The sequence below is a fragment of the Eubalaena glacialis genome, chromosome 2 (assembly GCF_028564815.1).
Source record: "Eubalaena glacialis isolate mEubGla1 chromosome 2, mEubGla1.1.hap2.+ XY, whole genome shotgun sequence".
NCBI lineage: Eukaryota > Metazoa > Chordata > Mammalia > Artiodactyla > Balaenidae > Eubalaena > Eubalaena glacialis.
The window spans coordinates 159942197-160014285 of record NC_083717.1 but is presented as its reverse complement, the minus strand read 5'-3'; the positions used below and the strand labels follow the sequence as shown (position 1 = coordinate 160014285).

Genomic DNA, 72089 nt, shown 5'->3' with positions numbered 1-72089 from the left:
CTCAGCCAGAAGGATGTTCTTGTTCATTAAATAAAAAAAAAGAAGTAGTCAAATAGAAGTTAGACCCTGCATCCTCTGCCCGAGTTTCAGGAGGAAATAACTCAGTTATTACTGAGTTATAACTCAGTGAGTTGTCTCCTGCATGCCTCCTTAGCTGGTGCTCCCTACTTCTGAAGTAACAGCTTTGGGGAAAAGGATCACTGAGAAGCTGGCTGTGCTCTAATGAACAGAAGTTTGGAAATTCGGCATAAACATCTGAGACCTGGGAACTAACTGGAAGTGCTGTGGTTGGTAGCAATGAAGGGATGTCTGAAGGCCCAACTCTGTTTCCCTGGATATCCCAGGATGAAAATCAAGGGGACTGCTAAGCTGAACCATGGTTTAGATGGTTTAAAATCATGGCACCACAAGCCAACACCATTCCAAGGAGAAAGACCTTGGATCATCTTCTACTCTTGGGCCAGGGGTGAAGGAATACGGGGTGGGTACATGCTCCTAATAAGTGGACTTCTTTTCTTTTGTAAAAGCCTAGAGCTAAAGAATGATTAGTTCAGTTGAATCATGCAAGGGGCTGTCTTCTGAGTCAGCAAGCACCCGTATCTAGAAATGTTGAAACAGAAACCCCCTGGCCCCTTGCTAGTGATGTTGTAGAGGGAGTTCCTCAGGAAGTTCCTCCTGTTGTAGAAGGCAGGAGTCAAGAAGGCTTTGGGAGGAGGGGCCTTTGAACATCCCTTTGAGTACCAAAAATATTCAGACTCCCCAGCTTGCCACTGTCTGGTTAAGAGCTTGGACTTAAGGATCAGAAAATCTGGGTTTCAGTTCCAGCCCTGCCACTGACTGTTGAAACACTGAACAAGTTAGTTCACCTTTCTGTGCCTCAGTTTCCTCATCTGTAAAATGGGGATATAATATTAGTATGTCCTCAATATCAGTGGTAATATTAGTAGTTGTCTTCAAAAGACAACTAAAAAAATCTGTTGCTCAAGCACAGCTGTTTATTAGACTTACTGCAGTTAAGGAAAGATCATCACTTGGCAAAGAATATAGTGTCTCAGAAGGGGGAAGTCAAGAGAGGGTTTTTATAGGGCTTTAGGTCCTGGGCTGCATGACTTTAAGGCAGGTCTTAAAAGGCAGGAGATGTTGGGATTGGGCAGTTTATAACAGTAGCTTTGGATTGCTGGGTGCCAGGAGGCAAGAGTCTTGACGTGAGCTATTTTATGTGCTTCACAGTCTTATCTTCCAGGAGTAAGTATTTCAGGAACAAATAGCTAAACTATTTTTGCCTGTTCCTAGTATTGTTTCCAGGGATGGGAAAGTGTGTTGGTTTCAGTTAATAGTTACTCCATAAGGTTGTTATGAAGATCAGATAAAATAATGGACGAAAGTGCATAAAGCACACGGCAGGCGTTCAGCAAATGTGAGTCAATGTTAACTATTGTCCATTCCTTTACATTTCCTATGTAACTTGTGGCCAAAAGAAATCCCACCTTTATATGTCAATATCTTTGTAAATATCATTGCCTCATCCTGCAGTTTCCTCTTTCAATTTATGCTGTTTTAGAGAAATACAAAACTTTAAAACTGCTCATTGTCCTGCCTTCCTAGACCTCTCCTAGTAGGGAGAGATTTTGTCTTCTGAACTGCATGTCTTAGTTTGGAGCGATCCTTTGTGATACTCATTACATTCTACTCTCTACCTGCGATAGTTACGTGCATCTAGATACTATTTCTCCTGTTAGACTCTAAGATTATGTTTTTCCCCAAACATAGCCCTCCTGAGTGCTCAGCCCAGAGCTTTGTCCATGAGTGGTTCTCCAAATGCTTGACAATTTAATAAACATAATTAATTATAGACCAAATGTAAAATTGAAGACCTTAGGCAAAAACTTCAGCTCAAGGCAAAGCCTGGATCTTTATGCATATTTTACTCACAGTAGGTGAATCCAAAGCGTTGCGGTATCTGTTAATGTGACTGGATGATGGCAGGCACTTATGTCCAGGTGATAATATGGAAGAGGCTGTGTGTGGAAATAGCAAATAAGCAGTGGAAAGTGGTGGTGAGAGACTCCAAAGTAGTTAAGGTCAGAGATATTGGCCAAAAAGACCATTTCAAACATGAATCATTGTCTCTAAGTCATGGCTAAAGATCTAACAGGAAAGACCAACTAGCAAATTCATAAAATGATACTGTTTTCCTTAGGTCATGGTCATTGCTTGTTAGGTTACCACATTTATCAACATTTCCCCTCCTGGGAGCCATCTGACAGGCCCCACATTATTTTTGAAGTTAACCTTGGAAGTAGAGACCTAATTTTTTAAGTTAGAGACTGATTATGTTAATTTAATATGTATTAAAGCTCCGTACGTAATTTATTTAACATTTTAATGAAAAGAGTAGCACATTGTTTTATAATAATAGCTACCATTTTATAAATGTGGTGCTTTATTATACATTAACTCATGTAATTCTCACATTGACCCTATGAGGTAAGTATTTTTTGCCCCCATTTTCCCTGCAGGGAAACTGAGGTTCAGAGGGGTTGAGTAACTTGCCCAACATCTCTTAGCTACCAAACGGTGGAGCCAAAATGCGAACTTAGGGCAGCTTCACTCTAAAGTCATTTTTTTAACCGTAAGAGTAATTAAATATACATATACATTAGATAAGTTTCTCATCTAAAAGCAAGAGTTTTTACTACATGAAACTGATTGTGAGGGATCAGGGGAGACATCATAGAAGAGTTAGCATATGAGTATTACATGTAAAGTTATATAAGTTTTTCTGAGAAATGTATATAGGTTTAATTATACATACATGTATGCATATAAATAAACTCAACTAATTATAAATATGAATAAAAATACATATTTCTATCAAGTTTGCTCAATTAGTCCTTAGCTATGTCAATTTTACATACTTTTACATACACATTCTTGTTATAAGAGATACATATTTATTAATAAATTAATATAAATATATATTAATAAATATAAGGGGAAAGACTGATGAACCAGCACTGCTGCTGCCACACAGGATGTGTTGCTCAGGGTTCTGTCCTGCTGTTGGGTCTTCAGTAGATCAACTGAATCAGAGCACATTCCTCTTGATAGCTCCCTGAGAGTTCAGGCAGCAAGCAGAGCTGCTCCTACTATTGCAGGTAAATCTTTTGCTACTGTTCTTGCTTTCCCAGGTTGTTCGTCTCATAGAATTTTAGGGCAGGAGGAGAGCTTAGAGGTCACCTGGTTTCCATTGTCATTTTATTGATATGGAAATCGATAGGCCTAGCGGATCCAAAGGTGTGGTCCTAGGACCAGAAGCATCAGCCTCCCCTGGGAACCTGTTAGAAATGCAAATTTGCGGGCTCCATACTATACCCAGGGAACCTGAAACTCTGGGCATGGGGCCCAGCAATCTGCATGTTAACTCTGGGGTGGGGCCCAGCATTTTAACCAGCTCTCCAGAGGATTCTGAATAATTATGCTATAGTTTAACAAACACTGGCTTGAGCCATTTGTCCAGAGTCATGCAGCTGCCAGCAGGACACAAACCCAGGTTTCCTGGCACCCAATTTAGAGTCCCTTCTGCTCCATTGTTTTGCCTCTGCCCCTTCCTGAGCTTACAGTCGCTGCATTTTTTTCTCATTGGCATTCTTCTGGAAGCTGGTATTTATTCATTTAGTTTTAATGAGGTCCAGTGTAGCTACCTTTTCCCTACTCTCAGTTTGATGAGAGATTTAAGTTCAGGAGCTATTACCTAATTATAATAAGTTCATGTCTAGGGACTTTAACAACAATTTCTTCAAAATGAAGTTTTAATTTGACCACGAATCCTTACCCTGCACAGAGGTACCGCTAGTTCTCCTGGTTCATAGATTTTTCTTTGCTCTTCAAGCAAAGTTCAGCAGCTGAGCAGATGCATTTTCTTTCACTCTTCTGAGTAGACAGGAAAGGCTCATGCCCTTTCATGAGCAATTTTCTTTTTCTAGTGACAGTTTTTATTCTGTTCTGACAAAATCACACTTCAGGATTATATCTCTTTCAATTTCACCCTCAAAGCATCAGCTTCAGTGTCGTGCATTGACTTTCCCACGTGGAAAGAATGAGGCTGTCTGAAGCTTCTGAGGCCCTCCTTTTGCCTCAGCGGATCCCAGGCAGGACAGACACCCTGTCTGACCCTCCTCGCTCTTCTTCAGGGGTATCCTCCATGTGGCTGGGCTTCCAAGGGGCGTCCACTTTGTTTAATCTCTATTCCCTCTGCCTGCATTTCCTCTGGGCTTCCATCCTCAGGCTAAAAGCCCTGGATGTTGTGGTCACAGGCCCTGGCTGGAAGCTGTGTGTGTTATGGCTTTTTCCTTCCCTGAAAGAAGTTTGCATGAAGGCTGAAAGGCACTTCTGAGCTTGACTAGCCTCCTTGGTGCAAGGCTTAACCTGGGGCCAGGAAACTCTGAGGGCCTTGGAATGATGCTTTGTTTCTTCTCTCCTTCCCAGCAGAGCTCTTTCAAATCTAGATCTTCTCAAGGTGGTTAACCCAGGCCACACCCAATCTGAAGAGCTCTTGGGAGGCTAGGGGAGGATTCCAGGCTGAACTCTGTGGTATGTGTGGAATGAGGTATACTCTGGGGAGACTTTGAACCAACACTCAAACCCATCTTGAATGGGCCCAGAGGGCCTGGACTTGACCTGGCTGCCCAAGGGCCCCCCCACCCACCCCGCCCGGGTGAGGCTGGCCCTGGGAACCGGCCAGAACCTGGTGAGCTACAGGACGAGAGAGGTGAAGATTTTAGGCAATTTCTCCTAGGTGTTTGGATCCATGACGTTTGTCTACTTGAGGTTAGGTTTTCAATGCTGAAGCTGTAAATATTAATATTTATTTGGTGCCTCTGGTCTTGGGTTTAAATGATTACATCTTGGTGATTCTGTTTACAGAAGTTGCTGTGGAGTCCCTCTTGATATATAAAGAATGACAAAGATTAATAACTACTATGGAGTCCATGCTGTGGGTTCCAGTAATAGGTACTTTATAGACTTTGCCACTAATTCTTCTATCCAACGTGCCAAGTGGATACTATTAGCCTCATCCAGGTGAGGAGACAGAGACTGAGCTTAACCAATTTGCTTAAAGTAAAACATTTACTAAGTAAGGAAATTTAGTGACAGTTGTCTTTTTTTCCTGTGAGAGTTTGGTGCAGTGGTTAAGTGAATTGACTCTGAAATCAAACTGCCAAGTTCAAATTCTAGCTCTGCCCCTTAACATTGTAAGACCCGACTATACTCAGTCTCCTAGTACCTCAGTTTTCCCATCTGTAAAATGGGCATAATAATGGCATCTACTTCATAAGGTTGATACAAAGATTTAAAGAATTAGTGTACATTAAGAACTTAACAAGTGCCTGGCATAAAATGCTCACCATATGTATGTTGGTTATTAAGAAAAGGCAAGCTTGAAAAAAAAGCACTGTTTCAAATTATTTGCCAGATGAACTATTTCTTTAAAGTATGTTTTCCACATGTCTAATACTCATTTTCTGGCTCTCTTCAGGACTTGGTAATAAAACAATTCAGTGCTTAGTGAGAAAGTCCAGGAGGGGATATGTAATTTTTACTTGGAACAAATAAACAATTTATCACTCCTCTCACCCCCCTCCTCCTCTCCCACCCCTTCCAGAGTGCTCTCTGGGCGCCCTGATCTTTCTAACTCCTGTGGCTGCAAATCACACAGCAGCCAGTGCTGAATCCCATTTGCAGTACAGAGACTGCCAGGAAGGAATGGGCTTAATTAGTAAGAGACGTTCAAGGTAAAGTCTTCACAAAAGAGCTAACTGTGCTGTGTTAAAGGGAAGAAATATGATGAAAGCCACTATTACAGGAGCTAGGATGATGTATATATTTTCTTAGCCTTTGCCTGCCAAGTCACATCTGCTTAGATGTTCCAGCTCCAATTTCAGGGGTAGTTCAAAGCTGAGGTTTCTGACTAGGAAACCACAGAACAGTGCAAAACCCTTCAGGCTTATGCCATCAGATTTGTAACAACTCTGGCCAATTAACATGCCTACTGGGGGTAAATGTAAGTGAAGAAAACAGGGACCCATCTCCCAGAGCTTAATATGAGAAACAGACGTGGAAGTAGCCAATCTCAAATACAATGAGAGATTTCTAAGCTTAAGCCTGAAGATAGAGCACTATGGGGGCATATTAATGAATCTGGATGCTGAGATAGCAACAGCTAAACAGAGGCAGTGACGGCTCAAGAGAGCTGGAACTTGACCAGGTTACCAGGTATAAGGGAAGGATATCACGAACAATGGAATCAGAAGTCTCAGTTCTGATGTTGGCATTATTTTGCCAGTTTCGTGACATTGGTGAGTCTCTACAGCTGTGGGCTGTAGGTTTTTAAGGTCTTATGTATTATTCTTAGTAACCTCCACATAAGCGTTAAGTTGCAACCAAGGATTTTAAGGAAGAGATAGAGAATCTTCTCTAACAAATTGTTAAAGACTCCAGAGAGACTGGTTGGAGATATTTATAGGACTTAAATGGAATCTTTGCTTCCTCTTAATTCACATATCTTACCCAGCAGTCGGTAGGCATCTTAGAATTTGTGGCTATTCCAGAAACAATTTTCAAACCATAATTAGGTGGTTATTAACTATTTCCTGGCTTTATTTATGGTCATTAGTATGGTTTACATCTTGTTTCTAGAACTGATTGTCTCTTTGGGAATTTAGGGAAACTTCTTTGACCAAACTAAATGTGTAGACTCTATTCTGAGCCTTCTAATGTTGTTAGGGTTCTTGAGGTTGCATGATACTTAAAATAATACGTAAACTGAGCAAACTTGCTCGTTCATTCATTCAGCAAATATTTAATGAGCCCTGACTATGTTCTAGGCATTACAGTAGATGCTAGGGAGACGGCAATGACTAAGGAAACCCTGCTATGACACAGTCAAAAATCTGCATGTGTGACAACTAGTTTCATAAGTATTTACAATAGAAAATTATAGATTTCAAGATACAGGAAATGTAGGAAGAATGGCAGAGGCTGTTAGACTCACTCATCTGTCTGCTTTTCTACATTTCTCAGCCCCTTGCATTTGGTAGGGTTGTGTGATTAATTTTGACCAAAGGCATGTGAGTGGAAGCAATGTGTCACCTTCATCTAGGACATACTTTCTCCATACTCACGCTTACCTAGACTTGATGACTTTGGAGACACATGCCAGCGAGCATAGTTACAAATGGAGGAGGGCAGCCCAGGCTGCTTCAGACTATGATGTGAATGAGAAAAAAACTTTTAATGTCGATGTCATAAAAGGCAAAGAAAGACAGTGACAATGTTCCAGATTAAAGAAGACAACTAAATGCTATATCTGCCCCTAGAATGGATTATGTACAGAAAGGGGAAAAGTGCTTCAAAGGACATAATTGGATCAGCTGACAAAATTGGAATGCGAATATTAGGTTAGATTTTTTAAAGTATTGTATTAGATTTTTTAAAGTATTGCATTGTCAACCTGTGAAGATGCCAGTTGTGCTATGGTTATGTAAGAGACCTCTCTATTCTTAAGAAATACACACTGAAGTATTCAGGGGCAAAGGGCCATAATCTATATAACTTACCCTCAAATACAAAAGCAAATGGGGGTAAAATATTAACAATAGGCAAATCTGGGTAAAGGGTGTATGGATGTTCCTTGTACTGTTTTTAGGTTTGCAACTTTTTGTAAGTTTGAAATTATTTCCAAATTAAATTTAAAAAATTTAAATGTTATTAAGTCACTAAGGCATTGGGGTTTATTGTTGCCACAGCACAGCCTGTATTTTCTTGACTAGTACAGATGCAATTGGGAATACATTACATGGCTACAAGCTAGTTCAGTGGATGAGGGAAGAGTTCTAGAGGAAGATGATCTGAAAAATAAGTAGGAATTAGCCAAGTGAAGAGGGAGGAGTATTCCAAGCAGAGGAACTATGTCTGTGAAAGCCCAGTAGTGAGAGTACAGTGCATTCATGGAGTAGAAAGAATTCAGCATGGCTAGGGCATAGAGTTTGAGGAGGGAAGAGGTGAGAGATGAATCTGGACATGTAGAGAGACCAGTTCCTAAAGGGCCATATGAGTGCTGTTAAGGCATTTGGAGTTGGTACTAAGGGCAATAGAAAACCTTGAAGGGTTTCAAGCAAGAGAACGCCATGATACAATTTACAGTTTAAAATGGATTGGAAAGGAAGAAGGCTATTTCAGCAAAGGCCAATGGGACAGTAGTAGTGGCCACAGGTATGGAGATGTGTGGGAGATTTGAGATTTGAGAGCTAGTTAGAAGAGGAAGTCCATTGTCCTGGGTGATTGATGGGTGAGAAATGGGAGGAGTGAATAATAACTCCTCAGTGCTGGCTGGGGGAATCTAGTAGATGGGGCTACCATTTCCCCAAGTAAGAAACCAGGAAGAGGGTCAGGTTTGTTGAGGGAAAATAATGATATCAGTTTGGATGTTTCAACTGGGACATCCATTAGAGCAGTGGTCAGAAGGCAGTTGGATAAAGGGGCAGGGAGATCATAAAAGAGGTCAAGGCTACAGGTAGAGATGTGGGAGCTCTCAGCACATTTATGGGAGTGGTGAGGGCACCAGGAAGAGGGTAGAGTAGAGAAGAGGGCCCAAGGCAGAAACCACAGAGACTGTAGTAGTATGGATGGTAGAGAACTTGACAATAAGCCTGGGCTCCAGCAGTGCCAGTGTAGATAGGCTATTGCTCCTCTTGTGACTCAGTTTTCCCCTTTGAAAATTAGTCCTATCTCATTGGAATCGTAAAGCTCTGTTAATTGATACTTAGACAAGGTCTTAGATTAGATTTAGAAGCTTCAAAATACATTTACAAGAGATTTCTGTTATGTTTAGTGATTAAAGTATTTTCTATGGTTAGTGATTTGTTGACATCTCATTTTATAGATGGGGTCATGGAGTTCAAGAGGTTTTAAATGCCTTTCCTGTTTCTCAGGGATTTGGCTAACAAGCTAGGAATGGTATGCCAAGATTTTGGCGTTTAGACTTAATATAATTCCAAATTAATTATTCAGAGGTCAAGACATGTTACATATGCCTTCTTATATTCTTTTCTGGGTTTTAATCCTCAATTTATTCTTTGATTCAATTAGCCGGCGCTCTCCTTTTCACTGTTGTGTTTTTTGGAAGGCTATATGGAAACACAACTTTTCAGTCAACCAGCAGATCACCATCCTTCAACTCCTGACTCCTACTCATGCTCCACCACCAGGTTCAGGTGTGCTCCTGGAAGCATTGCTCACTCTTTCTCCCCAGGCTGGGCTAGGTGCCCGTGGGCAAACTTCCAACATTCTGCTGACAAGGTCTGTTTCCTGTGGCTCTCTCCCACTAGCTTGTGAGCACCTTGAGGGCCGGGACTGAGTCTGATTTGTTCGTCTTTGACCCTTCGGCACTATTAGCGGGTCTCATAGAAGATGCTTATATTTAGGATTTGCTCAATTTAGCAGAACTGATTGAAAACAGACTTTCATTACTGAAGGGGCTGAAGGCTCAGATGGCTAGAATAACCATTTCCAAAGTGGAGTGCATACATCTCAGAAGTTGCACAAGATGATTCCATGGAGAAAAAAAGAAATATTAGAATTGCTATTTAAGGATATGACTGTTCTTTATCCCTTCACTTAAATTACTGTGTTTGAGTATGTTTTATAATAGATACAATTATTAGCACACTTACATGTATAAACATGTATTTACATGTGTGTGTGTAATTGTATTTGCATTTATATATGTTGAAGCATCATGCTCAAAATTTTTCTTTGGAATATAGATTTAGGTTGGGGGTGTGATTCCTTTGTGGGTCTGTCACTGGCTATTTCAAGGCTGCCGAATGATCTGGCAATCCCACTTCTGGGCATATATCCTAAGGAAATGAAATCGCTATCTTGAAGCGATACCTGCACCCCCATGTTGATTTCAGCATTATTTGCAATAGTCAAGACATGGAAACAACTTAAGTGTCCGTTGACTGAAGAATGAATAAAGAAAATGTGGCGTATATAATTTTTTCAATGAAATATTATTCAGCCATAAAAAAGAAGAAAATTCTGCCATTGTTAACAACATAGATGAAACTCAAGGGCATTAAGCAAAGTAAAATAAGTCAGACAAAGAAAGACAAATACTGTATGATCTCACTTATATATGGAATCTAAAAATATTTATAGGTTATAGGAGGGTCGGAGATGAGTGAAGATGGTTAAAACGTACAACCTTCCAGTTATAAAGTGAATATGTCCTAGGGATCTAAGGTGAAACATGGTGATAATGGTTAACAATACTATACTGCATACTTGAAAATTTTTAAGAGAGTAGATCTTAGTTCTCTCCACATCCAAAAAACAAAAAGTGGGGTGATGAGGTTGACTAACCTTACTGTGGTAATCATTTCACAGTATATACATGTATCAAATCATCATGTTGGACCCCTTAAATTTATACAATGTTATATGTCAATTATATTTCAATGAAGCTGGGGGAAAAAAATCTGTGGAGTTATCCCCTTATTACTGCTTAGCCTCCTTTCATGCAATTGTCAGCTTTCAGAGTTACTCACTGAGGCCAAACCCCTCTTCTCTGTTGGTTTCTTTTTTCTGCACCCTCACCACCCTGTACAGTATTTGGCTTTTGGCACAGAGTAATCTGGCCTTGCTAGGAATTTATTGGCCTTATCTTATAGGACATCTTTTATAAAACTAGCACACAGCAGACACCTAATTAATGATGATGATGATAATAATATATTGATGATTGAACTAGACACTTTCTGTTAGTATTGTATCCTGTAGGGGCTGCTGTCTTCCTTTGTTTGGATCAATGTCTTTGGATTAGTACTTGAAAGATGATTGTGGATGTCATGGAAACGAATATCCAGGTAAGCTAGCAGACCTGATGGGCTTGTATTGGATGGCTGGAAATTAATACTGCATGAGAAGGTAGGAGGGAGGGAAAGATAGAGAGAGGAAGCAAAGGAGGTAGAAATGAGAGATTTGAAGGAATGAGTCTCTTGGAATAATGGCTACTGTTTTTCATTTTATAGGTCATTTAATCCTCAAAATAACCCAAGTATTGCCTTTATTTTTACAGATGAGATAACTGGTGCCCAAAGAGGTTAAGTGACTTGCCCAAGATCACATGCTTAGCAAGTGATAGAGCTAGGATTCAAACCTAGGTTTGTGTGACTGAAAGCCCCCAGGACATAGCAATTGTAAGTAGCTGGCTTGAACACATAGCCAGGAAGCCCTGGAGAGATACCTGTAGGCCCTTCTGCCCACCTGAAATGAGAAAAACTAGAACATGGTGCCCCATGTGACCACCTTGTGACCACTGAAGAGTTAAAGGAAGAGTTGGACCTTAAGGATTTGCCTGGAGCAGGCAGAGTCTTCTGTAATCACTTCACAGCTGTTCATGGGGTAGCGGCAGCCTGGGCACCCCTCTTTTCTGTCTCCTTTCAGAATGTTCTTTCTTGCTTGGAAATATTTAGTGTGGCTCTATTTGAATTGTTGAAGTAACGGCATCTGGTATTTTGTGTGCATTTTCTCTGAAAGTTAAGAAAATTGTTGTTGTTCTCCCTGCAGCAAAATCTCTGTCTCTCTCCCTGCCCACCCTCCCCCCTTTTTAATTTTAAAGCATTTCTTTGGCATATTCTGCTCTCTTCAGACTGTGTCTGCCTTGATGAAATGCAGGCTTCGAGACTGTCTGCTCTGGTTCCAGTAGGATTTTGAGGACTTTTAAATTTGTGAGCCAGTCCCTTCAAGCAATGGGCTACCCTTTCAATAATTAAAGGAAAAACCCCAAAGCTACTAACAACCTGCCCTTCCTCTCCTTTTTTTCCATACTGGTTCCAGCATTTTTGCTTAATACTACTGCTGGATAAATTAGAAAACAAAATCTCTGTGGGTGACCAGGCAAAACTTATTAATCATATAACCCTAGCAGACGGCATAGCCCTAATACAAATATTTGTGCTTCTGTCCCTGGCACTCGTCTTGATCACTGCCAAATAGTGACAGATTTTAAAGACAATCACATTAAGTATTAATCAAGCTTGAAAGATGCAGCCACTCAGAGGCATACTAAACAAGTAGGCATTTCCTGCCTGCTTTCTGCACGAACAGCATCCTGTGCCAGTGTATTATTGAAAATGTCCTTTTCCTTCATAAGGCATTGCTTTCAGCATGCCTAAAAATCTACAATGGCCATTGGCTGGCTGGTGACCTAAAGCCAGTGACACAGCTCCTACTAGTACAAGCCTACTATAGCTCCTATTTAAGCCTGGGCTCCAGGCTTCCCTGACAAGCTCACCTTCCTTATTCTAGCTTCTCTCTTGCTGCTGGGGTGTGGGCAAGTGCTAGATGTTAGGTTCGGCAATTAGTGAGAACTCTTGGAGGTTAGAAAGGGAACCAGTTCAGGGAGAAGGCTGCCTGGAGTCAGGGGTGCTCAGGCTGGGCCTGGAAGGAAGGGAGACAATACTGCAGGGAAATGACTTGGGTAACGGTGGGAACATGGCATTGGCCATGTTTGCCTGACTTGGAGAATAGCAGGAAATAACATTTGCTAAGTCAGGTGGGGTTGGCAAAGACAAGAAATTAAGAAAGAAGTTCACACTGTTTCATTGAAAACTTCTATTTGCCTGAGGAGGCTCCTCAAAGTCAGAAAACATCAGGGAGGGCAAGAACTGCCAGTCTACACACTCTGGGAAGTTGGTCCCAGAGAGAAAGGAATTAGGTGGAGACTTAAGACTACTCAGGTGGGCACTCCAGAAAGATGGGTCCAGCGATGCTTGGGGGATGTAGAGAGGAGGAATCTGAGCTCCAGTCCTACCACAGATCCTCCTTGTGTTGCTCAGTCTTTACCCACAGCAAGGGGACCCCAGAGGCTCCAGAGCTGCTCAGAGTTCCTGGGTATTAATGCTGAAGAATGAATAGAAAGAGTTACCAAAAAGAGAAGTGGGCTGGCATCTCAGTCAGGGCCTCGTGGGACCGTGCCCAACTCGGGGTCAGCTTTTAAGCTTTGTGGTTTCAGAAATATGAGATTGTCTCTTCTGAGAAGGTTAGACTCAGGGAACTGACTCACATTCAGCAAACTCATGTGAACTTGATGTATAAGTGGAAAATCTCAGATATTTATAATGAGAACATAAAATTTTGGGGGTGAGTGTGTATTTGTGTGTGTATATGTGTGTAAATATTGAATTGGCTGGTTTGTGCCTTCTCTCTTTGTAGGCAAATCCATAAGTTATAACTTTAAAAGTTGTTTGTTAAGTACAAGGCCAAAAATAGGCCATATCATCCTCTAGGCAGTGCTGAAAATGTGACAGCAAATTCTTGTTGTTTGGCCTCTGTTTGTCTAGACTCTTTGAAAACCACTTCCTCTCATTCTATTTACACCCAACTTTCTGTACAATTAATTAGGTTCCAAGTTGTTTCTTGGAGATTAAAACTCCTCTAGTTAAGGTTCTCTTAGGGTGGAGGTGGGGAGTTAGGCCCTGCAGGTGGGATACTAGGTAGATAGAATCAGAAGATAATTATCTCTTTGTAACTCTTTGCCAAGCTACCAACCCATTTAAGCTCGCAACATTACTTTCTTCCCTTATTATTGGGAAAAACCATGGGAACATAGAGTTTGAGGAGCTGGAAGAGGCCTTAGAAATAACCTAACCCGGCTTTTTGGCTTGGTATAATAATCTACTCTTTTGGCCACTTGAATTGACTTCTCACTCATAAATCTTCATCTTTCCCTTATTCTTTCATCTGAGGAGTAGATGTTCTCCTACCAAGACTAGCTACTCTCCCTCCTATATGCTTGATCACATTTCCTTTATTATGACCATATAATTTATTATCCAAACTGGGACACTATTGTGAGTAAAAGGGGACATTATTAATAATGAAGCCAGGACAATAGGAAAAGTTGGACATATGGTCGTCACCATTTCTAGGCCTTCAGACCTTGATTCTTCAATAGCCCTTGTTGGTCTCTTTTTCAGTCTCTCCTTTTCATCTGTTTGGAAATAAAATCCCTCATCAGCATTCATTGTGAACCTTCTTTGTGATAACCTTTAGGAGCTTGGGTTGTGCTTTTGCCCCTTAGGAAGACTTACCTCCTGCCTTGGGAAAGAGGGAGTAAGGGCAGGGAATGAAGGGCAGGAGCTCGTTCCCCTGGTGCTCCCCCAAAGGCAGATATTTCTCTGGTAGGAATTCTGAGTAAGAGGGTCAAGGTAAGAATGCTGAGAGAGAAACCATTTTGCTATAAGCAATCTTTGCTGCTGCTTCTGCTGCTTCACCAGCCACCCACTCTTGCTTCTTGGCTTCTCCACCTGCTCAAGATCCCTCTGACTCTCTTCATCCCCCCTCTCCTCCTTCACTCGGGGACTTGCCCCTCACGGCCGCCCCTCCTTCTTGAAATGCTTGTCTTTGCCTCCAGTGTCAGTCTGCTGCCCCGAGGGGTACCTATGTGGTGCACCGCTCACCGTTCCCTCCGCACATAGCAGAGCCTAGCATACAGTAACGGCAAGATAAATACCTGTTAATTGGAATGAAAATGTGCAGCTGTAGTGGAGCTTCAGGGTTCTGTTTCTTCAGCTCTCTGTTTCTTCTTGATTCTTCTCCAGAAAGACTGAGTATTTTTGGCATCGTCACATCTCCACCCAGAAGAAGGAAAACTGATGTGCTTGGAGAGTCATTCATTCACACAGTAGGAGACAAATTTTCATTGACCCACTAAATCCTTCAACTTAGTGTCTCATGAGAGATAGAGGGCAAAGATCCTGGGGTATTGGGGCATCCTGATTTCAGATACTGATGAAATCAAAAGTTATGTCTAAGCTTCTCTCATTTTGCAGTCTTGGCTCCTCCTGTCCCTTAAAGGTTAAATGCCCCACACAAAGCTGCTGACAGTATAGTGAGATGTCCTCTGGGGGCTGCCTGATGACCCCTTTGTACGTGTTGGTTAAAGCTGGTTCAGCTTCAGAGGTGTGGTTAGAGACATCTTTACTGAGGATTTGTGAAATTTGTCCCAGGAGTCAACTCTGTGGATTTGTCTATTAACAAGGCTGGAACCATTTCCTGACCCCTTTTCATCTTCTTGCCAGAAATCTACAAATGTTCAAGAAGAATTGAGTTCATTTCCCTTGAATTGCTTCCTGTTCATTATTTTAACGCCAACCTCATCTTGATTTCTCACTCATAGTCTGACTAGCAATGAGGAAGAAAATATTGATCGTTTCCCAAGAAGCTGCTTTAAGAATCTCTCCAGGGCATTGAACATGCAGCTTTTGGGCAGGGTTAATAGTTCAGAAAATCCTTCAGGCTTCTAGATATTTAGTTGCATAGAATTTTCCATTTGTGACCTAAAATAGATGATTAACCTTTTGCCCACTGGCAGATTCAGGTCCAGCCCCTACTGTGTGCCAGGCTCTGTCTACTCTTGACACCTTTTTACCCTCTTGACACCTTTTTAACCTAACTCTTCACTTCTCTCCTGGGTTTGGTGCACTTTTGCTCCCATCAGCTTGCTCCTGCTTTCCAGACTGCTCCCAGCCACTAGAGTCCTCTGTCTCCACACAGAGTTGTCAGGGCCTGGAGTTCAGGTCCCTGCGGCAGCCCTTAGCCAATGATTGACAGGTGTGGAGTATGAAAGACCAGCTCCCTTGCTTGGGTTGAAACAAACTCAGGCATAATTTATGCTCCCAAGTTGCTCTGTGGGATCAGGCAGAAGTACCTCTCCATAAGGCTTTGCCTGAAATTGCACCCTGGCTTAGTTTCTTTCTCTTCCCGTCCTGCTTTCCCACTGCCTTACCTGCTTCTCCTGGGAGCATTTCATACTGAATCACTTGCCCACGAATCTTCATCTCAGGCTCTCCTTCTGGGAAATCTGATCTAGGACAATATAATCTCACTGAATTCTCACAGCCATTCTGTGAGAATTAAAGTTTTAAAAATTTACTTTCAATATTCTCATTTATAGATGAAGAAACTGAGACCCCTAGAATTTAAGTCCAGGACCATACAACTAATAAGTAAGGTGCAGAGTTGGGATTTAAATCCAGAGCTTCTGACTTCAAATCTTGGCTCTGCTTAATTTATTGAGAAGAATTTTGGTTTGAGGGAGGACAAGTTTACATGAAAAAACAAACTCTTTTCTGCCTAAAATTCAGTGGCATTCAGCTGAATGAAATTAAGTTTTAATTTTTTATTTTCTAGTCAGATAAGTTTAATTTTGCAAGCTTCATGTGACCAGGAGCTGTGTTTGTATAGCTTGCTCTCACTGGCTGTCAACAACATGCAAAAATTCTATCTGTACACAGCTTACTGCTCCTTCCACATGCCCCAAGACCTTGGCAAGTCTCCCTGGTGCCAGTCAGCAGCCCCTAGTAGTGTAAAAAGCAATGGCAGCTATTGCTTCCCATTGCAGAGTCCCTCATTAAAATCTGTGCTTGGCGGAGCAGCTGGTCCCAGATCACAGATTCCAGCTCGCGGTGGGGAGCATCTAGGATGGAGACAATGAAGGCACACAGCTTGTTAATGATGCTGTCAGAAGATGGGGTTCCTTTCCAGGTATTTCTAGAGAAATCTGGGCCATTTATTACACACACAGACATTTATTCACTCACACCTAAGCTCTCATATTCTTTCTCTGTGGGAGTGTTATTAATAAGCAAAACTTTTCAAAGTTTTTTCTACTTGGTCACTATAAAGAGAGAGGTGCTGGAGTCTGAGCTATCTTTGAATAAACCCAGTTTGGGTGATAGGAGTGATTCCAAGAAGTAAAGACCATCCCCTGTCCTTAAGAGAATCCTTGTGATTTAATTATCATCAGGGGGAATAATGGTGATGACGATGGAAATACTCATTCACAGACTGCTGTTTTATACTTGACGAAGTATTTTCACCTGTATTAACTCATTCGTCCCTTGGTCCTTTCCTTGGAGTGGAAACTCAGCAGTTTTGCTCCATATTGATTTATCATCAATAAACAGAGACGCTGGCTCTGCTACTACTGGTGCAATCAAAGGTTCCAGGGCTGTCACCTGTGAATGACCCAACCTCAGATTATATGGAAAAAAATCTATCAGTATCTGTATCTACCTTTAGACATGTGAGGTTGGAGTCAGTAAAGCCTCAAACAGCTTGTATAGCTATCAATTCTCTTAAGGTCTATTTGAATGAAGTTATAGGAGAATAATATTTTTAGCTTCAGAAATGTACACTCATACCCAGAACCTCAAAAATCAGGGATAAAAGATTTTTGCTTAATAGACACTTGATATTGTAAGATAATGATTTTTAAAAAAATTTGTTGTGGCCTAACTAAATTGTAATATAATAATGATAATGGTCAAGATTTATTGAGTTCCTACTATGTGCTGAGAAGTTTGCTAAGTACTGTGGAGTCCAAGAGGTGTAGGCCCTCAAGCAGTTTATACTCAGTTTGGGAAGACCCACTTAGGCTGAGTGGAAGATGCCTGGTATGGAGAAAAAGCTTAGTAACTGGTCTGGTACAGTCAGAGATGACTTAGAGAGGAGACAGGATGATTTAAAAACCTTAAGTTAAGGATAAAATGTAGATAAGTGGAGGGGCTTGGGAAGAGTGCTGCAGGCAGGGGTAGTAGAAGAAACTAGTCTTTAGACCTGGGGATGTATGAGTCATATTTAGAAGACAATGAACAGAAGAGTATGACTGGAGTGAAATGCTAATGTAAGAGAGGGCAGCAGAAGCATAAGCCTAGGAATCCAGGTAAAGCTTAGCTGCCAAACCAAGAAGTTAGATCACTGGTGACGGCCACCATATACTATATGATAACTAAATATGGTAAATACAATAGTAACGATGATTGGTGCCAATATTAAATGTCTAATATTTACCTGGTCCTGTAGTAGATACTTGATGTGATTTCTCATTTAATCACTCTTTAAATCGCGAAGTATTTATTGTCCACTATAATTCTTACAACTGTCCAGTAAGGTACTTGTTATTACTTCCATTTTAAAGATGAGAAAACTGAGGCCTAATAGGACAAAGGAACTTATGCAAAATCACACAGCTAATGAGTAGTGGAACAAAGATTTGGCCCCGGGTCTCCTGACAAAGCCCGTATTTTGTTGTATGAGGCTACAGTGCAGTTTTCTGAGTCTTTTTAGAGGGGGAACAATGGAAGTTGTTTGGGGAGGTGAGGATGTCAGAGCAGAAAGTGTCTGTAAGTATTATAATAGGTAACTATTATAATAGGCCAAACAGTGAAGTGGTGACTGCAGTGTGAGGAGAAAAATGAGAAAGGCGTTTGTTGTGAAAGTTGAGGTGAGTGGAAGGGAAAAGATGAATTCCAAAGACGCAGTGAAGGAATGAGAATGTTCGGGACTTTGTGTTTGAGGGAGGGCTCAGAGACACGTCCAGAGTTTCTAGCCTGGGATTGGAATGCGGGATAGAACGACAATAATCAAGACTCCATGACTTCTTAAATGTACTAGAATATGTGCATCTGAAAAATAGGGTCCTTTAAAGTACTTACCTTGGGAGACTTTGGTCTTGTTCTGCCAATGCTGTCATTGCTAAAAACTGTTGGGAACTCTTCCTTCAGGACCGCCTTCAGCCACAAGGGAAGGTCTCCTAACTTTAGCCAAGATGTTGTTTCTCTGCCTGACCACCCACCTGATTTTCCAAACTTGGTTCCAAATCACTTACTTGATTAAAAAAGTAACTGTAAGGGATTATATTAGTCAGGGCTCTCCAGAGAAACAGAACCAATGGAATACATATATTCTAGGAATATATCCCAGGAAAGCCAGTAGTGTAATTTAGCCTGAGTCTGAAGGCCTGTGAACCAGAGGAGATGATGGTGTAAATCCCAGTTCAAGGGCAGGAGATGATGGATGTCAGGCAGAAAGGGATGGGTTCTCCCTTCCTCTGCCTTTTGTTCTAGTTAGTCCCCAGGGTGGATTGGGTGATGTCCATCCACACTGGGGAGGGCAAGCTGCTTTACAGAGTCCACCAATTCAAATGCTGGTCTCATCTGGAAACATCTTCATAAACACACCACGAAATTTATACAAATATCTGGCACTCCATGACCCAGTCAAGTTGACACATAAAATCAGTCATCACAGGAATGAAGTTCTGCCACTTTTTAGGGTATTCTCAGACTCTTCTTACTCCTCGGGAGACAGTTTGCACAACCCAGACACCAGGCAATCCTGGGTCTGAACCGGGTCTCAGCCAGTTCCCCAGCCAAGTAATTTAACTCCACTGCATTTCTGGTCCTTCAGCTAGAAATAGGATATTACAGTTCCTTCCCCAGAGTGCTGTAGTTTTAATTAGGATGCTTTCAGCAGCAAATAACAGAAAGGTCAACCCAAATGGACTTAAACAATGTGGAAATGTATTTGCTCACATAGGGAGAAGTCCAGAGGTAAAGAGGGCTCCCGGCAGAATGCAACTGGGGCCCAAGTAATGTTTCCTCCAGTTCTGTTGTCTGTGTCCTCTTCTGATTTTCAGCTTTGTAGTCAGGCTGGCTCTCTGCATTTGCAAGAGGGTCAGCAGCAGCAATTGGGGTAACATGCTTTCTCCCTCACGTCTAGTGAAGGAGAGAGCAAAACCTCTGACCCAAGAGTTGAATGCATGCACTTTCCCTCCGTCTATTTGGACCCTCTTAGAACACATGCCCACCCACGGACCAATAGCCAGCAGTGAAATGCCATGGATGGATTGGCTGAGCATGGGGTGAACTGGGTGTCAGGGAGGATTTAATTGTATAACCCCTGGGCATTTTCCAGCCCAAGCTAGCCCTCAGTAAAAGTTAGTTCTTTTTCCAAATAATGAAGAGAGTATTATTTGGGTCAATTATACATATACACCTGACTGTATATGGAATGTCCTCTCTTTAATGTTTATCTTCAGTCCTTCCTTTGGTCACAATCTTACTTCCCATCAGAATGGATGGCAAGGTAGTGTACAAGCTGGGATGGTAGCCCTTGTTTAGTGCATGAAAGGCAGCTCCACTGTTATGTACAAAGGCAGAAATTAGGACATTTGACCAGGAAAGGAATGCTGAGTGGGGGCTGGGAAAGAGGAGGAACTGGGAATCGGGAGCAGACACTTCAAAGTGCTATCGACTTTACTTTTGCTCTATTCTGTCCCTGGTGCTGTCTCTGCCTTCACAAGGACTCGTTGAGGCAAGAAATGCAGGGAGGGGCTGTTACAGCAATTAGAGGGACGTTTTAAACAGTTCATCCATCCAGGCATACTTAGAACCCCATTTCATCTTTATGTATTTCTCAACTAGCTGGGTAAGACCAGAACTGAGGCTTTCACACCTATTTAGCACCTGGTTAAGCATCACTTGGCACCTGCCAAATGGGTCTCTAGTATTTAGGGGGAATTTGCACTGATTACTGTACTAGTTAAGCAGAAGTCATTGCTACTCACAATCATTAGGCTAAATAGGCTTCTGGGGAAAAGTCTTGATAAGCAGCTGCCCAACTGAAATGGATTCGAAAGCTCCCCCTGCACACAAGTTTGTGCACTGACAGTTGCTCACATGTCATCAGCCAGTACGAGGTGGATTATTTTGAGCAGGTTCTTGATGATGACTGAACCCAGGGATAGTTGGTGGTCTCAAAGTTAGGTGACATAGGTTGTAGAGTCTTAAAAGGTGAGATGCTCATACTTAATTGAGGTAAATTATACGAAGTACCAAGCTTGAGGGGCAAGTCTTGCACTGAGTAGACATTTCACATGTGCTCTGGCCTGTAACGCTCTTTCCTTTTATTTCCTTGGCATAAATGCTTTTGGGGTAAGCAGTTCCCTGCCCCAGTGACTTCCTGTATTGTCCTGCAGGTCACTTAGAGCATTTTGTAGACTCATTTTGTGACTAGGATATAGTAAGTTGTCTGAATTATGATTCTTAGGATTTATGTGAACTTGGTGTTTGCTGGACAATTTTTTTTTTGAGAGGAGGGTGTGTGTGTGTGTGTGTGTTTGTGTTGGGAGGGCATATAGCAATGGCCTTGATATGCAACGCACTGGGAATGCTTGTGAGTGTCTGAGGACCTTTCCTGTGGGCAACAGATTCTCATAAGAGACCAAGAACTCCTCAGATAACATCAGACACTATGGCTGAAGACAAGCACTTTTGAATCAAGGCACAAACTGTGTCTGAAGACTTGTCATTCCTTTTTTTTTTTTTTTTTTTAATAACAAAGCTACTGCTTTTTATAGAATGTTGTTTTGAAAGTCAGGGAATATTGAACTGAGTGGGCATTGTGAAAAATATAATATGGAGAAGAACCTAACATATATATATTTGGGGACAAAATTTACTACTTTGAGATAGGCTTGGAGACATTGTATTGTCTACATCTGAGATGCTAATGTGCATATGAGGTCAGTGAATTTTCCTAATATTGTGTATGACTATTTGTCTTCATCAGATTTTCCTGGAACTCTAAGGGAAGTTGTTTCTTTGGGGGGGAGGAGTTAGATAGCTCCATATCGTTAAACATTGTAATGATGTTTTGGGGCAATTGCATCTCACTTTCTAGAAGGTCAGAGAAAGGAATTCAATTTGACGCCAGTGGAAAATTTCAAACATGGGTGGAATCTCATATAGCAAACACCACTGTAATGAAAGTCTCTACATCCCAGTGATTCCCAATGGCCTATTTATATCGGTAGTATTCAGTGAGGGGAGACTTTGTCCTAAGTAAAAATGTGGACAATCTTTTGGAGTTTGTTCTAATGGGAAACTATTGCCGAAAACCTTGAGGGAGTGGAGCAGTGAAGGAACACTAACTTAGAGAGGAGCTTCTGGAGGAAACTCTCAAAGATTATTTAAGACTTTGGTGGGGAGGGGAAACCAGGTGGAGAGATGACCATGAGGACATGAGTCCTTTCAAAAACACATAGAAATCTTGGAGCTTAATGGAATGAGGGAGTGATGCTCAATCCATTTTATTTTCAAATTGAAGAAAAGGGTGACCCAGGAAAGCTGGATAATTTGGAATACACAGGTAGCAGACATTTGCGTGACATTTAAATGATATTATGCTAGGATCTCCCATCCATTTAGTGCAGATCCCATCCATTTGGTACCTGCTAGGTGTGTATTAAATAACTGTTGTGCGTATAAAATGAGAATGGACACAAAGGTCCAGGGATGGGCCCCTTTGATGGGAACCTTGCCACAAAGCATGCAGACTGTCTACACTTGGCCTGAATTGTGGGATGGTGAGAGGCCCAGGGGTTACATGTGCTCAGCTGCTTTGCTATTTATGTTTTCCCCCTATAAATCCTATTTTATATCTGAACCACGTGATCCCTTTGCTCCATGGGAATTAGGGTCTTTTTCAAAATGAGGTTCAGGCTTTCCAGGCTCCTGGAATGGCAGAGGGACAATCTCCCTGCCATGAGGGATTAGCAAAAAAAGAAATCTTTTTCCTGGAGCAGATAGACCATGGCCTGTCAGCAGGAGAAAAGGAAAGAAACAAGAAAATCTTTCTTGATGCTGAAGAGAAGCCGATTTCCAGCCCTTTCCTTTGAAAGGGATGCTGTCGATTGATGCCTTTCTCCCCACTTCCAGAAGCTTCCTAAGGCTGCTGTGGTGTTTGGGACTGGCTGGGTTTCTGCTTGTTGTCAGGGAAAACAGAGATGGTGTTACCGAGGGAAGAAAGGTTCTTTCTGGCTCCCGAGTGAGGACAGAATGAGAGACACCCCTGATGGGGAAGCGTGAACCAGTGGAGTGGCTTACTGGTCAGTATGGGAAGACTTGCCCAAGCTGTGGGCATAGAGGCTGGAGTAGGCACAGCTCATTACTGGAGGTGTTGTCCATCCTTCAGCAGCCTCCAGGTTCACTATTTCTTCCAGAAAGTGCCCCAGAGAGCTGGCATGAGGCCCCTGGTCAGATGCCCTCGCTGTGCCCTGCTGGGTGAAGCACCCGAGTCTGGGCAGGGGACGCTGCCTTAGCTATTGTCCCTGAAGTCTGGCTAAAGTAACTACAGGAAGGATTGATTTCTTTTACTGCTGAAAGGCAGCCTTCCTGCAGATGGAAGGTGGCAGCTCTTGATCCAAGACATTGATTTGCTGCAGTCAGTCTGCTCAAGTTGTAGAAAAACTCTGCACCATTGGCTAGCTAAGGAAGCAGAGAGGAGGCTCAGCCAGGCAGACTCAAGTTGGGATGGGGTCAGATGTGGGTGGAGCTGCAGGTCTTCAGTAGCTCAAGTAAAGGGCTCTTTCTTCCCGGACCTTGTTCGAGTCCACATAGCTCTGGGGTTCCAGCCTCAGCATGGGAGTCAGACAGCCCTGGCTTCCAATTCCCCTTCCCTCAGGTACTAGCTGTGTGGACTTGGTTGGGTCCTTAACCTCGCCTCATTCATTTTTATATTCACAAAATTTTTTATTGAGCTCTTACTGCACGTGCCAGACACTGTGCTGGGCCCCAGGGGTGAGTGGTGAGCATGACAGTTCACCCCCAGCTATAAAATCCAGCCAACACTAGTACCACTGTCTGGGGTTGCTGCCCAGGGAATGTCAGGCTCAATTCCTGGGGAATCTTTGCATCTTCACACACCTGTGAGGCAGGTTTGGTTCCTGTTCTGGATATGTGAGAACAGCCAAAGGTGCAGATGGGAGGGAGGCGGCCTGGCTTTCCTCACTAGCAGTTTAATTGGGAAAGAAACTTGGACCCAAGGTGGCCCTTCATGTTCTGTGAAAAACGCTATTTTGTCTTTCCTCAAAAGGAGTCTGGAAGCAGCCAGAAACTCTGCTAGGAGAACAGAGGGGCAGCTGTCACCTGATTGAGGCCCTAGCATAAAGCACATGGATGCCAGGAAAGGAGGGCAGGTTTAACTAGAACATTAGGACACTCCTGGTTTTTAGCCATTGACAACCTGCCAGGGAACTGGGTTATGTTTCCTTTTCCTTTTCCTCCAAATCAGACACTTTCGAGCTGAAAACCCCAGGCCCTGATACTACCCTCTTCAAACAGAAATAAAGGACAACTATGAACCTCCGAAGGTGGTCTTTAAATCTGTCTGTACCTGCCTTTCCAGGGCAGCCGCTGGCTGAGCTTGTCAGCACTCCAGGCACATCCTCTCCTGGGCTGCCCAATGCCGTGACCGTTTGCTGCTAGCTGTTGGGCATATTCCCAAATCATAGTTCCTTCCAGTTAAACATGGCAGTTTAACCCACGCAATCAGCTCTTCTTCCTCCTGAAACCTCACGAAAGTGACTGCCAAAGGAAAAATAAAATGTGATGAAGCCACAGGATAGAGGAAATGAGGGAAACTAGGAAAGATGTCAACACATTCTCGGAGGATGGAAAGTAAATGAAAGAGTGGCAACTGATTTACCAGAGAGGGGGAAGCTACAGCCTCAGTGCCCATAGAGAAGGACACCGAGGAGAAGCAAGCTGATGGCCCCAGAGGTGCAGCAGGGGGCCTGGGACATGGGCTGAGCCAGGCCATGGGTTGAAAATCTCTCTGGGTTCAGTTAGAGCCCCAGGTCCCTCCCGACACCTGCAGAGAGGGGACAACCACACTTCTCCCCTCTAACACTCCCAACTTCTCTCTTTAGAAATTGAATCTGGAGAGGCTTGGGCTATGAGGACATCATGAACCACAGATGGTGGAGGTAACACACAGGTAAAATATGGGGATCAATTACATGTCTTCCCTCCAGCTACCCTGCCCTGCCGTGCCCTGCAGATGCTGGCAGCCAGGGCCTAAACCCCTGCAGGAGAGGTGGCTTCTTCTCTGGGGAAACGGAACAGGAAATGTTTAGAGATCCTGAGGTTTGAGGACCCCCCTTAAATCTTGCAAGTTGGTAAGCCTGTCCTAGGCATTCAGAATGTCTCATCACTTCTATTTTTATTTATTTTAAATTAATTATTTATTTAAAAAAAATTGCCAGGAAGTTAACTTGTCTGAACTTGAACTGCAAACTGCCCTGTGGTGGGCAGCAGCTGACATTTTTGTTCCAGACTTTAGCCTTAGCTGAGCTGCTTGAAGTCTGCTTGATACACTGTGGTTCAGGGGGCAACCAGAGATGGGGTGGGAGTTTCTACACAGAATTTGGGGTTTCCTTTTTCTGACTCTCTCCTTTTTGGATTACCCCTCACTTTGTTGCTGCCCAGGAGTTTGATTATTCAAGCCAGCAAGTCTGTGGGTTTCTCGTAGTATTTTGACCTTCATGTAGTACAGACTGGGACTTGTTCTCAGGCTAGAAGCTGTACAGAATGAGAAATGACCCAGTGCTTCCTAATGTCAACTCTTCTCCAGTATCTGGCTACTTTTGGTCACTCGGTAGTGCCTTCAGGTGATTGTTTGCTGTATTTTGTTCAGGGTTTACAGTGGTCTTCTGGAGGAGGGTTGGTCTGATAAGAGCTGATAGGAAGTACATTTTGGTAGTTATTACTATTTGGTAATTTTTATTCTGCCATCACTTTTCTCCACCTTACTTTTAAATATGAGTTAACAGCTAAGGATCAGCAGAAGTTTGAAGAAAGCATCCAGCATAAAAGATGGAGAAACAAAATGAAACCAAAAAAATAGAGGAAAGGTTGGGAAGGGGTTGCTCAGAGGAAACAGAGATACCACCCAGAGCAGAACAAAATGTAAAAATAAATCCTCCACAATAATATTCGTAGAAAGACAAAAATATTTCACCTGCAAAACAAAAGTGGGCTACTGTTTAAAAAAAATCCAAAAACAAGAAAGATGTAAGCAATTAAAAAATAGAATTACAAAAATATTCAATAGTGGGAAAAACCTCCCATAAAGTAAAACAAAAAGACAGACAATAAGAAAAGACAAGGATATTAGAGAATTAATCTAAGAAAGCCAACATCTGACTAATAGAAGATCTAGAAAGGGAGAAAAGAGAAGATGGAGGGAAGGATTTTATCAAAGAAATAACACAAGAAAATCTCCCTGAACTGAGGGTCATGAGTATCTAAAGTCCAGATCGGGGGCTGGCAAACAGCCCGTGGGTCAAATTCATGCTGTTACCTTTTTGTAAATAGAGTTTTACTGGAACACAGCCATGCTCATTTATTTACATATTTGTCCACAGCTGCTTTGCTACAATGATACAGTTGAGAAGTTGTGACAAAAACTGTATGGCTCACAAAGCCTAAAATATTTGCCATCTCATATTTTACAGAAAAAGTTCGCTGATTCCTGGTCTGGATGAAAAGATCCTTGCATTGGCCAACACAATGAATATAAAAAGACCTAGATCAAGGACATTACTGTGAATTTTCAGAACACCAGGGATAAAGAGAAAATCCTAAGAGACTCCAGAGAGAAAAGAAGGTCACATACAAAGGATCAGAAATCAGAATGGGATTGAATTTCTCAAAAGCAACAGTGAAGGTTACAAGAAGGTGGAGTGATGCCTTCAAGATACTGCAAGAGAAACAACTTTCAATCTGGAATTCAATCCAGTGTAAGGACAGGATAAGGTGTTTTCAGACAGCCATGACTCAAAAATTGTACTTTTTGTCTTCTGTGGAGCTTATGCTTCAGCACAGTAAGGGAGTAAACCAAGGAAGAGAAAGCTATGGAGGTCTCCCTTATGGGACATACTGGCATGACAGCTATATTCCAGCCCCCTGCTCCCCCCTCCACAGCAGCCAGCCTAGGCAGGAGCAGGGAGGCTGGGGGCTGGGGGAGCGGGGGTGGAGGGAGAGTCTCCAGGGAAAGTACAGGGAACCAATGGCTTATCTATGTAGGGGGAGATAACTTCCTTCTGCCCTCTAGGTTCTGTGGCTGGCCTAAGAATGAAACTGACATAAGACAGTTTAACAGGAGAAAAACATACAAATTTATTTAATATTTTTATGTGTACATGGTAGTCTTCAAAAGGAAAATGAAGACCCAAAGAAGCCAATAGGCCATAAAGCTTATATACTTTTTTATACAAAGAAGGATGAATTGTGGGGATGTGACAAGACAGAGGGGCTTGGGCTTGGGATGGTCAGTTGTGGGACAGTGACCGGGGTATATGGGTGAGGGGGAGGAACTAATGAAAGATAAGGATTATTTTACTAGTTTTGTTTGCATGGGTCCATTCTGGTGGTGAGATTGTTCTTTTCTTCCTGCTATAGGAAGGGCACCTTTCTCATGGGAACTTATACGACCTGCTTTTAGGTAGAAAGGGGGAGCTGAGAGAACCCTTTCCTGCCTCTGTTATTTCTCAAGTACCTTCAGCTCAAAATAATCACTATGCCAAAGCAGCAGATCCTGGGGTGGCATGTTCTGAGTCACTCCATCTGTGTGTTGGACCAAACGGAGGAGAGCATTGAGAGAGTTTTCACAGACTGTTTGGGAACACTTGGCAGTAGTTATTCAGTAAACTAAGCATATCACAAAAAAATGCAATTATTTCAGGAAAAACAAAAAAAAATTGTATGAGAAACAAAATGTAATTACAGTACTGACTCAGCAGTTAATAATATTAACATAATCTGCCAGGTGGCCCCAGTAGTTCCCCCTCCTGTCAAGCAGCCCGGAACACCTCCTTCTCCTGGTCCCTCCAGCCCTGGGGGAGGCAGGAGCTGGAGTTACTGATCTCTGTTTGCTCTTTCAGCAATTCTAACACTTTCTAACTAATATCCTATATTAAATTTCCCTCTATTAAATTATCTGGCGTAGGTTTATGGAGTCTGGTACAGAAGTCAATTAATAATGTCTAAAATTGATAAAGCAAGAAATAGCAGTGTAAGCATCATGTTAAAAGATATGGAAGTAAAAACCAGAAAAAAAAAAAGGAAGCAAAAGAGTTGAAGTGTTTACCAGTGAACGTGGGTGAGGGGGATGGGTAAGGGTAAGTGGGGTATATTAGGGGAGATGAAGAATTGGGGGTGATTATTTTTAGAAACAGGTTAATGACCTTTTTGGTTCTGAAAGACAAGATTTTGGTGTAGTTTGAAAGAGAGAGATTCTGACAAAAGGGGTTTACCTGCTATGCTGAAGCAGAATTATTGAGCCCCTCCATCCGCTCTGCCATCCTCAGTCTGTCAGGCGATAAAAACGGCAGTTTCTCCAAGGAGAGAGGAGATGGGGGAACCAGCCCCAAGCACCTGATAGTCCACCAGCATGTAACCGTAGAACCAGGTCAAACAGGCCCTATACTGTTTCTAACAAGACACTGAGTTGTTTTTTAGAGACAGAGCAGTCACGCAGGCGAAGCGTGCACAGAGGAGAAATTTTTGACCTCAAATAACAACCGGAACCAAAGTTTCCCACCCCGCCTGCCACACGGAACCAAAGGACCAGGACACGACCGGAACCTGAAAGCCAAACCCTTTCAGAAGCATAGGGGCCGACGTTCCGGAAGATCTTTTGCTGAAGACCCCTTTACCGTATCTTACCATAAATGGCCACGTTCCAAAGCCCTCCAGTGGAAATCTGCCCCACCAGTTCTTCTGCACACCAACCCTCCTCCTCTAAGTCATAAATGTTTGACGGAACCCCAGATCAGAGAGACAGATTTGAGTCCTGTCTCCTGTCTCCTTGCCAGTAGACCTGGAGATAAAGCTCCTTCTTTTCTCAAAAGCCGGTGCCATAGTATTGGCTTCTGTGCCCCTGGGGCAGTGAGCCCTTGTAAGGAGAGCGAGGGAGAGAGCTGGTTTAAAATGGGTCTCCTGTGGCAGAAACGGTCAGAGGCTCGAGGAACAGTAATGTTCATCCGACTTCCAAGGGGCATGTTTTTCTGAACTGTGCTGTGATCCTCACGTGCTGTTGAGAAAAGGTGAGCTTCGCACACCAGCCTTGTATTAGAGATGTTAGGGGGATGGAAAGAGAAAGCGGCCAGGGTTCATGCGTCCACACCTGGTGAACAAGACTCAAGAGAGAGGAGCGGATGTGCCTGGAGTGGAGCTCAGAGGGAGCTCACGACAACCACCTTGAAAACCGAAGCACCCACCTCCCCTTGAAGCTCAGAAGTACTGAGGAGGGAGCTGGACCTCCTGCTGGACTCAACAAGTATCTATTGATGCCTTCTATGTGCCAGGCCCTGTCTGGAGACACAGGGTAAGTAGGACAAAGTCCGTGCCCTCATTTTATTTCTCACAAACTGATTCCAGTGCCTTTGGTCTTACTATCCTCTCTTTAAAAGGTTGTCTTTCATCTAATTAACCTCACTGGCTAACTCCAGGTCACAAGCCCTCAAAGGTAAGGTCATATAAGCCAGATAGACTTCTATCAATAATGACCATTTACTGGTGCTATGTGCCAAGCATCCTGTCAGGCTCCCCATGTTATCTAAGTTAATGTAATAACCTGGGTCTATCTGACTCCACAGCCCTGTCCTGGACCATTTACCATCACTCTCAGATACTAGCATCTTTTTATTTTTCTTTAATTTAATTTTATTTATTTTTTTATACAGCAGGTTCTTATTAGTTATCCATTTAATACATATTAGTGATACTAGCATCTTAAAAGCGTAATTTACTTTCCAAAAAAAGTACTTCAGGTCCAGCCAGTAGAGGATTACTTCAGAATCCACATCTCTAAAGGAAGGACAGTTTTTAAGCATTCTTTCTCCCAGGGGAGTTTTTTGGTTATCCTTTAGATCAAGTATGGCTTAAATAGCATTACTGTTAAAATATTCTCTTTCAAATGTTAAGATATTCCCTTTCAAACTCTGGTCCCTTGTTTACCCAGGTCTCTAGAAAGTGCTTTTCGGGCTGGCATTAACCTTTAACATGTTAATACACAAGAGAGTACATCTTCAAACACAGACAATGGAATTCAATTCTTCACAGAGCCTCCTGGAGGTCAGATGAGGGTGGGGGTTAGGTTGAATATGACAAGGTCTAATAGTCTCATGCAAAATGTCCCCATGTTTATTAGGATAGAACTTAGCCCATCTCCTGGAACTGTTGCAGAGATATCCCTGGGAGAAAAAAAAATGCTAATATCTTATTCCAATTGCCAGTAGGTTCTTTAATTCAAATAAAATGCCCCCAGTGTGCTGGATGCTTTATGAGATCCATCACAGAGATTTGCTCCAGCCCTCAAGGGATTTCCATCAAGGAAAGATAAGACACATTCGGGGGCCATAGAGTGTCAGACAAATAATACAGAGGAGAAGGAGAAGGGCACTTGAACTTGTTTCCCTATGTCAGAGACCAAAGAGACTGAACCCTGATGAACGTCTCTTCTCTTTTACAGAGTCTCTTGCTGTGGGTAGAGAAAGAGAGTGGATGGAGCAGGAGTGATGCTTCCTTTCTCTTCGTGCACATGCTCATCTCAAACTCAAACCTTCAATTGTCAGCACTGACAAGGGAAGTAAAACCCACACAGGCTCTTCCAGACTTTCTTATAGCCAGTTTCCTCTTCTGCCAAAATATCTCAGGAATTTGTAAGCGAAGTCAGCTCTTTTTGAGACTGTCCCTGCTCATTCTCTGCTTTGGAGGATGTTGACTAGGAAGATGGCCATGTGTGGTAAGTCTGGATGACACTGGTTTGATCAGAGTCTGCTAGAATGAGTTGTTTTTCCTGCTTTGCTTTTCTGTATTGGAGGTGGTGGCTTCAGCTCTCATCTGGGTACCGGTTTACTTGGATATGTAGTCATGCTAGGTATATGTGTCAGTTAAGATTACTTTAGTAAGACTGCAAGTCATAGAGGACCCTTGTTAAAGAATATATCTTTTTTAAAAAGGTAAAGTTATGATATCCATACAAATATAGAATGAACACATGCCAGTGATTTTATTTAACTCATTAATTAAAGAGGGAACCAGTAAGATATTACAACCAATTCAAAGGGTAATCTAGAGAACAGAGACATATATAAGCAATCAGGAATACTAAACTGAATTGGCTTAGTAGAGCAAAACTGTGGGAGATCAGTTGCACCTCTGCCAGACAAAATTCATTTGCATGTTTATGGACAAGAATCATTTGCCTTGCTGTCAGTTCCATATAATTTACAGAGTTGTAAAATAGTTCAACAACATTGAAAATTGCAGAGACCCCATAGAATCAGACAACCTGGAAGAGTGCATTAGTCAATGCCTAACTTTCCTTTGAAGACAAGTGGTCCATTTTAAAGTCTTTCAGACTTTTTCCTTTACCCAACAGTGGCTTAAATCAGCAAGGCCTTTATTTTTCTCGTGTCCCAAGAAGCCTGGAGATAAGCAGCCCTAGGCTAGTGCAGTGTTTTTTAAGGGCAATACACCAGTCTCCTTCTATCTCCTGCTTTCCATTCTTAGTTTCATCCATGTGGTTTCAAGATGGATGCTATGCCTCCAGGCAGCTCTTTCTGAATTCCAGGCAGGAAGAAGGGGGAAGAGCCCTAATCCTTCTCCTTTTGAGACTTTCTCTTCATATTTGGAAAGGGAACACCTCCTCAGGGATCATATGGCTACCGCTAGCTGTAAGGGAGACTGGGGAGGTAAGTGCTCTGGCTTTTGCATTCTGTAGCTGAGGAAAACAAGGGAAAAGGGGTACCCAGTGGTTTGGGGGCAGCCAGTCTATATCTGCCGTACTATACCTAATCCTTTATCCATAGTTTCAAATGGTGATCCTAAAAAGAGTTTCTTCACTTAATACTATACATAAACTTTTACTTAAGACTTTAAAGACATTTAATTAGTTATATGCAGCTAATTACAAATGTAATGGTAAGACTACAAAACATTGAGCTTAAATATAAAAACTCAGCCTGCTACTGGGAGGATTATGAACCAAAGTTCCAAGTTCAAAAAATTCCTCAGGCATGCAGAGTTGTTCAGAAAGAAAGGCCCAAGAAGTTGAGCTGATACATGGAAGGAATTTTTTTCCTTCATTCTTATTTTCTTTAGGAGTGAACATTGAATTTGAAAATCTGTCAGAGGCTTTTGTGATATAGGTGGCATTCGTAGCAATGGAATATTTGAAGTGTTGTGTTTGATCCAGGAGGGTTATTCTTTTATGCTTTTTCTCTTAGATTTTCTTTTCTTTTCGAGAGGGAAACAGGCTCAGACGTGTGAGGCATGTAGGTAGTGCTCTGGAAGGCCTTACCTGTCATCTGAAGTACTTTGTCCTCCACTTTGGGAACATAAGAACTCAATCCCATTGACATGTGTCACTGCAACCTTCTACATCCAAATTTCTATTCTATAATCCTGCCTCTGCCAACTATGAGTGGGTCAGGGGTACAGAGAGTTAGATCCTCCTTGGGAACTGGTTTCAGTAGCATTAGCCTAATGTCCCCAGAATGTCCCAAATGACATTTGACATTTAGATGGGATTTTAACTATGATTTACTGAGTGTTATTATTTTGATACCTAGATATCTAACCCCACGTCTTGCAGCGTCCATTCCCACCTCACTTGGGGAAGTAGTAAGAATTGTCAAACCATGGAAGTCTAGATGTGCAGCTCCTTTCTGTCTTTAAGGCTGGACCACCATCCCTGGTTGGTGTGACCTATAGGAGAAGAAAAATTCTTTTTCTCTCTATCCATCTGTCTCAGTTCATTCAGGCTGCTGTAACAGAATACCATAGACTGGGTGGATTATAAACAACAGAAATTTATTTCTCACAGTTCTAGAAGCTGGGAAGTCCAAGACTGGGGCACCAGAAGATTCAGTGTCTGGTGATGGTCATCTTTTTGCTTTGTCCTCCCTTGGCAGAGGAGGTGGGGGAATCTTTCTAGGGTCTCTTTTATCAGGGCATTAATCCCATTCATGAGGGCTCTATTCTCATTTTCTAATCACCTCCCCAAGGCCCCACCTCCTAGTACCATCGCAATGGGGGCTAGATTTCAACATGTGAATTTTGTGGGGACACAAACATTGTCTATAGCACCATGTTAGGGTCATTGACTGGGGCCTTATAAATTAGACTGACAAAAGACTGATTAACAAGAGAAAACAAACAGTTGTTTCTAGCATCTGAATTGATTGAATACAAGTGAACACTTAGCAATGAGTAAACTCAAAGGGGTCGTTTGAACTTGGGCTTATATAGTATCTTAACAAAAGAACAGTAAATTTTTAGTAAAGTGACAAGGCAAAGGAAAAGGACTTTGAGTTTGTAGGGTGGCAAATTGTGGGAAGGCAAATATGTGGAGAAACTAACGGAAGATAAGGGCTAGTATTAGCATGGTTTGTGCGTAGATTCCTCTGGTGATTGTGTGTATATTGTCTCTGGTGATTAACTGTTGTCCCTCCTGGCTGGGACGGGGTGGGGGGGCACCTTTACAAATTCATGTCTTGCTTTTAGACAAATAGGGGGAGGACAGAGAGCTTTTCTTGGATCTGCTTCTTCTCAACGGCCTTCACTCAAGATGATCCTTATGCCGAAGTGGCATATTTAGGGGTGGCATGTTCTGCTATACTTCAGACCCATTGTGTTAGAGACCAATGGTCTCTTCTATGGAAGAGCCGTCATCTTTGTCCTTGATGCTCTTTCTGCTATGTGAGCCTCACCAGCTCCCACTTTTACTTTTCAGCTTTCTCATTTCTTCCTGTTTTTATATGGCTGTTTTCCTCGTCTCCTTTCTCCTGTGCCTTTTCTTGGCTTAGTATCAGTGTCTCAGTTTTGTTTTGTTTTTTAGCCCCTCTGCCTTTTCTGATCCTTCCCCTCGCTCTCAGTGAGAGAGCCCCTTCATTTCCTCACAGACTTCGATCAGGAGGGCAGTCTCCTCAGGAAGCAGACCCCCCCATTTCTGGGAATTCCAGCTTTTTAGCTGCAAAACCAGGGAGCTTTCTTCACTTCAAAACATCTATAGCCACAGCAGGTGGCAGAGGCCTGCAGGGGTCCAAACGCTGCAGTTCAAAGGCTGTCTGCTGATTAGCACCCTGAAGAGACCAGGGAAAATAAACCTCAGGGCTTTTAACCTTTCTTGTAGGAGTCAAAAATACAGATTTCCATTTCCATTTGGACAAATAATGTGGGGCTAGGGAACTGTGGCTCTCTGGAAAATGTCAGCACCAGTGTAGTGGTGGGAAAACGAGCTGCAGGAAGTCGCTGGGCAGCTCTCAGCGCCACAGAGCCGGGGCGGGCAGTGATGGCCAAGGGTTGCCTCCGAGGTGCCCAGGAGCAAACTGGGAGTAAACGCGTGTTTGGGGAAAATAGGAAATCCTGACCATTCTCTATCTGAATGGGGGTAATGGAAAGAGCCCTGAACCCAAACTAAGGAGATTTGGTTCTAGTCTTGGTTTTGCCTCTGATAAGACATATGATCTTATTTTCTATGATCTTTCTGGGCCTTACTTTTTAAAAACTATTAAATCTGCAGTCTCCCAGATCGTTTCCAGATCCCCAAACATGATTCTATAATATCCTAGGGGTTTCTGTTCTCAGGGAACTATAACAACAGAACCCCACTGAAGAGCAAGGATATGCTTTTTAAGACTGGCGCTCAAAATTTTTGTTTAACAGGACAGGCATTGAAAATGCAGTGCAAGCGTCACATTAAGGAGTAGCAGTGCTTGTAGCTGGCCTCAAAAAAGTTCTTTATTGTTAAGCCAGACTAGAATATCCCATGTTGTTTCTCATGTGTCCTTGGAGAGAGAGAGTCAAAGAGTTTAAATGACTTCAGAAAAGAAACTTCAAAAGACATAAGACAGTATAAGGGGCTTCATCTCATACCTTTTATTCCCCACCCCACCCCCAAATTTAAAAGCAGAAGCTCATCTCTCAGATAGCAAACTCGTGGCTGAAACAAAAATCATGAACCATCAAGAGTAGACACTTCCACATTGTCGGTCAGTTTAGGGAAAGGTCAGGGGACAAAAAGAGAGAGAGACCCTGACATTAGGACTGTGGATTGTTAAAGCAGAGAATAGATGAAAATATGGCTTTAAACCACAAGATAAGCAACAAGTTACTCTCTTTAATCCAAACATGCTACAGTTCCTGCTAACACTAGCAATAATAATTATAATTACTAGCCAAGATTTATTGAGAGCTGGTGGCCAGATAGAACATTTAAGCGCTTTCCTCATTTGACCTTCACAGTTGCCCTCTCAGGTAGGTAATATTATTATAAATGAGGAAACCAAGGCTCAGAGAAGTTATTTGCTCCATTGAGTAAGTCAAGGCATCTGTATTTGCATTCAGATCTGTAGGTGGCATTTGTAGCAATGGAATATTGGAAGCTGTGTCTGATCCAGCAGGGTTATTCTCCTCAACTGCTCTCAGCTGCTTTGCTCGGGTGTCTAATTCTTGTCAGATGCTTTGGCCTCACTCAGCACAACTACTGCCATTGCTGTTTTAACTGATAGTGCAGCATTTCACAAACGTTTCTTCTAGAACCCTGGGGTTCCACGGAAATGCACTGGGGTTCAGTGAGGGGGCACTTTGCCACTGGAGATAGCTTCTAGGTGCCTTTGTGAAGTCACTGGTTTCTCCCAACCCCCATTTTAAGTTTGTGAATAGTTTATTTTTTTCCCTTTGAGTTCAAATCTTTTTTTCTTTCCCTCTCCAAATTACATTCCCATCTTTCTAATGCAGTTAGTGTCTGTTCCAGAAAGCTAAATCTGGAAGTGTTTCTGGCTAAAGCAGAAAATTTATTATATTTGTTTAATTGTAACCCAGATAGAAGACAACATGAGGATGAGATTTTTGATACGATTCCCATCCAGCCTACATCTCTAATCCCATTGTCCTAGTTTTCTGCCTAACACTGTGTGGTTGTGCAGAGCTCCCTCAGGAGGGGCAGGGCAGGGTGGGACGAAGGTCTAGGATGATTGTCTGGGCAGGATGTGGGTATTCCTGGGTTGTTGTTTACGGCTCCATCAAGATATTCTCCCCAGTTCCTGGAAATTGAGGGTTTCAACAGCGTCTCTGTGGTTTTCTCCATTTTGAATGGAAATGTTTTTAGCAACAAAGGAGGAAGAAACATGCTCCTCTCACGTGTATTCCCTGAGTTACGTTTTGCATTTGAGTGTGCAAGTAGATGTGGTGTGTACTAGCCGGACTCTCAAGGGCAAACGTTTCAAACTCAAGTGTTCATAAGAAACAATTAGGGGACATAGCCAAACAGAAGTACCCTGGGTCAGGGAAGCTATAGGGATGGGTGAGAACTGTGGAGGGCACACGGCCCTTCTTAGGGGGCAGCCCCTACTCCGCCCCAGGTGATAATTGTCTCCTGAAATTACAGGTTCAACATAATCATATCCTTCAGTTTTTAAAGAGGAATCAAATACAGAAATATACATGAAACCTTTCATTTTTTTATGTTGGCAGTTAATTTTACAAATTAAAAAAACACTATGTAGAGGAAAATCACTACAAAGGATTAACAAAACACAGATTTGTCCCTGTAAGCTGCCATTTTGCAGTCTCTACTCTAGAATTTTATTGAGTGAAGGTAGAACCAGGATTTGGGTAAGGAGAAGAGAAAAGCATTAGACCTTTTAAAGCTTTAGCGGGCACTGGGCGACGTTCTGCAGCACCAGCCTTCTTCCAAGGTCAGAGCTACAATGGTGGATTGAATGTCCGTAGTTCTTGAGCAGAGGCTGGGGGGCCATGCCCTGGGATGTTGTAGATAGGCTTCCGCTTGAATGCGCTGACCTTTGGCTTTCTTTCAGCTTCAAAGGTCCATGATTTTATGTAACCAAGAATTAGGTGCTGTGAGAGTTAAATGGAGGGACAGGTGACTTCTGTTGTCGAAATCAAGGATCATCGTTGTTGGCGCAATTGCTCATTAAAATATCTTTAAAAAGAAGTTAAGGGAGGATTGCTGGAGACTCACCAGCCTGGAGCTCAGGTTTCTGAGAAGGAACTAATCAGAGCAAAAGAAACACAACCCAGTTGACCTAAAGATATGGCTTTTAAACTGGAACTTAAGGAATAGGAAGGATTTGGACAAAAAAAGCATGGATAGGAAAAACAGTAATCTTGGAGGAAGCAGCAGAGATGGAATATGAATACTAAGTCCAAGCAGCCTCCCGTAGTTAGATTTGATGACTTCTTTTCTTTTCTTTATATAACATACTAGTATAGCTTCTAAGGGCTTTATCAATAATAACCCCTTTAATTCTTGTGACATTGCTGTGAGGTAGTTACAACCAATAATAATAATTATACTCATTTTACAGATGAGGAAACGGAGTTTCTTATTTTAACATTTGTTAGGTTCAGATAATGGCAGGATACAAGACCGTGATCCGTGAATAGATAGAAGGCAGAACGTTTTATTACTCACAGCTCCCAAAGAGAAAAGGCTGCCACACAGAGCCACAAGAGCAACAAGGGGTTACTCGAGGGGAAAGAGTGACAGCTGGAACTGCAGGAGATGGCTAATGTGTATAACAAGCAGGTGGGGTTAGCTAGGTTTCCCAGGCTTCTTGTGGATTGGATATTTTTTCATGATTCTGCAAGTGCAAGGAAGAAGGGGCCGTCCTTTGAAGTTTGGTGTCAGGCCTCTGGCAGTTGGGGTATGTATGTTATAGCCCAGGAGTGTTAGAACCCCATAAGGGAAACAGTTGGAGTGTGGGTTTAGCAAAATGCTGCAAAAGGGGATTGAGAGCTTTTTTAGCCATGATCTCAAAACTGGGTCAAGACAGCACTTGTGAAATATTATATTATCCTGAGGCACAGAAACCCCACTAACTTCCCAAGGTCACCACTAGTAAGTAGCAGATGCAAGATTTAGCACCAGGCAGTGTGGTTCCAGAGTCCATGTGAGAAAAGGCTAGAAAAGTCAGTGCAGGATCTGCCCAAGGAGGCACTTGAAAACCAAACAAAGGTGCTTGGGCTTTCTTTGGTCAGATGACCACAACATCAGTGATAGAGGGACACAGTGAGAGGACAAGGACAAGCTTATAGAAGAATATACAGTGTGAGGAAGGGACCTTGGCTGTCATCCTTGCCAAACTGTTTGTCATCTTTTATCTCCAAACAAGTCTTTTTAACCTCTTTCTTTGGGTGGTCCCTTCTTCCACTAAGATGTGCGTGGTCTTTAGTGGTCCTTTGGGGAGAGGCTGTGGCAATGTGGATGCGATTTTTGTAGGCAAGGAGTAAAGGATCTTTACTAATTTGTCAGTATCCAATATTTAAAATTCCTGTTGAGAACATCTTGAGCATATATCTGGGCAAAGACCAATTATTGGAGGGTTGGACCTCTCCTTCTGTTTTCTTTCGTGGTCTTTCTCCCTCACTGTTTTTGAACTCAAATTGGATCCATCCACTGAAAGACTACAAATGCAAGCCTCTTTAATTCCCTCTGTCTATGCTAAACTCCCATATTCATGTTGAACAAATAAAGCATTGGGTGTTAAGGAATCATCTGTCTGTTTAGTCTTTATCTTTAAAAAACTAGCTAAGAGCTGTGAGGGAGTGAGCCGTGGAGCTGAGAGAATTCCCAGAGCAGCTCTGCTTAGGGAAGCAGTTTTATGCCTTCTGTCCTCATCACCCTGGTGTGCTGGTTAAGCATTGGAAAGCAGAGCACTCCTTGGGCCCTGAAGGACTGATTTCTGGCTCATTGCTCTTTCAGGTGTCTTTAAAAAGAAAGGGGAGGTGGGGGGTGGACTGCGGAAGATTCACCTGCTTAGCGCTCAGGTTTCTGAGGGGAAGCTCACCAGGGCTAAGGGAGCACAACCCAATTGACTCACGATCCCTGAGACCACTTGTGGCATTTGTTGTAATCGCTCTCCATGATGTGAATTATACATGAAATCTGTTTCTGTCAGGAGGGTGGCAGCTTAGATGAGCACAAAGTCTGAAGCCTCTCAAAGACAACCTGGGGTCCTTGCTTTCCCTCCAGCCATAGCTGATCGGGGCCAGCCCCACCTGAATCCTGGATGGGGTGACAATTTCTCCACAGGTTCACAAACATTTTCTTTCTACAATAATAATAACCCCCAAGATTTGCTTAAGGCTTTTTAATTCACCAAGCCTTTTGCATACTAAGTGTCATTGGAAGCTCTAACGACTTTCTAGGCAGACCCCACTCCCCACACTGAGGCTGCTCCCTCTTGCCTGTTATTCTACTTGGACCTGCCTCTAGACTTCAGCTGGCCTATTCCTCCATTCCCGGTGCCCAGCAAACACAATCTCAAGCATTTGTTTGGACTATTGTGAATTGAATCCAGCCTCATAATTCTCTCCCAGTTGTCTGCCTAGTTTAATTCATTAGAGGTAAGGCAGCCATGAGTGAAACCACGCTGATTTGTTGCTTCTGTCATGGCTACTGGCCTTCTTGCATTTTATTATTAATAAAGATCTCAAACAACAGGCCATTAAAAAACGCATGTTTCTGCGATGGTGGAGTTTGAGGATAGCTGCCCTGGGGAATTATTTGTATGTATGTTAAGGGGAAAACAATCTTCCAGCTGCCACTGAAGTTCATATAACCATGAGATTACCCTCTACCTTCCACCAGACACTTATTGAAGGCCTTCTGCAGTTTAGGAACTGTGTTAGACCCTGGGAATTTAAGATGAAGATAAGGATGCTCAGTGCCGAGTCTGGAGCAGGGTGGGCTAGGGGTGTCTAAGGAAGAGACCAAAAGGGAACCAGCCAATGGCAAGTGAGAGCAGGAGAACAAGTGAGGAGGGAGTCACAGAAAGAGGAATATAGATAGTAGTTAACTATATGTGAATCAGACCCTTCCAATGCCCAGAAATATATTACTATATGGTAGAATGGTTCAGGAAAAATAATAAAGCTACTGCCAGCCCTATATCAATATGGAATAACACAGAAAAATTTTCCCCAGTTTTATTGAGATATAAATGTCATATAACATTGTGTAAGTTTAAGGTGTACATGATGATAGGATATACATATATATTGCAAAATGATTACTACAATAAGGCTAGTTAACACATCCATCACCTTATATGGTTACTTTTTTGTGTGTGTGTGTATAAAGTAACTTTTTAAATTAACTCTCTTAGCAACTTTCAAGTATACAATACTGTATTGTTACCTATAGTTATCATGCTGTACATTAGATCCCCAAAACTTATTCCTCTTATAACTGGAAATTTGTACTCTTTGACCACCTTCACTCATCCCCCACCCTCATCCTATAAACACCAGTCTACTCTCTGTGTCTATGAGTTTTGCTTTTTTAGATTCCATATGTAAGTAAGATCATACAGTATTTGCCTTTCTCCATATGACTTATTTCATTTAGCATAGTGCATTCAGAGTTTATCCATGTTGCTGCAAATGGTGGAATTTCCTTAATTTTTATGGCTGAATAATAGTCCATTGTGTGTGTGTGTGTGTATTTATATCTCACAACTTCTTTATCCATTCACCTGTGACAAACGGTTAGGTTGTTTCCATGTCCTGACTATTGTAAATAATGCTGCAAAGAACATGGAAGTACAGCTATGTCTCTGTGAGATGATGATTTCATTTCCTTTGGATATATACCCAAAGGTGGGATTGCTGGATCATATGTAGTTCTATTTTTAATTTTTTGAGGAACCTCCTTACTATTTTCCATAGTGGCTGTACCAATTTACATTTCCACCAACAGTGCACAAGTGTTCCTTTTTCACCAGCACTTATCGCTTGTCTTTTTGATAATAGCCATTGTAACAGATGTGAGTTGATATCTCATTGTGGTTTTGATTTGCATTTCCCCAATGATTAGTAATGTTGAGCACCTTTTCATGTGCTTGCTGGCCATTTGTATATCTTCTTTGGAAATTGTCTATTTGGGTCCTTTGCCCATTTAGAATTGGGTTCTTTATATATATATATATATATATATATATTTTTTTTTTTTTTGCTTGAGTTGAATGAGTTCATTACATATTTTGGATATTAATCCCTTATCAGATATATGGTTTGCAGATATTTTCTCCCATTCTGTAGGTTGCCTTTTCATTTTGCTAATCATTTCATTTGCTGTGCAGAAGATTTTTAGTTTGATGTAGCCCTTTTGTTTATTTTTGCTTTTATTGCTTGTGCCTTTGGTGTTGTACCCAAAAATATCATTGCCAAGACCAGTGTCAAGGTCACCCCCTTGTTTTCTTCTAGGAGTTTTACAGTTTCAGGTCTTACATATTAGTCTTTAATCTATTTTAAGTTAATTTTTGTGAGTGATGTAAGACAGAGGTCTAGTTTCATTCTTTTGCATGTGGATATTAAGTTTTCTCAATACTACTTATTGAAGAGACTGTATTTTCCCCATTGAGTAGTCTTGGCTCCATTGTCAAATATTAGTCAAATGTATATGTGTGAGTTTATTTCAGGGCTCTTTTTTAAAATGCCATTTATACTATTTTGATTACTATAGCTTTGTAGTATAGTTTGAAATCAAGGAGTGTGATGCCTCCAGCTTTGTTCTTCTTTCTCAAGATTGCTTTGGTTATTTGCAGTCTTTTGTGGGTCCATAAAAATTTTATTACTGTTTTTTCTATTTATGTAAAAAATGCTATTGAAATTTTGGTGGGGATTGCATTGAATCTTTAGGTGGCTTTGGGTAGTACAGACATGCTAACAATATTAATTTTTCTGATCCATGATCATGGGATATGTTTTCATTCATTTATACTGTCTTCAATTTTTTTTTTTTTATCAGTGTCTTATAGTTTTTAATGGATAGCTCTTTCCCCTCGGTTAAATTTATTTCTAAGTATTTTATTGTTTTTGGTGCTATTGTGAATGGGATCATTTTCTTTATTTCTTTTTCAGATGGTTAATTTTTAGTATATGGAAGCACAACTGATTTTTGGATGTTGATTTTGTATCCTGAAACTTTACTGAATTTGTTTGTTAGTTTGAACAGTTTTTTGGTGGAGTCTTTAGGGTTTTCTATAGATAATATATCATCTGCAAACAGACAATTTGGATTTTTTTATTATTATTATTTTTTCTTGCCTGATTGCTCTGGCTAGGACTCTAGCCCTATGTTGAACAGGAATGGTGAGAGTCAGCACCTTTGTCTTATTCCCGATCCTAGAGGAAAAGCTTCCAACATTTCACCCTTGAATATGATGTTAGCTGTGGGCTTGTCATGTATGACTTTTATTATGTTGTGGTGTTGAGAGGTTTTTCCTTTTTTTATCATGAATAGTTGTTGATTTTTGTCAAATGCTTTTTCTGCATCTATTGAGATGATCATGTAATTTTTATTTTTCTTTCTATTAATGTGATATATTACATTTGTTGATTTGAATGTGTTGAATGATCCTTGTACTCCAGGGAAAACTTCCACTTGATGGTGCATGATCATTTTAGTGAACTGTTGAATTTGGTTTGCTAGTATTTTGTTGAGAATTTTTGCATCTATATTCACCAGAGATATTGGCCTGTAGTTTTCTTATAGTGTCATCTGGCTTTGGTAATGCTGGCTTCATAAAATGAGTTTGGGTGTACTCCCTTCTCTTTAATTTTTTGGAAGAGATTGAGAAGGATTGGCATTAATTTTTTTTTTCTTTTTTTTTTAGTGTTTGGTAGAATTCACCAGTGAAACCATCTGGTCCTGGGCTTTTCTTTGTTGGGAGATTTTAAATTATTGATTCAATCTCCTTACTTGTTATTATCTGTTCTTATTTTCTATTTCTTCAGAATTTAGTCTTGGTAGGTTGTATGTATTAGGAATTTATCCTTTTTTTTTCTAGGTTGTCCAATTTGTTGGCCTATGATTGTTCATAGTAGTCATTTGTGATTCTTTGTATTTCTGTCTTATCTGTTGTAATATCTCCTCTTTCATTTATAATTTTATTTACTGGAGTCCTCTCTCCTTTTCTTGGTTAGTCCAGCTAAAGGATTTTCAATTTTGTTTATCTTTTCAAATAACCAACTTTTAGTTTTGTTAATCTATTCTATTGTTTTCATATTCTCTATTTCATTTATTTCTGCTCTAATCTTTATTTTCTTCCTTCTGCTAATTTGGGCTTAGTTTGTTCTTCTTTTTCTAGTTCCTTGAGGCATAATTTGAGATATTTCTTTTTTTAATGTAGATATTTATCACTATAAACTTCCCTCTTAGAACTGCTTTTGCTGCTTCCCATTAAGTTTTGGTATGCTCTGTTTCCATTTTTCTGAAGATATATATTTTAAAAATTTCCCTTCTGATTTAATTGTTCAGGAGTGTGTTGTTTACTTTCCATATACTCTCCCTTTGTACAAATTGAAGGCTGAAACTTGCATTCCAGGAAAATACAAAAGACAGGGCTCAGTGTGATCGATGCCAGTTCAGAACCTTGCTAGTTTGACTATTAGGATTTCCCAGAGCTGTGGAATCAAAAGGAAAGCAGACTATGCTTATTCTATGATATAAGCATAGTATTTCTGTAGAGAATTAAAGTTTTGGGCTATTTATCTGCACTGACATCTTCCTCATGCAGTAGATGTTCCCTGGTTTCAGTGTGTGTCATTATAAATGTGTTAGGAAAGAACTGTTCTGATTTCAGGATGATCTGGACGTAGTGGGATGATATGCTGAGACCATAACCAAGGTCAAATTGAAGTAGCTTTTTGAGTTAATATTGTTAGAAATGGATTTTTCTAACTAAAATATAGCTTAATAATTTTCTAGAGGGGTACATGAATGGTTTCTTGATACGATACCATTTTCTGTCTCTTAATCTCATTCTTTCTCTTAAAAAATTTTTGTCTTTTTCCTGCTCTAATATAAATATTTGTTTTATATAAAAAATTTGGAAAATACAGAAAAATAGAAAGAAAAATTCTCCATAATTCTTATACCTAGAATATATCTTGACATATTTCATATTTCCTTTTTTTTTTTAATTACAAGATGCTCATTCCTTTTATTGTTTGTTTGTTTATTTATTTATTTATTTATTTTTGGCTGCATTGGGTCTTCGTTGCTGCGTGCAGGCTTTCTCTAGTTGTAGCGAGTGGGGGCTACTCTTCGTTGCAGTGCACAGGCTTCTTATTGTTGTGGCTTCTCTTGTTGCGGAGCACGGGCTCTAGGTGCGCAGGCTTCAGTATTTGTGGCACACGGGCTCAGTAGTTATGGCTCGTGGGCTCTAGAGTGCAGGCTCAGTAGTTGTGGTGCACAGGCTTAGTTGCTCCACAGCATGTGGGATCTACCTGGACAAGGGCTCGCACCCATGTCCCCTGCATTGGCAGGTGGATTCTTAACCACTGTGCCACGAGGGAAGTCCCTGGCATATTTCCTTTTAATCTTTTTTGGATGTATTTTCTTCAGTGTTGCTATGATCATACGTCATATCCAAAATGGTATATACCTCTTTGGGGAAAATATCTGATTTTAAAATCATAAAAGTAAAACATGTTCTTTGTAGAAAAATTGAAAATACAAAAAATTATAAAACGTTTCAGATTCTGGCAACATGGCAGAGTAGATGTTCAGAGAAACCCTTACCAGTGCAGAGATAAGAGAGGGGTTTGAACAGATGGAATGTCAAAGAACACTCCCTCTCAATAAAGCTGAGACTCCCTGGAAGGCAGTATACTTCGGGTAGAGGCAAAGCTAGGAAAAAACCTGCCCTGTTGGTGGGCCAGGTTGAAGGGCAAAGAAAAATCTCTCCCTATGAATTCCTAAGCCATAGCTTATACTTGAAAAGATTTTGGGCTGGAATTCATGCTATTGTTTGACCTACAAAACCCCAATTTGAAAATTTAACTTAAAGTGGTTCTGGATTAGTTGTGTCCTCACATACTTGGCAGGAGCAAATGTAAATTATCTTAGACAAGACTTGCTTTACACTCAGACCTCAATGAATTCCACAGATAAAGTTCCAAGGAATATGAGCTTACAGGTATAAATCACTGAACCCATGACAAAACAAGATGCGAAGGAGAGTCAGCAGAAACCAACAACCATCAAATTAGACCATCAAATGTTGCATATGTTAAAATTATCAGTGATAGAATATTTTTAAAAAGTATGTTCAATGTTTAAAGAAATTAAAGAGAGGTCACTGAAAGTATATGAAGGAGCAATATATTCTCAGATCTGTAAAAGAAACAAACAGAATTTCTAGAAATAAAAAATATAATGATGAAAATTAGAAAACTAATGGATTGATTAAATAGCAGATTTGATACAGTTGAGGAGAGATTTAGCAAGTTGGAAGATAGATTTAAATAAATTTCCTAGAATTTCTTGTAGGGAGACATGAAGATGTCAAATATAAAAATTAAGGGACATGGATAATAGAAAGAGAAGCTCCAATATATGTTTAATCAGAGCCCCAGAAGGAAGATAGGAATTTAGTTTGAAACCCCTCCATAGATAGATATGAAAGAATGATAGGAGGAGGGACAACATTAGAAAGTATATTAATACAATAAACTTCCATATATTGAACTCTTTATTCAAAAGACAAAGCTTGTCACACTGAATTAAAAAAAAAATCCACCCAACAACTGTTTACATGAAACACACCTAAAACATAAGAACACAGAATGGTTGATAGTAAAGGCATGAGAAAAAAATGTAGGCAGACAGATGGTCACCAAAAGAAAATTGGCATAGCTATGCATATTATTGTCAGATAAAATAAGCTTTAAGACAAAAGGGCTTTACTAGAGATGAAGAAGGGTCTAAGTATTAGTTAAAGTTTAAGAGGAAGATACAACAATTTTAATCTGGAATGCACCTAATTACAGATTGGTGATAAAACACCAAGGAGAAATAGACAGAGCTGTAATCAAAGTATGAGATTTTAATACACCTCTCAATATTTGATCAAGCAGATAAAAAAGGAAATCAGTATAAACACAGAGGATTTGAACAATACAAACAGCAAGCCTGTTCTAATGGGCACATAAAGCACTTCACCCATCAAACAGCAAATATATATTTGTATTAAATTCTCATGGAACATTTATAAAAATTGATTCTAGGTAGTTAAGCAAGCAAGTCTTTACAAATTTAATGATTGGGTATTATTCAGATCGTATTTAATGACTGCAATGCTAACAAGTTCGGAAATTAAACGCCAAAAAGATAACTTAAGAAAACTCACATTTGTATACTGTAACACTTATTTCTAAATAATCCAAATGTCAGAAATAATGGGTATTGAAAAATATGTGCTAAAGCAAAAAGCAGTAACTATATTGAGTGCTAGCCAAATTGTTATTAAAGACTTGCATACATGAACAGATGTACAGATGTATATGTACCTGAGATACAATCAGGAAAATGACTTCCCAAGGATATGTAGGAAAGACTTTTATTCATGATGGGAGAAAGTAATTAGGTTATTTACCAAATTAGTGGATTGGCAACTTCACAGGGTGTGTGGTCTTAGTCTGTTTGGCCAGTCTTTGTATTTAGATCTTAAAGACAGAGTTTATACTCAGATTAGTACTTATATATAATACTATTAGTGCTATTTAATACTGCATGGCTTCTTGTTTGGGAATTATTGGAAAATTTAGATCAGGAATAGACTGTGACAGATTGTGTTTGTTGTAAACTGCTAACAATATACAGATTGTAGGTATTGCTTACGGGACTGTTTTGCACTTAGAACCGAACAACAAAGAAATAAATACTACGTATTAAGACATGTGGTAGTTAGTGGTACTCAGAGGGAAATTTATAGTCTAGAATGTATGTGGTACTTAAAGGGAAATTTATAGCTTATTATGCTTGTATTAGAAAAGAGCACTGAAAATAAATAAGCTTAGCATCCAAATTATGAAGTTAAAAGGAATAGAATAAACTTCCAAAAACATAGAAGAAAGAAAATAAGCAACAAGAGACAAAAATTAATGACCTAGGGAAAAAAGTTACAGTAAAGGTATCAAAACTAAAAGGTTTTTTTTTTTTTTTTAAAGCATTAGGAAACCGACAAATCTCTGGCAGAATTACTTAAGGGAAAAAAAGGTAGAAGCCACAAAGAAATAACGTCAAGAATGAAGCAGAGGAGAAAACTACTGATGCAGGCAAATTTAAGAATCTTACAAAGGAATATTACAAATAGCTTAATGGCAGTGAACCCGAAAGTATGAGAAATGTTCAAATTCATAGAAATTGTAAATTATTATAAAGTATAAAATAGAGATAAAGCAGCCAAAATTCTACCACCCTTTCTTGCCTGTCTTACCCATTGCTCCATTCTTCTCATATAATAGTATTTGTTTAAATGAAAAATTAAATTCACATATAGTAATTGTCAACATTTTGGGGTATTTATATATATATATATATATATATATATAAAATATAATTCACTTGTATAGTGGTTTTAAGTGTCAATTACACAGATACCTTCATAGATACTAGATGATAAATGATAAAAGAAAAAGTGTAATGACAGACAGCATCTGGCTTGTTATTCTTTACCACTTAAAAAAGCTGTATGAGTTTTAAAGCAGCTAATATTATCTCAATTTCCTTGGTAATGAAATGAACAATATGTTCTTCCTATAGCTAAGCTTTTGTGGAGAAAAGAGAAAAGAGATTTTTCTAGCAGTTCTCCTGGGGCAGCATCCTATCCACATGGAGTTTGATCATTATTAGCAAGGACTGAAACAGCATTATTATTATTTTATGATGTTATTAGACAAAATTAGCAATCACTGGGGAGTAAGGAATATGGCTCATACCCAATTTCCTGAAACTAGAAGGTGTGGAAACAAAAAGGGAAAAATAATGAGAAACGTGGTAAAGAAAGCTGTCCTCTGACCATAGACCTCATCTGAAAGCATACAGTACAACTCTTTAGTCTAAACTGTGTGAAGATGAATCCTTTGTTATCACACTTTTTATCTTCCCTTGGATGAAATAATTTTTCAAAAGTTTTTTTTTAAAGGATACATGGGTGGTATATTTTTTTAGTGCTTGTGTATCTGGAAATGTCTTTTTGTTGTCTTCCCAAGTAAAAGACATCCTATCCAAGTTGAAAATTCTTGAGGACCTTACCCTCATTCTCATAAACTAGTATTAAGTATTTTTCTGGGTACATGTGTATATATGTAAAAGTATAGAGAAAATTCTGAAAGAGTGCATACCACATTTTCAACAGTAGTTATCGCTTAAGTAAGGAATAGGTATTTTGAGTGTGTGCGCATGCGTGTGTGTGCTTGTTCGAGTGTGTTTGTGTGTGTGTGTGTGTATGTGTGTGGTGTTGGGGGTGGGTAGTGGTCAAAGACTCTGTTAATGTCAACTGTAGGATTTTAATTTTTCTAAGCAAGGAGGGTGTGAAGCATTCCAAGTAAATTTAAAACTTAAAGCAATCTCTTGGATCATAACATTTTTCCTTCAAGATTCTGTAGACATTGTTTTATTGCTTCTAGCACTTAATTCAATAAATTTCTTCAACAATTTTTGAATGCCAACTATGCATCATTGTACAGGAGACACTTTAATGAGCAAAAATGGACTTCATGGAGCTTACAGCAAACTGGAAGAGAGAGACACTAATCAAATAATCATACAAACAAACAGAAACTAACTGTGGTAAGGACTCTGAAAGGGAGACACATGATCTTTATGAGAGCGTGTAACAGGGCAACTTACCTGGTCAGGAGGTCAGAGAGGAGCCCCTGAAGTGTGACTGTGAAGCAGAGAGAGAAGAGCACTTCAGGGAGAGGGAGCTGGGTATGTAAATTCCTGTGGTGGGAGCTAAGCACAGCGCCTGTGAGGAGCCTAGGAAAATTGATGTATCTGGAGAGAAGCAAGTGGACCTGGAGAGGTAGGTAGGAGCCAGTCCATGGACCGCCTTATAAACCAAGCCAAGGATTTGACTTTTGTCCTGAGAGCCATGGGAAGCAACTGAAGGGCATAAATATGGGAGTGATCTATCAGATCTGTACTACAGAGAGGTCACTCTGACTACTCTGTGGAGAATTGAATGCAGAGAAGCTAGGGTGAAAATAGGAAGACCAAAGAGGAGTCAGTGGCAGTAGCTTGGGATCCAGATAACGACTGCACGGACTAGAGAGAGTGTCTGTAGAGATGGCGAGGAGGGTATATTTGAAAGACATTTGGGAGATAATATCTACAGGATCCCATGATCAATTGGATATCAGGGGTGAGGGAGAGTAATATGTCAAAGACAACTCCTAGTTTCTGGCTAAAGTGACTGGCACATCCATGGAGATTTCATAGGAAGAGAACCAGGTTTGGAAAGAATATAAGTTTCATTTTTGATGGGTTGAATTCAATAATCATTTGAAATGTTTAAGTGGAGATGTTGAGTAGACAATGGTTCTGCAGATTCAAGACCAAGGAGAGGTCCAAACTGTAGATTTGATTCTGTGAGTCAGGCTACAGAATCCTGGGTTTAGTGGAAAGTGAGACCCCAGTACTTCCTAGAGCATAAGGCTCTGTACTTAGACTAGACTGGAGACAGATAGGACCCAGAAATCAGAAAAGCCTCCTACACGTAGTGTGTCTACCCTGCTGTTTCTACCAAGAATGTCCCCTTGTCTGCTTTTGATGTATCCTCAGCCAGAAAACCCGTCTTCATGTTCTGTTAGGGAAGCAACCCAGGCCCATCTAGAGAGAACCAATCCCTTGGGCCATTAACTAACTTCACTCTGTTCCTTTATCATCATCTCCACTGCTCACATCATTTTGGAAATGCTTCACTTTTGCTATAGATGGGGCTGACCAAGAGAATAGGGAGGACCACCTGAATTACTCAGTCTGGGAGCCCAGGGAAGGTGATTTGAGCAAGGCCTGTGATAGGGTGGCTGCATTACAAGACCAAGCTGACCAGACTTGCAGCTAAGTTGCTGACCCAGATCCTTTACTTCACTTGGGTGTGATAGCCTTGGATTCCTTAGGGAGGAAACCACATCTCTGGGAAGAGAGTAAAATATGAGTTCATGACTTATCATCTGGGTTGATGTCTCTCGTGACCAGGAGACAGCCAGTTTGTAGTGTGACATTGGGCAGTCCCCCTGTGTATTATGTGGGCCAGGACCAGCTCATTTGAGTGGCTGTAACACTGGATCTGTGGTTGGTGAAGGGGAAGCTGCCTGGAAGTGCCTATTACTGCCTCTGTCTCCAGTGCCATCTTGATTAGCACTAAGAGGTGCTCTCTTTTAGGGGGATTAGAGAATCCATACTGAATGAACTGTTAGAAACATAAGACGTTGGGTCTGGACATTAATAAATGCTGACATGAATGAACACTTATATTTCTTATCTCAGATCCTCACTCTTCTTTGCAATCCAGCTACCCCAGCTGCTGGCAGTGTTGTCATTAGCTGGAGGCTGACAGCACCCCTGGAACTGAGCTTATTAAGAATAAATGAACCCTAGGTTCAGACCCCTTAGGGGTTTGGCTTTCTGAAGCTAGGCACAAATAAAAACTCAGCTGCTTAGGCTTTGCATTATTACATTTTCTGGGTTATGTTGGTCTCTAGGGAATCTGCTTGATGCATTTCTAAGTTGTTTGTTTTGTTTTTAACAGAGAAGATCAGATTTTAAACAACCTTCAATTAACAACGATGCCCCCTTTAAAATAGGAGTTCTGGGAAGCAAGTTAACTATTTTAAAATGCCCCTTTCTCAGTCAAGGCTCTCCAAGCCTTGCCCTTCCTGGCTGCTGACTTAAGTGTGCAGCCACAACTTTTTGCTCTGGTTAGCATTTGTTGGGTCCAGCACCGCTATAGGCTAGGAAATGGTTTCTAATTTTCCTGCTGCCTCATCAGCAAAATTGACAGCTAAATTCCAATTGCTGAGGCTTTATTACTTTTGAAGATGTGAGAGGCAGAAAAGAGCACAGCTGGGTCCCCCATCCCAGGTGGAGCATTTAGGACTGGCAGATAGAGGCAGCTTTTGACTGTTAACTGAGGACAATTTAATCTGGAGGCAATTGCGGGGAGATGAAATTTGAAACCCCCTGATGTTGGTTTCTGTGAATAACTGCCCTTTCAGGAGTACACATCAGGGTTCAGCACTTCCTCAGTTAAGTGTGATCTAAAAGCCCCAGGGAAAAAGAGTTAAGAAGCTCAGCTGTTGAGGTGAGGCAGATGACTGGCTTGTTGAGGTTGGACAATTCATCCACCTGTGTATTTGCATATCTCCCACTTTCTTGGAAATGCCACATCCAAGAGGCATTAGAGCTCAGCCTGAGAAAAAGGTGGCTTAGGCACGGTGGAATGAATTGTGTGAGTTTTCGTTATGTGTAGCTGTGAGGGCAGAGTAGGCCAGCTAAAGGCTTTCTAGGCTGGGGTCTTTGTTGAATTCTTGGGTAATTATTTTGTGGCCACATGTTCACATGTTTCTATTTTCTAAAATAAATGTTTACTTCCAAAAAGATTCCTATTACAGTACAACAGCACTTTCCCAGGAAGCACTTGCCCAACAGTCCTTTCCTTTCCACATGGATCTTTGCTCAAGATGGTAATTTACCGAAAGAGTGTAATTATGCAATTGAAAAGTCTTTAAATGCAATTGTGAGGGAAATGCCATGGAGCGGTTCAAAATAGGCCAGGTGTGAGTGTAAGTTAATGAGACTGATGTTTACATTTCTATAAAGGTGTACAAAACAAAAGCAAGATTCTGAACTCTGACTTCCATCTTCCCCAGGTTAGTTTAGGGTAATTAAGGCAGAACCCTGGACACCTGTTGCTAGAGCATTGTTCTTTCTGTTCTGTGTTGCAGACTCTCATCAAGGGTCCCCATTGCTTCTTGTTTATTTGTTTATCATCTAAGGAGGAGAGATCTCTCCTCACCTGAGGCTTGTTGATGGAGAGGACAGTTTTCTTCTTGGATCCTCTCACTGAGCATGTGGTTGCTTTTAGAATCCTCTCAACTCCTGAACTGAAGGGTTAGTTGTGGTACAAAATTTCCCAACTAAATTTTGCAGTTTTTTGTTCTTGTATTTTCCTAAGTATTTCCCAAGAAAAGGGTAGATAAGGTTACCAACTTTCTGCTATTTTACCCAGAAACATTTCCTCCATTCTTCTAATAGCAATTCTTTCTCTCATTCTGTGGCTGCTTTGAAAAAGGAGCTAGTATGGGCCTAAAAATCATCTAAGTTTCTTACGAGAATCTTAGGCATTAGAAGTTGACATGGGCATTTGACAACACTGGCATTTCTGACATGTGGGTTAAACTAGAATGTATACATTTCAGATGACTGTTACTTATTTTTCTTCAAACCAGTAACTTTAGGACTCCACAAGCTTATTCCAGCTGTGATGCCATTGCTCAAAATGTCCACATATCCCCTTTTCTGGAATTGTCCCCCAAACAGGCTGGCAAATCATATAACACACAGTCTCACCTTTTTATAAAAAATCAAAACCAGTATTGCATAGCTAGGTCACCTCCACTAACCTTTATCTATCAAATTGGATTCCAAACAACTTCTGTTTCTCAAAATCAAATCCATAAAGGGGATGAATATTTATCAGCCACTATTAATGGAATTCTAAAGAAAATGCCATCGGCTATGAAAACAATTCCTAAAATGAAGCTCCGTGAATTTTTAAAATGGCAGTAGTATCTGACTAGTATAGAAACTCCAAGAAGACTTCTTTGGAACAAATAATTCTTGTTATGTGTGAGTTCTGATAAGTTGGTTAAAAGGAGAATCTCATTTGGTCTGGGAAGCGTGATGAGTTGGTTTAAAAAGATTGTCTCATTTGATTTGGAATATGAGATAAATGGGTCCCAGCCTTGCCAGTAAACATGGGCAAAGGGCTTAGCATCTCTAGATTTCTGATTCTTCACATTTAAAATGAAGGATTTAGATTAGAAAATCTCCAAGGACTCTTTTAGCTTCAATATTGTACAACCCATTCTTCAAACATTTATTGGGCAACTACTGTAAGTGTTAGATACTGTTCTAGAAAAAATGATACAAAATCCTTGTCCTAAAAGATGTCAAAATCTAGCTAAGAATATAGATGATATACAATTTTTATGTCATCAATATCATCATATGATATGCTCTGTTATATATTATATTTTACAACTTAATATGATATTTGTTGCTGGCTACTTGTTCAGCAAGTATTTTTACTTTGTTCCTGGCAACTCTTTTCTCAGACTCCCTTGTAATTAGATGTGGCCAAGTGACTGGAGTTTGACTAGTCAGATGTGAGCAGATGTGACATATGCCACTTCTAGGCCTGGTCGATGAAACCCTCCCATGTGTGAGCCTTCTCTCTCTTTCTGCATTTATCGTCTGAATAGAGAGAATGCCACAGAGCCAGAGGAGTATGGAGCCTCAAGATGGAAAGGGCCTGGATCCCTGAATGACTGTGTGAAACATAGGGCTCCCCCATACTTCCTGCCAACCTGCATTGGACTGTGACATGAGGGAGAAATAGCATTTATTGTGTTAATCCACTCTGATTTTGGGATACATGGTTACAATGGTTAGGTTACCATGCCCAATGTATTTACCATATGAAGGAAGAGGCCTCAAGTCCTTAGCTGATTGTGGTGAAGGCATATATATATATATGTGTGTGTTACCTATACCTTAGGGATATTTATCCTTAGGCCTTTACAAATAATAATTTATTTAGTTCTCTCATAATAACTTGAGGTTGTAGGTACTATCATCTCCCTTTTACAGGTGAGAAAACTGAAGTGATTTGCCTGAAGTTATTTGCCTAGGAGGCAGCAGAGTAGTATTCGAGGTCAGATCTGGCTACTCGAAAGTGAATGCTATTATCCACTATGATACAGGGAGTTCACCGACTTGAATTAAACCTTTAAAACTCTGATTTTTATAACTTATTTTCATCTTACATAAATATTTAATCAAAATTGCCTTCTTGTTGCTCTATGCTTAAGTGAATCTCCTAAATTAATTTTAAAAACTTAGATGATAATGTTCAACTTCCAGTGATGGCAAACTAGCTTGTGGCAGAGAAAACATGGATTAAAAACAAAACAAAACTTGGTTTCAGAAGCATTGGAGAGCTTCAAAGCAGCTAGGACAGGAGGGCCGCAATCCTGGAGAGAAGGGAAACTCTTTGAGGAAAGCCCGACAATCTGTGCTATTTTCCAAATGAGACATTTGCCAATTTATAAGTGGCCTGGGAAGAGGGGCAGAAAGTAAGAGAAAAGACACCTGCTAAGAAGGAAAGAAGCTGAGCAGAGTTTTCAGCAGTGCTATGGTGCTTAGGAGATGATAATTGGCCTTCAAGACTACCGAGTAAGCTTGGACTTGAAGGTGCTACTGCAAAGGGAAGTGCAGAGACATGAGCCTAACAGTCTGAGTTGCTTCTCTTTGATGTGTTTGCAAAGTAGTAAGTGGCACTGGCCCAGAAAGAAGCAAATCAGGAAACAGCAGCCGAGGGCAAGACTAAATGGGCTCCAACTGGACCTCACCATCCCACAGATAACAACAGCAATCTTTTAGGAGGGCAAGTCTGGAGGGGAGATAAAACCTGCAAGAAGGGACCAATAAGGGGGAGATCCCTATTCTTGTGACTTAGTCTGAGGGCAGGCCAAAGTTTGGTACTATCTGAGGTGACAAAAACTCTGGTGAAAGACCTTTAGGACCTGTCTTTCTGTCCTAAAGAATCAGAGGACAGATTACCACAGTGACTGGAAAGTGAAATTATAATCCTGGAAAGGAGAGAGTCAGAGCCCCAAGTTCTCTTTATAAACTCTGCCCAAGTTTCTGGCTGACCCCTGAACCATACATGCCTGGGACATACTCCAAGTACCTCGAGGAAGGCCAGAAGATCAGAAGTGAGATTTGAGCTGTTATGCAAGAGACAGAGTTTACAATTTGAGCAAGTCAAATTAACTGACCACTAAAAGAAAGCATCACCATTCTTTGGAGGGATGTAAATAAATCTTGTCTCTACAACATAGCATTGATAAGATCCACGATTCAATTCAACTTGACATATGAAAACCAAGAAAATGTGCCCCAGTCTTAAGAGAAAAGACAGTAAACTTAGACCAACACTGAGAAATTTAGGATCAACCCATGGAATTAGCTCACAAGATTTAAAGATAGACATTATGAGTATGCTCAGTGAAGGAAAATAAGCTTGTAATAAATGAAAAGAGAGAAATCTCAACAGAGAAATACTATAGAAAATAAACTACAAAATTCTAGAATTGAAAAGTACAGTATCTGAAGTTAAAAATTCACTGAATGGGCTTCACTGAAAACATGGAAATGAGAGAGAAAAGAGTCAGTGAATGTGAGGATATATCAATAGAAGTTATTCAATATGAAGAAGAGAGAGAAAAAAGTTTGAAAAATATAAACAGAATCACAGACAACTGAGGGACAATAACAAAAATGGTAACATCTAAATGAGTAGAATCCCAAAGAGAGAAGAGACTTAGGCATAATAAGTATTTAAAGATAGAATGGCTGAATATTTCCCAAATTTATTGAAAGACATAAATTGAGAGACTCAAGAATCTCAGTGAACACCACACAAAATAAATGCCAAAAAGCTTTGCCTATGTGCATCAAAGGCAAATCGCTGACACCAAAGCTAAAGAGAAAATATTGAAAGCAGCCAGAGAAAAATGACATATTACATGAGAAAAAAAATGATTTGAATTATCATTCACTTCTCATCAGAAATGTTAGAGGCCAAAAGATAGTGGAATAATATCTTTTTAAAAGCTTTTTATTTTAAAGTAACTTTAGAAAATACAGAGAAGTCACAAAAATAGTACAGAGAATTTCTGTCTACCTTTCACCCAGCTTCCCCTAATGTTATCAGTGTACATAAGCATTGATAATTACCAAAGACTAGAAATTAACATTGGTACAATTCTATTAACTAAATTACAGACCTTACTAAAATTTCACTAGTTTTTCTACTAATGTTCTTTTTTTTTCTGTTGCAGGATCCAACTGAGAATCCCACATTGTATTTATTTGTTATGTTTCCTCTCCAACATCTGTGACAATTCTTTGGTCTCTCCTTGTCTTTTATTACCTGCATACTTTTGAAGGTTATTTGTCAGATATTTTGTGGAATGTCTCTTAGTTTGGGGTTGTCTGAAGCTTTCTGGTGATTAGAATTAGTATTTTTGGTAAGAATATCACAGAAGTGATGTTGTATTCTTCTCAGTGCATCGTATCAGGGAGTTCATGACGGTAAATGTCTCATACCTGGTGATGTTAATTTTGATCAGTTGGGTAAGGTCACGTTTCTTCACTGGAAAGTTATTATTTTTCCCTTTGTAATTAAAAATGTCTTGTAGGAAGTGTTTTGAGACCATGCAGCTATCCTGTTTCACTTCAGTCTTTCACTAGTATCTGTCTATGGATCTTGTCTGTGAAAATTTTTACTGTGGTTTTTGCCTAATGGTGATTTCTGGAATAATATCTTTAAGTGCTTAAACAAACAAACAAAAGCAAACAAAAAAACCAACCTTTTGACCAGAATTTTATACCCAGTGAAAATATAAGAACAAAGGTATACAACCCAATAATAAAAAGACAACCCAATTAAAAATGGGCAAAGGATATTTCTTCAAAGAAGATATACAAATGAAAAGATGTTCAACATTATTAGCCATTAAGGATATTCAAATCAAAGCCACGATGAGATAACACTATATACCCACTAAGATAGCTATGATTAAAAAAAAGACAGCTAATAACAAATGTTGACAAGACTGTGGAGAATTTGGAAGCCTCATACATTGTTGGTGGGAATGTAAAATGATGCAAACAGATGCTTTGAAAAACAGTCTAGACGTTTTTCAAAAAGTTAAACATAGAATAACCATAAGGCCCAGAAATTCCTCTTCTAGGTATATACTCAAGAGAAATGAAAACATATGTCCACACAAAAACATGTACACAAATGTTTATAACAGCATTACTCATAATATCCAAAAGTGAAAACGGTTGAATATCCATCATCTGGTGAATGGATAAATAAGATATGGCACATTCATACAATGGAATATTATTTGGCCATAAAAAGAAATAAAATACTGCTGCATGCTACAACATGGATAAACTTTGAAAACATTGTGCTTGGTGAAAGAAGTCAGTCGCTAAAGACCATATATTACATATATTATGTAATTCCATTTTTACGAAATAGGCAAATACATAGAGAAAGAAAGTAGATTAGTGGTTTCCTAGGGCTGGAAGAAGATTGTGGAGGAGAAAGGAGGAGTGACTGCTCCTATGAGGTTTGTTGCAGGAGAGTGATGAAAATGTTCTAAAATTGATTGTGGCAATGGTTGTACAACTCTGTGAATATATTAAAAACCATTAAATTATACACTTTTAATGAATTGTGAATTGTGTAGTATATGAATTATATATCAAAAAAACATTTTTAGGGGACTTCCCTGGTGGCACAGTGGTTAAGAATCCGCCTGCCAATGCAGGGGACATGGGCTCGAGCCCTGGTCCAGGACCATCCCACATGCCATGGGGCAACCAAGCCCAAGCACCACAACTACAGAGCCTGCACTCTAGATCTCACGAGCCACAACTACTGAGCCCACGTGCCACAACTGAAGCCCACGTGCCTAGAGCCTGTGCTCCACAACAAGAGAAGCCACCACAATGAGAAGCCCACGTACCGCAACAAAGAGTAGCCCCCGCTCGCTGCAACTAGAGAAAGCCCGTGCACAGCAACAGAGACCCAACGCAGCCATAAATAAATAAATAAATAAATAAATATTAAAAAATTATTTAAAAAAACATTTTTATAAAGGAACAAAGGTGAAATAACATTTTCTGATAAAAGAAAACTAAGAGAATTTACTGTTAGAAAACTTGTACTACAAATGCTGTAGGAATTCCTTCAGATTGAAAGTAAATTATACCATGTGGAAACTTGGATCTTTAGAAAGAAACGAAGAACATTTGGAATAGTTAGTATTTAGGTAAATATAGAAGATGATTTTTATTTTAAAATACAAAGAACTATTTAAAGAAAAGTAATAACCTTGTCTTATGATATTTATAATATTCTATAATAGGTCTTAGTGCAACAAAGCAGGAGAAAAAAATTAAAGATATAAGAATTCTGTAGTTTTTACTAGAAAATGCAGAAGAATCATGATTAATAATGAATTTAGTAATGTTACTGATACAAAGTCACATGTAAAAATCAATTGTGTTTTCATGTACCAGCAACAAACAAGTAGAAATTGAAGTTTAATAAACAATACCCTTGGGACTTCCCTAGTGGTCCAGTGGGTAAGACTCTGCACTCCCAATACAAGGGGCCCAGGTTCGATCCCTGGTCAGGGAACTAGATCCGGCACGCATGCTGCAACTGAGTTTGCATGCTGCAACTAAGAGTCCGCATGCACAACTGAGAGTCTGCATGCCGCAACTAAGAAGCCTGCGTGCCACAACTAAGACACAGCGCAGCCAAAATAAATAAATAAATATTTAAAATAAAGAGTACCGCACATGGAACAATATACTATTTTTAAAAAACGCCCTTAATAATAGCATTATCAGTTGGATCCTCTGGGAAGTAGACAGTGAGACAGATTGAGGAGTGCAAGATGTTTGTTGTGGGGTCACATCCATGAAAGATAAAAGAAGGAGGAAGCACAATTGGGAAAGGATAGCCTCAGACCATGGTATTGATCTCACAAAGTCTTGACCAGCACAATGCGGAGCACTGAAGCAAAAATTGTCTGTTAAAGGGGTCCCATATTGGGCAGATATGGCCAGAGCCAAGTATCCTTACTGTATTCAGTCATTGTCTGGGGATTTCTCAGGAATAGCCTGTTCTTAACCTCTAAAGATGAAGCATATCCTAAAGGTACTAACAGCTGGAGACTGTCAGCTATCAGAACTTCTTGCAGCTCAATAGCAAGTTCTTTTTTAAAGGGAGACCCAAGCGGTATAGCTCAATGACTGCCACAGGCATTAAAACACATCATATAACTAGGAATAAATATAATGAAAGATGTGTAAGACCTGTACAAAGAAAACTATACAACAAAATTGAAAGAAATTAGAGAAGACTTAAATAAATGGAAGGACATACAATGTTCATAGTTTGGAAGGTTCAATATTGTAATGATATCAACTTGACATCACTGATCTATAGATTCGAGACGTCCCAGTGGGTACTATTTTTTGTGGAAGTTGACAAATTGCTTCTAGAATTCATATAAAAATTCAAAGACCCCAAAATTGTCAAGACATTCCTGAAAAAGAAGAACAAAGCCAGAGTTCTTATACTATCAGTAACTAAGATATATGGTGTTGGCAAAATCTTCTAAACAAGTGACCAATTGAACATAATAGTAAGTCTTAAAAAAACCCACACACACATAAATGTTCACCTAATTTGTAACAAATTGTTACTGAAAATAGTGGGGAAAGGATTGCTTTTCAATAAGTGATACTGGTCAAATTGGACATTTATGTGGAAACAAAATTTTTTTCCCCATATCAACACCATACAGATAAATTCCAGATGGATTGTAGTTTTCAATAGGTAAAGTAAAACAACAAGGCTTCTGGAAAATAATGGAGGATAATATCTTCATGACCTTGGAGTAGGCAAATATTTTTTAAGCAAAAGTATTAACCATGAAGAAAAAGATTGATAAATTGAACTACATAAAAATTAAGAACTTCTATTCATCACAAGACAGCACTAAGATAGTAAAAAGGAAATAGAATGGGAAAAGATATTTGTAATACACATAGCTGACCAAGTTCTCACATCCAGAATATAGGAAGAATTCCTGTAAGTCAATAAGAGAAAGACAACCAATACAGTATTGTAAATCAACTATGCTCCAATAAAAATTTAAAAATAAAATAAAAAGCAACAAAAGAGAAAGACAGACAATTCAATAGAAAAATGGGCAAAAGACTTGAATGGCTACAAAATAGTATCTCCAAATGCCCATTAATCATATGAAAAAGTACTTGCATTAACCATGTCTTTTTATTTTCTGTATTCTGGTGTTTTGACATCTTGGGGCCTTGCTGACTCTGGAGGATCTGCCCTTCTAAAGGTTAGCTAATTCCTAGAAATAGTAAACAAACCAACCAATCCAGAGTCCACACTCCCAGCCACCATTATCAGTGTCTCACATTCGAGGTCACCATACCTGTGCCCTAACCATCCCAGAGCCTGGGAACAACTGACAAAACCACCATAGAGGCTCTTGCTTATGTTCTCCCCAGTTCCCTCTGCCACCTGAGCAACCCTGGTGCCTCCCTGTGTGGCCTCCCTATGTGGCATGCCATGCCATGCCTGCTGTTTCTAGGGATCTGTGAGTATAGAAACTTCTTTTTTCATGACTCTCATTTCTTGTTTATGTATCTTACCTGATTAAACCAACTCGCAGTTACTTTTAAAACAATGCTAACCTCATTAGAATACAAATAAAAATCATAACAAGATTCTACAATGTCCAGAATGGCTAGAATAAAAATGATTGAAAATACGAAGTATTTATAAGAATATGGAACAATGAGAATGTTCATATCCTGCAGATACTGGTGGTGGGTGTACAAATTGGTATTAACTATTTTGGAAAATAACTTGGCACCATCCACTAAAATGGAAGCTGTACATACTCTGTGACCCACTGTTTGTGTTCTTAGATATATACTCAACAGAAATGCATAATATGGTTACCAAAATACATGTATGAGAATCATCACAACAACATTATTTGTAATAACCAAAAATTAGAAACAATTTCAATGTCTATCAAGAGTAGACTGGGTAAGTATCGATATATCATGGTATATTCATACAATGAAATGCCATGAGGCAGTGAAAATGAATGTACTACAACCATGCACAATGAATCTCACAAACAGTGTTGAGCAAAAGATGCTGGACACAAAAGAATGTCTAATGTATGACTCCATTTATATGAAGTTAAAAAACAAGCAAAACTATCTGTGGTGATAGAAGTTAGGAGAATAGTTTACCGTTTGATATATGGGGGGGGAAGGGGGGATATTTGTGTGTTAATAATATTCAGTTTCCTGATCAGTGATGGTTGTTAGATGTGTGTTTACTTTATGCAAATACAGAGTTGTACAGTTAGGTTTTGTTCACTTTCTGTGTGAATGTGCAGAAAAACGTTGAAAAAATTCAATGAGAATTCTTTTTTTTAAAAATTTATTTATTTATTTATTTATTTATTTATTTATTTATTTATTTTTGGCTGCATTGGGTCTTCGTTGCTGCGCGTGGGCTTTCTCTAGTTGCGGCAAGCAGGGGCTACTCTTCGTTGCCGTGCGTGGGCTTCTCATTGCAGTGGCTTCTCTTGTTGTGGAGCACGGGCTCTAGGCGCACGGGCTTCAGTAGTTGTGGCACATGGGCTCAGTAGTTGTGGTTCGCGGGCTCTAGAGTGCAGGCTCAGTAGTTGCAGCACACGGGCTTAGTTGCTCCGCGGCATGTGGATCTTCCCGGACCAGGGCTCGAACCCGTGTCCCCTGCATTGGCAGTCAGATTCTTAACCACTGTGCCACCAAGGAAGTCCTCAATGAGAATTCTTGCACAAAGAATGATTATTACAAGGATGTAAATTGTTTTGTTATAAATACTTACAATCATTTATGAAACAATGCTTGCTCTGGCATAGGATCACACTGCTGACACCCCTGTGAAGTGGGCTTACAAGCTAAATTTCATTTTATGAGACTGTGTCCAGTGTTTTCCTGGCTGATTGTTGGTCATGAAACTATTTTGAAACTGGATGAAATTATGTTTCGGGGGTTCCCATCTTGAGATTTAGTGGCTTACTTAGAGTTGTGTTTTACTCTGTCCCCTTGGCCAAGCACCACTGACTGCTGTTAGTCTTGCCAAGTCTTATTTCCTTATCAGCAAGATGGGGACAATAGAAATTGCCTTATAGAGTTGTTGGGAAGAACCAATAAAATAGTGTATGTGAAGGGCTCAGCATGGTGCCTGGCACTCAGTAAGTACTCAGTAAATATTAGCTATTATTATTTTCATTGTGCTTATGTTCTGACATGTTTTCAGATTATCATTTAGTTGTGTTTCTGTGACATGGACAGGAAATAGAGGACAGATGTCATAAAGAGGAGTTTGGGTACAACATAACCAGCCCCACTACCACTCCAGGTTAACCCACTGGACCTGAGAGATTTGATGAGGGTTCTGTCCTGGGTCAGACTAAGTTTAGTAATAGTGCTTGGGGGATGCTTCTTTGAGTAGAGGGGTCTTGGTGTTGCAATGAGAATAAGAGATGCTATTTCTGCTCGAGATTTTTGGTCTAAGCCTGCTCAAAAGATGGTCAGCACCGTAGCCAAAGGGCTCAAGACCACAGCTGAATGTTAACTCAAATTAACATAGTTTGGGCACAGGACTGGACGCTCCTGTATTTATTTGCTTGTCTGAAAAATACACTGCTTCTTCAAAAGATAACTGTGAGTTTAGGGAAGATACCCTAGAGCTGGGGTCAGAGCTACACTAGCATATGGATGTGGGGGTACTTGGTGTTGGCAAAGCACAGTAGGAGATCAAATAAATGTGTGAATGTTCTTACAAAGGTTAAAGACTGTCTAAGAAAACAGGTGGGCTTCTGAGTTATCCCAGAGCCTCCCATCTTTGAACCTCTCATTTTTAGCTCGTCACTCTAAGCACTTCTGTTAGCTGGGCTCTGTTGCTGGCCTCTCATATTCCACCATAGTGCCCTAGGGATTTGCCAGCAGCCAACCTCATAAGCCAGGAGTTATTACAAGCTTCTTTATGAGATGTGCAAAGGATAGCTGTGAGTTTGTTCCGCTTAACTCAGAAAAGGTTAATGGAATTACAGACATGAAATTTCTAGGTAACAGGTGAAATCTCTAAATAACACATGAAATTCTTCACTCCACATATACAGCCATAACCTGAGATGAGGAGGTAGAGGGAGAAGCAGTATTACTGCAGTTTTATGTTGGAGTCTCTGCTAAAGTGGCCACTGCAAGCTCCAATTCTCTCATTTCTTACATGTTAACAGGAGATGAATGTTAAAGTTCAGGGAAGAACCAACTCAGCAAAGCCTGACCATGGAAATTTATACCCAAAGCAGGGATAGATTTTTCTGACTCTCCACACCATTACCAAAGGATTTGTTTATATTAAAAAGAAAAGTGTCTTTCCAATATGCTTCTGGAGATAAACTGCAAGCAAATTTTAAAACCTATAAAAGAAAAGTGTGGCTTTTTGGTTTTCCTAAAAATCTTGTTAACTGGGCATCTAGAGAAAGGAAGACCTAAAAACCTCTTCTACCATGTTACTTCTTTCTTAATACATTTTGATTCCTTCAGGCTGATTTTGCATAAAATTGGAAAAGGACCAAAAGCATCTTGTACTTTTTTGAGAGCTTACTGGGAAAGGCAGAGATCTGAAGTCAGGAGGACCTCCATTTCAGTTTCTTCTCTGTCACTTATTGCCTTCTGTTTTCATCTATGAAATGAAGGTAAGAAAATAGATACACAGACAGACCAGAGGTCTTTGAGGCTCTCTGCTAGGCCCTGCTCTCTGGGCGAACTCAGCCACGTCCCCACCTTTCATTCCCACCACCGTTCAGATGCAGCTGCCTGCTTGACAGCTCTCCCTAGATGTCTCAAAGGGAACTTAAACACAACACATCCAAAATCAAACTCTTGATTCCCCCCAACTTGGTCTTCTTTCTGTCTTCCCTATCTGACAGAAGGTCCCCACTATCTACCCAGTTGTGCAAACCAGAAACCTGGGAGTCCAGTGTGATTCCTCCCATTCCCACTCGTCACCCTCCTCTCCCATTTCCACTCTATTCCAAGCACTGTAAATATTAACACCCGAGTGGCTCTTAAATCCATCCACTGCTATCCAGGCCCACTGCCACCACTCTGCTGCACTTTACATGACAGCTTCCTATCTAGTTATTCTGGATCCTCTACAGTCTCTCTTCTGTCCTGCAACCAGAGTGAGCTTTTCAAAAATGCTAATCTGGTTATGTCATTTCCTCTCCATGCCTTTCAGTGGCTTCCCATTGCTTTAGGATAAAGACCAACATCTCAACATGATTTTCAAGGACAGCATGGTTTGGCCTTTCTCTACGAGTTCAGCTTCATCCTGCCTCCCACTTTCCTTTGTTTATTGATTTCCACTCATAGGAGTCATCTTTCACGTATTTTTGTTTTAACCTTTTATCTTGAAATAATTTTAGACTTATACAAAGATTGCAAAAATACTACAAAGAATTCTTGTCTACACTTCACTCATATTCCTCAAATGTTAAATTTTACTGCATGTATCATTCACTATATTTTTCTGAATTTTTTGAGAGCATCAAAATAAATTAATATGAATGTAGTACTGTTTTTTAATTTATGAACCTTTCTCAAATTTCACTAATTATCCCATTAATGTCTTTTATAGCAAAAGAAAAAAAATGTTTTCTGCTTCAGGATCCAGGATCACACATTCCACTTAGTTTCCATGTCTCTTTCAACTCCCTAATCTGGAATAGTCCCTCAGTGTTTCTTTGTCTTTTATGACACTGACATTTTTGAAGAATCCTGCCAGTTATTTTGTGGAATGTCTCTCATTTTGGGTTGTCTGATGTTTTGTCATGATTAGATACAGGTTATACATTTTGGGCAGGAATATCACGGAAGCAATTTTGTGTTCTTCTTAGTGCATCATAGCAGGAGGAACATGATGTCAACTATCCCATTACTGTTGATATGATGTTCATTTTGATCACTTAGTTAAAGTGATGTCTGTCAGGTTTAGCCATTGTGATACTTCCCTTTATAATTAAAAAATATCTTGTGGGGAGATACTCTGAGACTATCTAGAGTCTTGTTCCTTATCAAACTTTCATCTTCAAATATTAGAATTCATTGATGATTCTTGCCTAAAATAATTATACTATGGTGGTTGCCAAATGGTGATTCTTTCACATATTTAAAACTGTAGTGCTGGGGCTTCCCTGGTGGCCCAGTGGTTAAGACTCTGCACTCCCAATGCAGGGGGCCTGGGTTCGATCCCTGGTCAGGGAACTAGATCCTGCATACCACAACTAAGAGCCCTCACACGGCAACGAAGATCCCGCGTGCCACAACTAAGACCTGGCGGAACCAAATAAATAAATAAATATTTTAAAACTGTAGTGCTTTCTCTACCCAGGGCCTTTGCACAGATATGTCTTTTACTTGGAATACTCCTCCCCTTCCTTTTCAGCTGGTTAACTCTCATTATTTCTTTAGATCTCAGATCAAATGTCATTTTCTTGCCTTTCCTCATCCTCCCCTTATACTAGCTCAGATTTCCTCATTTTTGCATTCTTATGGCATCATATAGCACTTTGTAGAACTTGTAATTTTAACTTTACACTCATTCATGTGATCATTTAATTGTCTGTTTTCCTACACTAGTTTGTAAACACAATGAGTGTTTGTTTTCATACACCATTGTTCTCCCCATGCCTAGCACAGTTCCAAGTATACATAGGCTATTCATTAAATTTAGTGGGTTGATGGAATTAATGAATAAATCTCATGGAGTTCTTGTGAGGATGAATCAAAATAAGATATCTCAAATTCCTAACATGTAGTAGAATCGTAGTAAGTATGGGTTTCCTCCACACCCTCCTTCCCTCACCTTGAGTTAGACATTACGTAACAGGCAAGATGTCTTGTACCAAACAAAAGTTCGTCCCTGGAGGTGGCCTTCTACGTTTTTTTTTTTTTTTTTTTTCTTTAATTTATTGATTGATTGATTGACTGATTGATTGCTATGTTGGGTCTTTGTTTCTGTGCTAGGGCTTTCTCTAGTTGCGGCAAGCGGGGGCCACTCTTCATCGCGGTGCGCGGACCTCTCACTATCGTGGCCTCTCTTGTTGCGGAGCACAGGCTCCAGACGCGCAGGCTCAGTAGTTGTGGCTCACGGGCCCAGTTGCTCCGCGGCATGTGGGATCCTCCCAGACCAGGGCTCGAACCCCTGTCCCCCGCATTAGCAGGCAGACTCCCAACGACTGCGCCACCAGGGAAGCCCGGCCTTCTACGTTTTAAAGGTTGATCTTCATTTGAACTGTACTAACACTTCTATGGAAGAAAATTTTTAAAGGACAAAAAGAATATAATATAAGATTACCCTTCTTTTCTTATCCCAGTGTATGTTGAAATGAGCTTTTGCTTGCCTACTTTTAGAAATTAACCCCCTCTTTTCTACCCTCTTTAAAGTGGCCCCCAGTTACTTATGAGAGCTCTGCAGACAAATGACTGACTCATACAATTGACTCACAATCGTTTCTCAAGGTCTCCTACTTGGGCTTCTTTGCTCTGCTGCCACACAGCCTTTGTGGCTCGTGACTCTTATGAGGCAGCCATCCTGCTGGGCACAACTGTCCTCCACAGGCCACCACCATTGATGTCCTCTCTCTGGCCCTGGGGGAGGAGAAACACTGCTCTCCTCTTGTCTAAACACCCCAAAACATGTGTTGGGGGGCTGCTAATTCAAGATTCAAAACCTGTTCACTCATCAACTCCCTTTACCCCCTGAAACCCAGTTGAAATTTCAGGACTTAGAGAAACACAAAATGGAATAAGCATATAATGGCAAAAAGTTTGGAAAGAGAGATCATTGGTGAGTAAGTGATTTCAGGAAATTTTCAGAAGAGGGAAAATGAAAATGTGTTGATTCGTGAGCAAAGCAGAGGAAGCCACAGGGCAAGTGGGGCTTGCAGGAGAGGTGGAAGCTGATCTTACCTGTGAAACCGTTAAGAGGTTTTGGACTCTGAGTCAATAGGTGTAGAGAGTAGTAGTGAGAGGCAACTGAAAAGAAAAGGATTGATTGAAGATAAGAGCTACAAAAGTCAGCCCCATACTCCCCTTCTCCTTGGCCTCCCTTTGTAAAACAATTAGTAGCTTGAATTTACTCCAAGACTAAAAAATAAGTAAAAGCCAAAACCAAAAAGCAAAACAAACCCAAACTGAAAAATGTTCTCTAGAAAGAGAACAAGCAATCTGTAGAGAGCTAAGACTCTTAGTGAGTATTGCTGTCCCAGAATAAAGCATTTTTTTCTTCTGAAATTTGAACAGTTTGTTTCTCACTGATCACCCTAAAACAAAGCCTGCCATTAAATATATCCCATCCAGATATGCAAAAGTTACAATCAGTCTTACAATTTAGGGCAGAAGTCTGTTAGGGAAATAATCATACAATCCTATAAAGTAGCAGAAGGGAATCTTCTAGGTAAAGTATCTACCTGGAATAATCAGCCTTGTCTATTTCTCTTGAATATGAATGAACAATATATGAAGAAGAAGAGCAGTATGTAAAAGAAGGAGCAAAACAAATATAACTGATCCTGGAGAAGCTATTTCAGGAAACAAAAGATAACTTTAAAAAGCTGAATATGTCCTCACAGAAAATTGAGAAGACATTATATTCAAGACAAGAACAGAATGATATAATAAACAAATAGTCAAAGAATTAACTTTTGTAAAAAATAAAATGGTTAAAAAATTTTAAGTCAATAGCAAATTTTGATAGTAAAGTCAAAGCCATCTTCCTAGCTATAATGCAAAAAGATAGATGGAAAACATGAGAAAAAAAAGAACATGAAAGAGTGATCAATCCAGGTTCAACATATGACTAATGGTAGTTCCAGAATTTAGACTATATAATATAGGGTTGATTTTTTAAATTGTGAGTAAATTTACAAGAGTTGATGAAAGGTACAAGTCTTCAATTTGACACAGCTATTCAAGTGTGGAGCAGTATGAAAAAATAAAAAGATCCACACATAAGAGTCATCTCATCATACTTAGAAAGATCAGAATAAAGAGAAGACCCTAAAAGCTTTCAGAGTAAAACAAACTGACAAATCAAGTAGCCTGCATTGTAACAAAAATCAGCTGGCATCAGCAACACTGGATGATAGAAGTCATGGAGCAGCGCCACAAAGTTCTTAGGGAAAATTATTTTGAACTAGATTTAGTTTGATCTAGAATTCTGTATCCTGCCAAACTGCCAATCAAGTGGGAGGGTAAAATACATTTTTAGACATTACAGGAATTCAGAATATTTACTTGGCAAAATAAGAGAGTTATTCTAGCAAAAACAGGGGGAAAGAAAGCCATGATTAAGGAAAGAGTGGTTCTAACCCAATAGTGTGGTGAAGGAAAGTCCCAGCATAGCAAGTGGTGCAGCAGACCTGGAGAATGATTGGTCCACCAGGAGGGAAGGTCCTTGAAGGTGGTCCCTGGGTAAAATGGGGATTCCATGCCCTCCTACAACTGAGTGGAAGAAACCCAATTAGAAATCTTGGGAAAAACCAAATCATTTTATAACAAAGTCATGGGTCACATAGAAAGTTTAATATATTGTGAGATGATTGGAGCATTGGTTGAGTGTCAGGACAGATAATCTATTTGACCTTGACACTAATGACGTTCTTCTCCAGATGTCCCAGGGGTTATGATATTTTACCTGTAGAGAAGGAAAAGTAATTATATGATACCATTTGCCTCTGTGGTGAATAATATTTGCATAGTAATTATAACAAAAAAGGTATTTATTGGCTTGTTAGTTTTTAGACTCAACCTATAAACAAAGGGTGGAAGACATAATTAAGGTTATGGAATAGTATTTAAATGTTATTGTCATTAATTATGTAAAAGAAAATATACAACAGAAATATGGATAAGACTAGAAGAGAGATAGGGACAGTGAGTTAGGAGTAGTCCTTACTATTCCTCACCTTATAGTGATAGGTGGTGGTCAAGAAATACTACCAAAAATTGATGGAACAAAAAAAATAGATGTTTATGTCTATAATTTAAAATCACACCAGCTACAATAGATATTGTGAATAGTTGAGTGCTATTATTTATTCCTGATAGAAAACAGAAGGTGGTAGAAGAAAGATTGTTGTTATAGCTTCAGCTTATCACTAAGCAGTAAATAATCAAGTTAATTGCTAAGAATATTGACTGGGGAATATTTTAAAATTAATGAGTACAGAAATACAGTGCCTTTTAATTACTAAACATTTTCTCTAAAGGGGAGGGACCCTCTAGAGCACTGACTTAATGTTTTTGGTGCTTGAGGCCCAAACAGAGGAAAGGGTACAAATATTCCAGGTTTCCAACTGCCCTGATTGTCTTTGGTAATCATAAAACTGCTGGAGAAATGTCCTGTTAAAAGCCAAAGAAGGCCAATTTCCAGATGCACCACTGAGCACAAGTGCACTCATTCTGCCAGCCGTTTGATTGCAGCAACCTCTCCATGCTCAACTCAAGTGGCACTTGGTGGGGACAGAGGGTTAGAGGCATCAGCTCCCATCCCTAGACCCCAGGAGGCCACAGAGGCACCGTGTAGGCCTCTGGTGACCAAACTGACTTTCTCTGCTAGGCCATCACCTTAGATTCCGATGCCAGAGGATGTTTGCTTGGGGCACGGGTCTTGTACACGGCACGTGACACGCGACAGCTTCAGACCCAGGTCAGTGCTCTGTTTGCTGACTGAGGAGACAGTGGAACTAAAAGAGTGGCAAGGATGGTCCTTCCTAGGCAGGTTTTCTTCTGAACTGTCCTAGAAACACGAGCCTTTGGTTATGGAGAAAAAGGTATTTCCCCACTCAGGAGGATTGCTGTGCCCTCCTGCTGACATTGAGAAACTCGCTGTAGGAGGCTCCTTAAACTGGGACTCTTGTCAAACATCTAAGGCCACTTTTCTGCTCAGTGATATCTTCCACTTTAAAGTGGAAATTGGATCTAATATCTATGGTTATCTTCTTTCTTAAAATGGAGAGGATGAGCTCCTGTAAAATAGGGGTTTAAAAATTATTTATTAAACACAATGCAAGAGATATGCAAAAGTATGCTCAGCTAATTGACAAATGATCTCTCACTTCCTGATTGTTCCAAATAGGCTAAAAGTCTGCTATGACCACAGCCTCATGCGAAGGGATTCCCATGCACTGCTTTCTAATTATGGAAGTAGTGGCTAAGTTCTCTATATAGGGGAACCTCACTGCCACAGCTTGAACCGATTAGACTGGTAGCAAGTATCTGATGTATAGACTAGGAAATCCGTAGGCTGGCAAATGGCAGCCTATGATGTCACAGGGCATGAAAGCTCTTCTAAGCAAGGACATCATGAGTCTTCCTTAGAAATTTGAACTAGAATTAGAGAGGGTTGATTAGTTTGTAGGAGGAACAGAAATGGGACAACACACTAAGAGAAGGTAGGATACAGATATCATGCTATAGAAGAGTCCGGGATAATAACCGTGTAATAACCATGAGCATGCAAGTTAGGAGGTAGCTAAGAGTCACTAGAGTAGAGGCTGACTTGGTTCATGGAGACGCAGAAACAGAGATGGAGAGGACCTGCATTAGTGTTAATGTTGGAGTTCTGAGTGAAGACTGATGAAATTCTTCAGGAAAGAACACGTCTGAACTAGGCTTCTGTATTCCCGCCAGCTAGTATGCAGCTGTTTCTGGGCTTTATGGAACCTCTTGTTTTCATGCATATCCTTATGACAGACTCCCATAATGTGAACTAACTTGAATGGGTCTCTGTTCTTGCAGCCCAAAGATCCTGGCTAAACATGCCAACCCATTTATACTGCCTTGCTAGTTGGACACGCTCTTTTGAGATAGCTTTCCGGGGGTAGTGATGAAGTAATTGAGACAGTGAAAAGATGGCCTGAAGCAAAGCAAGTCAGCATTGCCCTCTAAAGCCTAAGAGCATAGCACCATGGCTGGTTCTTTCATGGGAGTGCAGGAACCAGCAGGGAAGGGCAGTGAGGAGAAAGTGCCGTGTGCTTGAGCATTATGGCAGACTTGATTTTCAATGTCTTCACTGCTAAGAAACCCCCATACCCACCACTTTGAGTTTTCTCCATGGACACTGAATTTTGAAAAGATTTACTTTAGCAAACCAACTGTGTTCATTTGGTAATAAATCATTTTCCCATTGGAATAGATATCAATCTTATCCATAAACTCAGAGTGCTTAAATCTTACTTTTATAATCTCTAACTTACCTACTTTGACCCTGAGTTCCCATTTCACTGAGCTGGGAGGAAGTTTAACCTGTCATTCTTGAAGCTCTCTGTCCCAAGTCGGGTAGAGTGTCGGGGATGGTCATCTCTGCACATGATCAGCCAATTATGAGATCTCCATGGTCCCTTCAGTCCCATCTTCCCCACCTCCCACAGCATGCTGGGGCATCAGAATCTTCACTGTGGCTGGAAGGCCAGGACCAGGGCCTCTTTTCCTGAGTGTGGCATGCAGATAGATGTCCCCTCTGAGGTCTGGCCCTTGCCCGGAGACATTGTCTTAGAAAAGAGCAGTGGTCCAAGGTCTTTCTCTTCCTCTCCTGGGCCAGTGGGGAAATCTTTGATTTGTAACTGGGGATAGCCTTCCCCTGTAAAATTCATCTAGATGATAGACTGAACAGGAAGCCCAGTACCTGTAGGAAATTTATAACTGTAACTTGAGCATTCAGACACACACACACGCACAAATGTGTATTGCATACATGCGTGTGGATGCTCATGTGGATTAAAGTCATCTCTAAAATAGTGCTTTTTCTCTCAGAATGGAATAATAATATGTTGATTGAGCACACACTGTGTCTGAGGCGATGTGGTAACTGTGAATAAGCCAGTGGGATATCGGGAGTTTCCCTCGGTTGAGTCCCAAAGCGAAGAGGAGCCATGTGGATTAGAGACACATAAAATAAATTCTGCAAAGCAAGTCAATGAACTGTCAGCTCAGTCTCATTAACTTTAGGGAGACCCCAGATGAGGCTTTATTTCTAACATATCTGGTTGCAGGAAAAGTAAAAACTGCCAGTGTCTCCTTAAAGCCTCTTGTTGCCCCTAACTTGCTACCCACTTAATTCTGACTCAGGGCCTCTGTCAGAAGCAGCTGAGTTACATAGACTTGGGGATAAGTTTTCTGTCTGGGATCCTGGGTTTCTCTTTAGTGCCCTCCTGTCTGTCTTCCAGAGTGCATGGATGTAGCTTCCTCTTTCTGTGTTTCTCTTTGTGATCGTGCTAACAGCCTTGAAATTGTAGGCCTCTCCCCTCTGGTTGGAAGGTGCTGGCTCACCAATTCCAGCGTTTTCTAAAATATGCCTTTTGTGCCCTGTGGTGGGAGAGAGGGAAAGGCAGAGTAGAAATACCTTTCCTTTGTCCAGTGCTTCAAGTTTACTGTATCCAGAAATTTCATGCACATTGTTTCATCTGACCTCACACAGCCCTGGGGAGTGGTGGTGTCCTTATTTACAAATGTGAAAATGG

The 72089-nt window shown here is 40.5% G+C and overlaps 1 long non-coding RNA gene across 1 annotated transcript; it reads left to right on the top strand.

Annotated features, from left to right (window-relative positions):
* The first annotated feature begins 28293 nt into the window (after positions 1 to 28293).
* On the top strand, positions 28294 to 55866 carry LOC133085557 (uncharacterized). The gene is made up of 3 exons (XR_009699566.1): positions 28294 to 29082; positions 30229 to 30501; positions 55707 to 55866. It is a non-coding gene; the product is annotated as an uncharacterized LOC133085557 (long non-coding RNA).
* Positions 55867 to 72089: the final 16223 nt, after the last annotated feature.